We start from the raw sequence: 72,089 nt of genomic DNA on the forward strand, positions 1-72,089 counted from the left end.
AAAATCTATTTCCACACTTGCCCATGCAATTTTACCGCGCTTTCTTGGGCATCCTCTAAAATAGTTTAAAAAAACCGAACAGAATAACTTCCCATAAATTGTATTTTTAATTATAATTATAACTTATTACCGTAACTTTCAATCATTAATAGGGTAGCACATAAAGAAATTAATGATCAAGTTATGGTTCTAAAGAAACTGGAAGAAGATGGTAAATTAGATGATTATCTTTCAAAGGATCCGAATTTCATGCATTCATTACTGTCTGATCCAAGAATGGCAAAAGAGGACGTCGTTGGCCTAGTTACGTCATTGTTTGGAGGCGGAATTGATTCGGTAATAATTATGACTACTGTTGATTCATTTATTTTCGTAGGTATCATTTTTTTTGGATTGAGGAACACTTGCATTTTCGTGGATATTAGATTTCGTAGTTTACCAACCTCGAAAACAAAGCCTACTATAAATTTGTAATTCGTTGAAATTTAAATTTGTGGTTCACCTGTACCCCCGAAACCAACGAAAATTGGTATCCAACGAATAATAATGAATCCACAATAATCGTTGTTATTGTAGTGATGTAGTATATCAAATATTGTGGTACAAATGTATATACAGAAATTGCTCAAATAATATTTCATAGTGTGTCTTTTTATGAACATTGTAATGTTACACTTCTGTTAAATGTTATGGGGAAGGTTGGCGCCTGTTAAAATATTCAACAATTGTTTTCACTTGTCCCAGGCCAGGAGCCTGTTAAGTGGTTTTCGTTTGTTTATGTACTTCTATATTGATACTATTGTAAGTTTTCCTGTTTAAATTGTTTTACACAAGTCATTTTGGGGACCTTAAGAGCTTGATGTTCGATTTGAGCTAAGGCTGCGTGTTGAAGACCGTACTTTGACCTACAAATGATTACTTTTTACACGTTGCGACTTCGAGAAGAGTTGTCTCATTGGAACTCATACCACATATTCTTTTTTTTTATACATTAGTTAAAATTATGTTTACAAATCTATATGGAAATATATGATGATTAAAAATTCTGTGCTATATGGAAAACATGCTACAAAAAATATTGTAAGATGTATAAGCGAGTAAAACGAAAATAAAAAAAACCAGGGAATTCAGAAATACATTGGAGTGATATATTGCTTTTGTAATCGTTTTTTATCGGGGCATGCAGCTGTTGGAAATTTCCAACATCCCATATAAATCTTTGTTTGCATCAAAACTATAGGCTAGAATGGTATTTACCCTTTTTTTAGGTCCCATTTCTGGGCATTATGTTTTCTGGTCTGTGCGTCCGTTCTTCCGTCCGTCCGTTCGTCCGTCCGTTCTTCCGTCCCGCTTCAGGTTAAAGTTTTGGGTAGAGTTTTAGATCGAGGTAGCTTTAGATGAAGTTGATGTCCAATCAACTTGAAACTAAGTACACATGTTCCCTATGAGATGATCTTTCTAATTTTAATGCCAAATTAGATATTTGCCCCCATTTTAATGGTCCACTGAACATGATAGAAAATGATAGTGCGGATGGGGCATCCGTGTAATGGGGATACATTCTTATTTTTTATGATATGGACAGCCTCTATAGTAAAGTGGCACTCCGTTTTCCGTATGTTCGTCTGTTCATCCCTCTGTCATTTCCTTCGTCCGTCTTCCCCGCTTTGGGTTAAAGGTTTTGGTCATGGTAGCTTTTGATGATGTTGAAGCCCAATCAACTTGAAACTTACTACACCTATGTGATCTTTCTAATTTTAATGCCAAACGGGAAATTATTACCTGTTCAACGTTCCTGTTGCTCAACTTCTGTTTGGATGTGTGTTTTTGTTTGTTAGAACAGATGAAACTAAACATGTTTTTTTCCATATCGTGATATTCGCTTCACAATTTCATTCTCTCCTTTTTTTATATATTAAATACATGCTTTAAATCATTTTTTTTTCTCAAACAGACTGCAAATGGTATGGCATTCGTTCTAACTGATTTAGCATTGAACCAAGACAAACAAGAAATACTTAAACAAGAAATTCAAGAAGTGTTAGGTGATCAGCAAACTGTGACGAAAGAACATTTATCGAAAATGTCTTACTTAAAAGCTTGTGTTAAAGAATCACAAAGGTACGGTAATATAAGTAGACTATTTAAGAATTGAATGCTTCTTTTTGTAAATTCATTGGGTTGTAAAAGCGTTGACAGAAGTACATTTTGTATGTAGGACGGAAGCGCTTCATTCTAAAAATGTGCACACATTCAACGCTTTTACAACCCTATGAAGTTACAAAAAGAAGCATTCAATACTTATAATTACATTTGTTAGCTATGATCATGAAAACACGAATTTTATGAATTTTTTATTTATAATTTTCATGTGCACTTCATTGTGGGACCACGTTTTATCATGGATAACAAGTTTTATTGAGTGATGCAATTGCTTAAGGAACAACACGTGATGTGCAGTTAGCCAATCAGAATAAAATATATTATAATGAAACATACATCTAATGTAATTATTAGACTGTTCAAAATACAATTCGCATATAGCAGCTTACAGTTCCATATGAATTAAACATTTATACTGTAATTAAACAGTTACTTTAATCTGATTGAGCAATATCCGTCATCAAAAGGTCAAATTAAAATCCTCCATGCACATTATGGAATTATCCTAAGAATTAACTAGATATAGAAAGATGTGGCATGAGCGCATGAGTGCCATAGAGACAACTCTCCATCCACGTAACAATTTATAAAAGTAAACCATTATAGGTCAAGGTAAGGCCTTCAACACGGAGCATTCAATTTGGCTGGCACCGATCTGCAAGCTATAAAGGGCCAAAAAAATTACTAGTGGAAAACCATTCAAACGGAAAAATCAACGGTCTTATGTTCCTCGTTTTGTTTAGTACATATTTGCTCTAAATGTGAACATGGACATTTTTAGACATTGAAATGTTAATTTTTCGAGGTGACATATGCCTGAATGTTGCCAACAATTATTTCTTTTTCATTACTGGATAAAAAAATCTTTAATTTTTATCTACTCTGCAGGAAAATATTTCCAGTGTTATTTGGAGCTGCTAGAATTACAGAAAATGATATGATTGTTGGTGGATACCAAATTCCTAAAAACGTAGGTTACCACTATGGATTCTCCCAGAATTCACTGATACCAATTTCCTAAATAAGTATGTTACCACTATGGATTCTCCCAGATATCACTCATTCATGATACATGTCTCATACTGCCCATTTTTTTTTATTTCTAGAAGAGCAATGCTTGAATAAAATTAGATGTCCGAAAAAAATGTAAATGTTGTGATTTATAAGACAAATAAGATTCCAAGATACGAAATCTGAAACAACAGATAAGAGTTTACATTATATAATCAATAGTGACAAGCTCTAATTTCTAAAACAACTGTTGTTTAACGCATATTTTTTTCTCTCTCGGAAAATGCCTGTACCAAGTCAGGAATATAGCTGTAGCATTAACTTGTCCCGTTGATTGATAACATTTGATTTTTTTCAGTTTTTATGAACTACCATTTTTTTTAATTAATTGCATTGGAAGTCGGTATCTATGTTATAATGTTCAGTAACAGTGCTAAGACCTATAGTTGCTTATTATAGAATTTTACGTCGTTTGTGATTAATATAATAAATCTGCCACAAAAAAAAATTCTTTGAATAATCATACTAATACTCAATACATTTAGCACAGAAACGATGCAAGACAACCACTGACTATGTCTGTTTTGTTCCGTGTTGAAGGCTTTCCTGAGAATTTAAGATGAAGAACTGTTTGCATATACAGGGATAGTAAAACAAATATGTGCATTTGTTTTCTTTAATTTTAGATGCTAGTCATTTTGAATAATAATTGTATGTGCAATGACGAACGATTTTATCCAAATCCAAAAGAATATATTCCTGAAAGATGGATGCGTAAACATAAAGATGAAGCGATTGCAAAAGGGCAAGATTATCCATTCGGATTTAAACCATTTGGGTTTGGTCCACGAGGTTGTGTTGGTCAAAGGTTTGCTGAAAACGAAATTAACATAGGAGTCGCTAAGGTATTTATTTATATCAGTGCAGCACGTGCAGTTTAATTGATTGTTTTTGACTTAAAGAGTAGAAGAATAAACCGCAATGTTCAAGTGCCCGAGACTAGTTTTACATCGGACTTCTAAAGTCTAGACTTTTATATTAACTCATTTGTTAATGTGTACTTCATAAATAATGAAATACTCATGCACGCTTCTTATCTGGTAAACATGTGATGATATTGAGAAGCCAGAATAATGTGTTTTTATCAGACTTTTTCCTGCTAATTATTTCTGGTGAGCTAGCTCTTAAAAATCCAAAATAGACATGTCGATCACGCAAAAACGGGAATATTTATTTCATCATCTTATTACATTGATTTTTCGTCAATTAATCAACCAAATGAGGACGTGATACGACTCGTTTTAATGAGTTTGTGATCTGGTTGCGTCATATAGATCTTTAAAAAAAATTTAACTCAATATTATTTTTTTCGGTCATTATAATATCTAAACAATGGAATATCGCCACACACTGTCACTGGACTTTATATACGTTTGCTCAATTTTTATGGTCTCTCTGCTGTCGTATCAAACTGTGCTCAGCAATCAGGGGGCATTTCATCAGGCATACAAATTTCATATCTCTACATTTTTTTTTCAGATAATACAGAATTTTAAAATTTCTATGCCTCCAGGAGTTAAAGAAGTGAAACATGTCAACAGAATATTTACATCACCATTGGAAAAAGTTACTGTACATTTTACAGACAGGAAACAGATTCCCTCAATATGACCTTGAACTCGTATATACACTATTACATATTAATACGGATGCTCCAATGAACCTTTACCTCTGAACTAATGTTTTGCAAACACAATCGATTTTATGCAAGAATGCTTTTTCTTGTTGCAGTTGGACTAAATATGCAATATTTAAATATGTTTCATTGTCATTATTTGTGTCTCACTATACTTTTAATTATGTTATGACCTTATAAACCATACATTTAATGACTTGTCTTGTAATGTTCGATTGTTCACAGCAAAAAGATGCTAAGCTATTAAAAAGTTTAGAGTAGAATCTGGTTACCCTTAACGAACACCAGCGATCAGCCCAGTCTTCTGAAAACATGAATAACATCTGATACCGACAAACCTCCAGAAGCCTTTAAACAAAACAGAGTCGTTCCTTTCAAAAAACAAAAAAAAACAAAAACAAAACAAGATGTTCAACTGCGTTTGCATTCCGGTAATTTGTTGAAAAAAAAGGAAAAAAATCCAAATTAACATTCAAGGGTATTAACTAGTATAAAAAGTCCACAGACTAAAGTTTCCTACAAAAAAACCACACACAAGTGATAATCTTCATTCAAGGGTAATAACTCGCATAACAAGGAGTCGACTGACTATGCAGGCTTTGTTGACTGATTATTGTATTTAAGGTGGTACCCAACACTTTCACTAAAATTAATTTGGCTCGTTTAGTTTTCATAAAATTTTATCAAAGTAATTACTTTGACCCTTTAACAAAAAATCTCATACGAAAAAAGAACAAATTCACCGACTTTCTATTGTCTAGACAGGAGCTGGATGGGAATATGAGCGGAACCTCGATTTTCGTTTGATGGGCGAAGCAGCCAACTTACCTTTAAAGGCGCCAATTGCCAAAAAAACAAAACATTTACGGTCATCACAGATTACTATGACAAAGCGTAAAGTCACTATATATATATTGGTTATCTCTGATTTTCCAGCGTAGAGTCCGATTGGTTAATAAGTTAGGTTGAAACTACATCAGGGTATTAAGTCATTACTTAACTGCAATTGAAAGTAACATGTTTAATACTACTTCAGACTAACACATGTATACAAAGATGTTTGGTTTGGAAAGCGAAGAGAGAGAGCGCGCTAAAACATATTTAACAGTTCCAGACAATAAAGCCTATTATTGCGCTGTCACTTTTAAAACGTACCAAAGACGTTTTAGAAATTAACTGATCGGACTGCAGTATCGTTTTTTTTTCATTGTAAATTCAGCTCGATGGTCATAAACATGTTGAATAAAAAAACTTGTATGTCTACTACCCAACATCAAATGTTTTGGATTCAAAATATGAGATATTTTGAATAACTTTTTATCAGAAGAATTTGATGCAGACGACAGAAAGTTCATTCTTATTTTCTATCCGATTGTCTATTGATTGTCAGCCTTATCACCAGAGAGTTATTAAAATTTCTTATAATTATTTTGTCAAAATATTGGTCGCCAATAATCCTTGTGTCCGTTACTCTCTTGACGTTTCAATTTTTCAATTTAATTTTTCATTAGGGACGATATCAAAAGATCGATGTAGGATAAAAAACTTAAATCAAATAGTTTGGGGGTGGGGGTCAACATTACTGCAAGTTTTGTGAATCTAAAATCGATTATTTTACATATATCCCTATTGGTCAATCAATTTTTCGCAAATTAAGAAGGAGGGGGTGGGGGGGGTCAGTAAAAAAATTATGTGAATTAAGTTTTTTATCCTTTATTGAACTTTTGATGTCGTCCCTTATTTTATATTGAAATATTTTAAGGTTAATAAAAGATCGACGACAACTTTGCCATTTCTTCTATCGTTTCAATCCTGAATGTTAAAGTTGAATACCCTTGCCCCGTTTTATACATTGAACACCAATTCGGTTTCACTTCGACGCCAATTCTTATAACACATATACCTAGCCTTTTAAATAGTAATAATTGACATTTGTTACTTTCGTTGTCTGAAAAATAACATTATTCGATCAGTGACCTATAGCAATATTACCCCAAAACTAAAGTTAATTGAATAAAATAAAAGAAAGAAAATAAAGTTGTTTATTCACAATTATTATGAAAATATTCAGAACTTACTCCTTGATGTACTTAAAATAATCTTATCAAGTTTTGAAATCGTTGATACATGTAATGAAACTGATTTCAGACATACCCGCGGGCTCAGATAATTCAAGGTAACCACATAATGTCTTTATTCTACGTTTAATTTTTGGACGTGGAAAACTCGAACGCAGAACAAGGTAAGAAATTAGAATTATTCTTTTTTCAAATCTTTAATTTCTATGTACTAGAAAAGAAAAAAAAACACAATTTGGCTCTATAAACACATGCTTGATATAAATTGAAGACTCTTGTACTGTATATTCTGGGCCCATATATTGGTACATAAAGCTTATAATTTTTAGATTTGTTCCGAACGGACAGATTTTTCTACATATCAAAAGAAAAATTAAAGTACTATGATTGTATTTCTATATTTTTAAAAGTGGTTTTATGCTTACAGGGCTGTACTGCCTCTGCCAAAAATAACATACCTTTTTTATTATATATTACAAATGTATCTTGAATATAAATAAGATGTTGTTCAAGAACTGTTAGATGAAAAAAGATCTGCCGATACTTTGAATATTTTTTACATATTTCAAAAATGAAAATAAACATTTAGTTCAACTTTTGTCAGGAAATACTGAATAGAAAGGCCCAATATTTCCGGGCTTATGGGTTGCCTAAGTCTAAAATTAGCTTGCTGCATACTTATCTCCGTCATATAAAGCTCACAATTCTTACCCAGCTTTGGATATACCTTCTGTCCATTTAGGTTTACATGGTTTTTATATATTTTTGATAATATGTTGATTGTGAAATATTTTGGCCACGAGCATTGCCGAAGAGCTAGACATTTACTGTCGGAATACGCATCTGGTGCTGACAAAAATGGTACCGTTTATGTTATAACTATCAGGTATAATATTTTGAACCTGAGAAAACGCATGTCAATTTCTTTTAACAGGTGCGTTGAATTATACAACTGCAGTGTTGTGGACCTTTTTATATTTAGAATCGGGACTATTTTGATTTACAAACGCGTTTCTTTAAAAAATAAATGTTTAATTTGTAATTTTCTATTTTGACTTAAAATAATCTAGATCTGTACTGCTTCATATCACTATCTTCGGGATCTCGCAAGGCATAACTGGCAGTTTTAATGTAGTTTACAAGATGACGTCTTAGGCCGTGTTCACATTGACCTAAACTCGGTGTTATGTTAGTGTAACTCACACATAAACTAAACATAATTACGTTCCCATTGATAAAACTCAATGTTTACATGTAGTTTAAATCATGTTTTGCCTACATGCAGTCGATAGTCGATGTAGGCCTTGTGTAGGTTCAGTGTACACAAAACTAGGCATTCCGAACTGTAATTTTTCCATTTATACGTAAAAAAGAACTGATTTTTATATAAAATTGATACTTATAACACTTATTAATAAAGTTCTTTACAGAAATATTTGTCTAAACTTGATATATTTATTTGTTATACAACACTTAACGTAGCCTTATTAGCCCCTTATCAAGACTCATCCATCATCTTTGCCGAACACATAATTTATTAGAAAAGGTCTTCCCATATCGACTGGACGTACACACTTGACAGAAATATTTGCCACTGGTATTTATTCAAACAACGATTCACTCATTAATGCATTACTGAAAAAGGGTGAGGTTACTTGCTTGTTTGTGTAGAATCTCAGATCCGTTAAAATACAATTAGAAATAAAAAAAAAATATCACCCTCTTCTTTTGCCAAAGAAAAACTTGTAGAAAAAATATCATTTCAAACAAACAGAAAAGATAGAAATGTACTGATCCTTAAAATCGCAATTCTTTTTCTCTGTCTATAAGCAAGCTGATGCAGCCTTTTTTAATGCGAAGTCGAGACATCTTTAAACTACTGCAAATCATTCAAAATTATTTTCTTAAAGGAGCAACCACTTTACTTTAAAAACAAAGGGGGGGGGGGGGTCTGAGTCCGAATTTTTTCTCGCGCGAAAGTTAAGATAGCAATTCAATATTTAACACTATAATGTATGGGGAAACTTTGGATTCAGAATAATTTTTTTTCATTCTAATCATCTGTTTGACCCGATTTTTTTAATCAAATTGTGGAAAAATCCATCCCCCCTTTTTTTTTAAAGTCAAATGGTCGTTCCCTTACTGCTAAAAAAGTTGTTTGAAAGTTTGAATTCGGTTTCTACGTAATGAACATTTAAATGACATATAGTTTACAAGTGTGAACAAAGCTTATGTACAGGTAACTAAACAAGGTGTATAGATGTGGACAAATCTTATGTGAAACTAGTGTACAGTTCATTAAACCAAATGTAAACATGTTTACTGTACACGGCGTTTGGTGTGAACACGGCCTTAGTTGTCATACATTAGATCATGATTTAGACTAAGTGATTTTTACTACATACATAAAACGAATATTACTGAATTTATATATCGCTCATCCAGTACAATAATTTCAGTTCAAATGGAAAACGTCTTTAGCAAAAGTAAAACATAAATGGACTTATACCTCCTTCACAAATATAGCGATGTGATACTATGAGTGGCCGTTCATGTCATTTGCGCGATTATATACGCGTATATAATTTTCAACGCGTATATATACGCGTATATTGTGGTTTTCAACGCGTATATTGTTGTTTTCAACGCGTATATTATCGTTTTATACGCGTATATTGTTAAAATAAACACGTTTATACTTTATTCCAATTTATTTATCATATACGCGTTAATATACGCGTTATTTGCATAAATATACGCGTTAATATACGCGTTATTTGTGTTAATATACGCGTATGAAATCATTATATACGCGTTAATAAACATTCGTTTGTCTTATTGTTTTAACCAATGAATATGAGTGGCCGTTCATGTCATTTGCGCGATTATATACGCGTATATAATTTTCAACGCGTATATATACGCGTATATTGTGGTTTTCAACGCGTATATTGTGGTTTTCAACGCGTATATTGTGGTTTTCAACGCGTATATTATCGTTTTATACGCGTATATTGTTAAAATAAACACGTTTATACTTTATTCCAATTTATTTATCATATACGCGTTAATATACGCGTTGAAAACCACAATATACGCGTATATATACGCGTTAAAAATTATATTATGAGTGGCCGTTCATGTCATTTGCGCGATTATATACGCGTATATAATTTTCAACGCGTATATATACGCGTATATTGTGGTTTTCAACGCGTATATTGTGGTTTTCAACGCGTATATTGTGGTTTTCAACGCGTATATTATCGTTTTATACGCGTATATTGTTAAAATAAACACGTTTATACTTTATTCCAATTTATTTATCATATACGCGTTAATATACGCGTTATTTGCATAAATATACGCGTTAATATACGCGTTAATATACGCGTTAATATACGCTTTATTTGTGTTAATATACGCGTATGAAATCATTATATACGCGTTAATAAACATTCGTTTGTCTTATTGTTTTAACCAATGAAAGCTGCGTTCTTAAACTGGTTTGCATGTGACAATTGTATAACGGTCCGTGTAACACTTATCAAATCAAAGCTTTAAAAAGTTTTGAAATTTTAGATTTTTGGAATTTTGATCCAAGTTTTAAAATATCAAAATTTCAAATTGTGTTAAAGTTTTGAAATTTTGAAATTTTAACCAAATTATTAAAATATCAAAATGCTAAATATCGTTTATAAATTTGATAGTTGAGAAACTTGATCAAACTTTTAAAATACTAAACATAACGTGCAATTTTGATAATTTCACTTTTTGAAAGTTTTATTTTTTAAATGTGTCGAAGCGCTAACTTTTTTTAAAGTTTTTCATCGCTATTAATCAACTTATCTGGTTCATATCTAACATTAAAGGCATGGAGAATTTTTCTTTTGTCCTCTGCTGGCACAGAATATTATTATTACATAGTGACAAATAGTGACTATCTAAATATTGGTTTCCCAGAAGATTACTATTTATCGCTGATATAAACTTTGAAAACAATTTTCAACTTTCAAAATGCCAACACCTACAACTGGATAGATGGGTGCTTAATGTAGTACAGCGGCAAATATTACATAAACATGAATGAAACGGTTGGGTGCTAAATGTAGTACAGCGGTAACTATTACATAAATATAAATGCTCGTGAAAATAATGTTTATGGTATACATTTATATATGATATGAAAGGTTTCAACTTTTACAAAACCAGAGCTATACGTTGGATTTAAAAGTTTACTTTATTTGGCCTTTTCAATTTCATTTGACTTTATTTGCCTTTTTAACTTAATTTGGTTCGAGTGTCAATGATAAGTCTTTTGTAGACGAAACGCGCGTCTGGCGCAAAAAGCGGCAAAATTTATAACCTGGTATCAATCTATGATGAGTTGTTGTAGATACCTTGTAACAATATCTTGGCTCCAATTTTGTGATATTGGATCTTAGTACCGTCTTAATTTCAGCGTAAATAAGATTATATTAAAAACCTCCCACGTTGTGGACTAGCACAACCTTAATTAGGACACCGTGCATTCAGTATCATGAAGCGCTTTTCTTGACCAACCTTCTTACGGAACGCTTAAAGCTGAATATTTAGGGCAAACAACTTACAAAGAATAGATAAAAACGTTTAAGATGATCGTTCATTCTGTACATGAAATGACATATTCTTTAGCCAACATGATTGCAGAAAGTAAGAAGTCGTAAAGCAAAACAGAAAAAAAAATGAAATCAAAAGAAGTAATACATCGTGTATTGGGCTTTTTTATTGCTTAAGAGTTTAGTAGAAAATGTATATATACATGCTCAACATAACCATACTATATGAACTACTGCGAGTTGTTCAGTTTTTACTGTTACTCCTGTTTCTCCAAAAATATGGGTGCTAGAAAAACCAGCAGGTAAAATGGTCAATATCAGAGCCGTACGTCTGGTATCTTCTTTGAAGAAATATTAATTTTGTCATTATTTTTTCACCGCTTACAACTGTCCGTTTTATTTCATACATAAACTTTTAAGTATCAGTATGTTTTTAATTCATATTGTTTCTTATCGTTCCGCTTTTATTTCCTTTCGCTTTTTACAGGTATCCCTCTTATTGCCCCTTTTCTATTTTGATATTTTAAGCAAACATTTGAAAAATCAAACTTTCAAAAAGTGAAATAATTAAAATTGCGCGTTAGATTTAGTATTTTAGAAGTTTGATCAAATTTCTAAACTATCAAATTTATAAACGATATTAAGAATTTTGATATTTTAATAATTTGGTTAAAATTTCAAAATTTCAAAACTTTAACACAATTTGAAATTTTGATATTTTAAAACTTGGATCAAAATTCCAAAAATCTAAAATTTCAAAACTTTTTAAAACTTTGATTTGATAAGTGTTACACGGACCGTTATACAATTGTCACATGCAAACCAGTTTAAGAACGCAGCTTTCATTGGTTAAAACAATAAGACAAACGAATGTTTATTAACGCGTATATAATGATTTCATACGCGTATATTAACACAAATAACGCGTATATTAACGCGTATATTAACGCGTATATTTATGCAAATAACGCGTATATTAACGCGTATATGATAAATAAATTGGAATAAAGTATAAACGTGTTTATTTTAACAATATACGCGTATAAAACGATAATATACGCGTTGAAAACCACAATATACGCGTTGAAAACCACAATATACGCGTTGAAAACCACAATATACGCGTATATATACGCGTTGAAAATTATATACGCGTATATAATCGCGCAAATGACATGAACGGCCACTCATAATATAATTTTCAACGCGTATATATACGCGTATATTGTGGTTTTCAACGCGTATATTAACGCGTATATGATAAATAAATTGGAATAAAGTATAAACGTGTTTATTTTAACAATATACGCGTATAAAACGATAATATACGCGTTGAAAACCACAATATACGCGTTGAAAACCACAATATACGCGTATATATACGCGTTGAAAATTATATACGCGTATATATACGCGTTGAAAATTATATACGCGTATATAATCGCGCAAATGACATGAACGGCCACTCATATGATACTAACAACATGTTTTAAACGTACGGGAAATTATGTCTGAAAACTGTTATAAACTCTTATTGTTTAGATTAATTCAATTATCACATAATTTCACCAGCCTTTAAGCGATGATTTTATCATTTTTAACAAGATATTATCACATTCTTTTCGTGCTAGTGTGAAATTTTGTAATAACGTTATTTAAACTTAAAAGTTACCAAAACACGAATGTATTTACGTGTACTGAAAATTGTCAAATACGTAATGCTTTTACATGTACATGTAAAGTGTATGATTGATCCTACTACCTCGAAAAATATGCCATTATTTTACTTTTTGAAAATATGAGTATTTGAAACTTCAGCAAGGAAGAATCAACACAGAACATTAATTGACGAAGAGATAGTATGCACTATTTGAATGAGCCTATGCCTAACTTTTCATTGACAAGAAATTTACCGGACTTTTCGAATTCGACGATTATAAAACGAGAATGTTCAATAGATATAGGAAGATGTGGTGTGAGTGCCAATGAGACAACTCTCCATCCAAATAACAATTTAAAAAAAAGTAAACCATTATAGGTCAATGTACGGCCTTCAACACGGAGCCTTGGCTCACACCGAACAACAAGCTATAAAGGGCCCCACAATTACTAGTGTAAAACCATTCAAACGGGAAAACCAACGGTCTAATCTATATAAAAAAAAAAATAAAAAAAAAAATCCATTTTTACTCACTACATGTAACATTTACAAAGATAATTGACTTTATATGAGATATAATACTTTAAAAAGATTTTGTGATATTTCAGAATGAGGTTAATTCTAACTACGTTGTTGTTAGTATTGGCTTTTGTAGATGGAGTGCCAGTGAAGAAGAGAAGATTCGATGGGTTAGTTTATTTAAATATACAATAATGAGTTTTTTGTTTGACTTTGTTTGAACGTCTACATTTTCGAAGAACATGTCGTTATCTCGATTAATTCATATCGATATCTCGAATTGATTGGATCATTATCTCGATTAATTCATATCGATATCTTGATTTAATTGGATCATTATCTCAATTAATTCATATCGATATCTTGATTTAATTGGATCGTTATCTCGATAAATTCATATCGGTATCTTGATTTAATTGGATCATTATCTCGATTAATTCATATCGATATCTTGATTTTATTGGATAGTTATCTCGATTAATTCATATCGGTATCTCGATATAAATTGGATCGTTATCTCGATTAATTCATATCGATATCTTGATTTAAATTGGTCGTCAATTGGACCAATCAATCAAAGCATATGCAGTTTGTGATCGCTTAAATATTAATTAATTAAACAAAATTAATGTATATTTACAAGGACTGAGTGCAAGGGATCGTCACATTTAACGTTAACAAACAGAGTATATGTTATTATATTATTTAAAAGAAGTGTATTCTAAAAGTTTCAATGTTGAGAAACAAAGAAATAACTATAAACCCGCAAAATATATGTGTCCCTGTACTAATTTTTTTTTCTTCAGATTTTGGTTGTATTGTTTCTGTAAAATTTATTCACAACTTTTATAAACTTTAAACTATTTAAAGTTGGCGAATTGTATGCGACTGTCTTTCTGTTGAAGACTGTATGTTGCTCTCGAATAGTAAGAATTCACCTGAAACGTCGAGAAAAAGTCTGAGCTAGAAAATAACGAGTTTATATTCATTTCAAATAGTTTATTAGCAATTTGTTTTGCTATGAATAGATTGGAACGATATGTATTTTTGTCATCTTGATAACTCTTGTAACTATTCGAATTAATATTCAATCTTTCTATTTGTCACATTTTTGACCATCCATATGTTTTTGTTTTAGCAATCAAGTTTTCCGTATGTTTCCGAAAAGTCACGAAGAAGTAAAGAAAATATTGCATCTCGCAAAAAAATATGACGTAAGTAATATTTTCTACTTTAAACAAAAGGTTCACAAGACGTATAATTATAATGTATAATAGTACATATTATTGTATAGCAATATAATATTTCCCACAGAAAGCAATCAAAAGTTAGCGTGCAATAAATTCCAATATTGCACTAGTGCAATAAATCTTCAAAAGTTCATGACGTCATCAACGTCAAAATCTAGTTTAAACCAATTTTTACTATTAAATATTATATTGCTATACAATAAAAGGGTTATTGCATGAATATTGGGGAATATTGTCCCTCGTAGAATTATATAATAGTTCTTTAAAAACTGGTCATTATCGTGATATATGGACTGCCCACAGGACAGTGGTATTGACTAAGATAGTGATAATGACTGAGCCGAAGGCGAGGTCATTATCGCTGGCGCAGTCAATACCACTGTCCTACGGGCAGTCCATGTATCACGATAATGACCAGTTTTTCAAGAACTATTATGTTTATTTCATTGAGAAACCATGTTTTGGAAAATTCTCATAAATTCAAAACGTCTAAAGCAAATTTGAGTAGTTGTACAATTTCTATAGCAAAGAGTGAAGACAAGTCGTAGTAAAACTGCCATTCATTTTAGTGCAACTTTGCAGTATATAAATTCTCTCTTTAATTTAACAATTAACGAAAAAATATAATAAACAATTCAACAACTTAAATGTAATATTAAAAACAGGAACATGTTTTATAAAAGGTACATCTTTCTAAACAGAGAAACCACGCCCCACCGGTCATTAACAGAGAAACCACGCCCCACCGGTCATTAATAGAGAAACCACGCCCCAACAGTCATTATCAAACGGAAACCACGCTCCAACGGTCATTATCAGACGTAAACCACGCCCCATCGGTCCATATCATGTAAAAGTTCATTAACGACCGGTTTTCTGGTCCGTATTGTCCTTTTAATGACTGATGGAATTTATTACTGCAGATTAATGAATGTCATGTGACCCCATTTTATCCAATAAAAGAATCTTATTCTCAACCGATATGAAATAACATATATTGCACTCGCAAGCTCGTGCAATATAAAATTCTACTCGGGACAATATTCCCCAATATTCATGCAATAACCCTATAATATTGTATAACAATATGTACAAAGACGACAGATTGGCATGCATGAAGACGTCAATTCGACATAGACAAGAACAACACCGTCAGATGACAACAATACATTTCACATATAGAAAATACCATTTACATCTAAAAGGTATACACCAAAAGTAAGTATGTGAATTCGAATATACGAAAAAATAATTGTTAAACGTAAACATATATGTTTTGTGTTATGTGTATTGATTGGAAATAAGACAATTATTCCCCTGAGAGCAACTATAGGTAAATGTACAGTCTTCATAAACGAGCAAAAGCCATACCGTATTGTAGGCAAAAACAGGAAAAAATATGAATAATTTCAAAGAAACCATTCGGTCTTAATAACTACAAACATTTACTTCTGTATTTTCAACATTTTTAGGCAGATATTTGGAAGCTTCCGAGATCAGCAAATAGCAACATGGACGTACATGTGGATGCAAAACATTTAGACCAATACTCATCCGATTTGGAGTCAATAGGAACTGATTACACAAAATGGATCGATGATGTTCAAAAGTGAGTGCCCTTACAAAGAAGTGAGTGCTCTTACAAAGTAGTGAGTGCTCTTACAAAGTAGTGAGTGCCCTTACAAAGAAGTGAGTGCTCTTACAAAGTAGTGAGTGCTCTTACAAAGTAGTGAGTGCCCTTACCAGGTAGTGAGTGCTCTTACAAAGTAGTGAGTGCCCTTACCAGCTAGTGAGTGCTCTTACAAAGTAGTGAGTGCCCTTACAAGGTAGTGAGTTATGGTCTCTATAATGATATCCCGTTCGTTAAATTTGCAGAAACGGTTCCATATTTGCTTGCTATTCTCTGTATATTCACCATTGCTCCCCCATCCATTATATATTGTGTTTAATAACCTATCAAAACCCTCGTACATGACAACGTTAAAACAAGTGTTTGTTGTAATTTTAGGCTAATCGATAGAGAGAATAAACCCGTTTCTCAACGAAGACAATTAGAAGATTTCGACTTGGCTCAGTATCATTCAATTTCTGAGGTAAGAAGAGGTTAATAACTCATATACATTTATAGCCCCCTTCTAAATGGATTTTCCACAGCTTAGGCAATATTGAATTGGTACCAGTAAAATATTCATCTTTTGCAAAAAGTACTAGTTCACTGGAATGAGAAGCAAGGTGAAAAATCGAAGTAGATATGCAATTATTTTCTTATATAACAAAAGTATTATCGGACAGTGCGTAGACATTACTGTGGTATCTATGAGGGTAAATGTGGTAAATATTCATCTAGTTGGAAGGCAAAATATGGCATCCATAAATATTTACATGAAGGCTTTTAAAATGTATATTAATAGATTTCATAATATGTGATAAATTAATTGCATGCGTTGTTATGAATTTTCTCAAGCAAAGTTAGAACGTCAGATTTGTTCATTTTCTTAAGCAAAGTTAGAACGTCAGATTTGTTCATTTTCTGAAGCAAAGTTAGAACGTCAGCTTTGTTCATTTTCTTAAGCAAAGTTAGAACGTCAGATTTGTTCATTTTCTCAAGCAAAGTTAGAACGTCAGATTTGTTCATTTTCTCAAGCAAAGTTAGAACGTCAGATTTGTTCATTTTCTCAAGCAAAGTTAGAACGCCAGATTTGTTTAAACAGGGATGTATAATGGAAGACTTAGTAACAGTTCCATCATCATTCAGAAGTTTTGCATTTAACCCCCTCCGACACTGAATAAACTATATCATTAACATTGTAAATATAACAAAAGATTTATACTTTTTTAAACCAACGTACGAAAGTCAGCAGCTCTATGATTCTTCAATAGTAAAATTGCGAATGGAAATGGGAAAAAATGTCAAAGAGACAACAACCCGACCAAAGAGAAGACAACATCTGAAAAAAGTATCGCTATAATTAAAAAAAAATAATCAAAAAGTGTTACTGTTTTGTTTTTTTTATTGAAAATTACCTTAGCTGAACTTGGCAAAACTTTTAGGAATTTTGGTCCTCATTGCTCTTCAAATTCGTTCTTTATTTGGCCTTTTTAACTTTTTTGGATTCGAGCGTCACTGACGAGTTTTTTGTAGACGAAACGCGCGTCTGGCGTATATACTAAATTTAGTCCTGGTATCTATGATGAGTTTATTTACATTACAATACGTACACATTGTAGTTATTTAAGAAGTATTTATTTAAGAAATATTTATTTACAGATTTCACAATATTTGAAAGAGGTAGCTGCAGCTTCGACTCGTGCACAACTTCACACAGCTGGTAAATCTTACGAAAATAAAACGATTGATTATCTCAAGGTGCATATATGATATACATAATATACTAGACTTAGTTCAAGGATTTGTATAGTTAGATCTAACTATACAAATCCTTGCTTAGTTCAAGCAATTTCAAATAAAAGTATATTGTTAAGTTAAGTTAATGTAACCATCGCAGCTGACTTTGTATAAACATAAATTAAAAAAATTACTTAAACAATGTCTCCGAAACAGTTTTCTTGAGACTTGGAAAGTAACCAGAGATTCTTATTTACAGGATAAAGGTAAATTGAGTACTTATTTTAAATTTAAATTCTCAGTTGGTAAAGAAACCTATCTATCGTCTATTAATAAAGGCAATTGTCAAATTCTTACAAAATTTAGATTAAGTAATCACAAATTTAAGAGTTAAAAACTGGTCGCCATGAACGCAGGGTTTACATGTCAGGTAAATTAGAAAATTAGAAACTATTCCACGATGTGAAAGACTTTGTCAATATTGTAATTTGAATGTGACTGAGGATGAACTCCATTTTTTGTTAGAATGTCCTCTATATGTAGCTTCAAGAACCATTTTACTTAATGATTAATTTATGGAATATCCAAAACTAAGAACACTTAATTCGCAAAACCTATGTATATGGATTATGACAAATGATGATGGCAATTTTATTAAAAATTTGTGCAAATCTTTGACTTTAAACTTGGAAGTGAGAAATAATACTGTCAAGTAAATACTTTTTTTTTTTTTTTAACAACAATATATTCTTTATTCTAAAGATATCTTGTTACAATTATACTTCACTGTCCAAGCGCCAGGGGAGTATTCCTGTGAAAATATACTCAGAATATAATAAACAATATTACATAAACTATTACAATATTTTCAACTTATTCTATTAAATCAATTTCTTCAAATTTAGGAAAATTCATTTTGAGAAATTATTTTGCCTTCATTCATAACCCTTCTTAATTCTTTTATAAACAATTCATACACATCTATATATTTCAATTTTTGCTCTGAAACATAGTATGACTTGAAAATGCAAAAAACTAAAACTGTCACATATAGTTAAAACCATAATAACCTTGATCTGATATTTTGTATCCAAATACTAATTGTTTAACTAATATCTTATTTTTAAAATTGAGTTGTGCAAAAAGATGTTCCACTTTATTTCAAAAGTCTTTTAAAAAGAACATGTTATAAAGAAATGAAAGTAATCTTCCTCTTCTATTTGACAAGAATTACATTTACTATTAGTAAAAAAAATCCATTTAAATAGTAATTGCTTTGTGGGAATAATATAATTTAGCAGTTTCCATCTAAAAATTTTCATCTTATTCTCTCTTAAAAATTTAAATATAAAATCGTTTACGAATGACATCTTTGGCTTGCTATCTAGCTTTAAATTTCTTGTCCAAATATTGATACCAATCGGCTATGTATATTTTTGATCTACTAGACTATTATATAACATTTTATTAAAGATATTTTGTGCTTGTATTTGTTTATTTCCCCATCTCAAATTATCCTTAATAATACTGATTTTACTCTTTAAAGAGTTTTCTTTAATTAGAACTTGCTGCCATTCCTTTGGGATGGAAGATTTTAATATTGTAAACTCTGCAATCCAATTAGACTTATTGCTTAATTTTTCTAAAATAAAATCCTCTGATAACTTTCCCTCACGATCAAGTATGTCGTTGATGTAAATCAAACCTCTTGCTACCCAGTTTTGAAAGAGCAAACTTTTGTTACAATGTTTAACGTATCTATTTCCCCAAATAATCTGTTTTCTTATATTTGAAAAATGATCTTTGAATTTTGTAAAACCTCCCTCTGTTTTCACCCAGCTTGAAATTACTTGCAAATAAAAGTTTGGTATATTTTCAAATTCTTTTAGTGATTTTATATTATCTAAATTCAGGTTAAAGACAATATCATTTTTTCCCAGATTGTTGAAATATTTGGTAGGAATAATCTTCCAGTTCGGCATAGTGGTTGAATTAAATTTGGAAACCCATGAAGCTTTCGGTGATGTAAAATAGCTATCAAAAGTAAAAATTAATACTGGTTTTAATGATAATATTTGGTGAATAGTTATCTTTCTTTTGCTGAACTGACAATATCGTATATATATGCTGTTCTTTTGTTTTTATATGAATCAAATTATAGTGTTTAATTTCCTATTGTTTCTAAACATGTTTTTATGTTTTGTCTATTATGATTTATTTGTTGGTAATTGATATGCCTAAGGGCCCTTTTAGTTTGATTCAGAAATAAACATATTTGATTTGATTTGATTCGTACAATCCGTTGACATGGTAGAGTTAGATAGAATCTTTGACAAATATGTTTTTTTGTAAAGCTACTAAAAAATATCAGAACGCAAATATACAAACTATTAGTGTAATTTACTTAGATCATAAAATACTTAGACTACTATTGTGCTACTTCTGTAAATGAGTCACGAATATGTGTTGGAAACAACTTTTACCATTCATTGGAACAAAAAACACATAGAAAAAGAGTATCTTTTACATGCAATAGTTTTAGTTAAATGCAATCAATCACTATTTAATGTCCACAATTATGGTGTTGGAAAAAATAATTTGATTTTGTTTTGAAATTTTAACTGTATTTAAATACTTGACAGATTAGTACAGGCGGCTCAAAGAAAGCGATCTTTATTAATGGTGGATATCTCCTGCAGTTGTTCTATACTTAATTAATCAGGTTTGTGATATAAAATCATATATTCCTTTGATTGATAATCCATCGTTTATAGAACTGAAAAGCATTTTATATTATTATACTTCACCCCAAAATGTTATATTTTGATTGGCTAATACGAGGATCTTAATTAACTTTATCACATGGCTGACCGAGTGACAAATTGTTTTAATGTCACCCTCTCGTCTAGACCACTACATGTAATATATCGATAAATAACACATAGCTGAGAAGGTGATAGAGCGATTGATACCCCTCGAAAAAGCATTGTCAACACTGGCTTCCTTGCGGTTGACAATGTTTTCTCGGGGTAACAATTTACTCTTTCACCCTCGAAGCTTTAAGTTTTTTTATAAAATGCCTCATGGAAAAGCCTCTTCATTTAAACGAATCCAAGTAAAGCCAAAGTTTCGCATGCATATGGTTATTTACTTTTAATTTTTATCAAATGTGTGACGTATGCTTTTTTAACTTGAAAATGTTAATCCTTATAGCCTGCGAATGGTAATGTTGATAATGTAGCGTATCAGATATAAAAATAAATATTAATCTTAAAATGAATTTGTGATGTTGTTTTTTATCTATATTTTCAGTTAGCTTTGAACCCAAGCAACAATCCTGCCATAGACAGTATTTTTGAGAAGTTTGACTGGTACCTTCTACCTGTAGTTAACCCAGACGGTTATGAATATTCAAGGACAACCGTAAGTTTTATTTAAAAGAAACCCTGCACTACATAATTCACACGTTTATCAATTCACTGTATGAAAATAAAATGAAAGATGGACAAAGATTCAAAAGGATTATTCAAGTCGAAAACATGATGCCCTTGAAAAATGAAAAAAAATACCAAAGGTAAAGAACTATTCACAACACACAATATGACAATTAAATAAATAATGAGGAAAACAACCCTCTTTAAACAAAACAGGGTGATTTCAGGTAAAGCAAATAATGTTCCACATTTGCATCCGTCTTGTAACTAGTGTAAGTTCATACTTGGTGACTATAAGTTTAGTTTGGAAGGTAAAATGGGATGTATATTTTACTAAACAACAATACTAATACCTCATTTGTAGAAAATAACATGTTTTAACCCCGTGGTGTTCGTTTGCTTTTTTTTTTTTTTTTTTTTTTTTTTAATTTTAACGTTTGTACATTGTTTCTCCTAGACATATAGAAATTTGGCATTATTCAAAACAATTTAGATGCTACCATATGGTGTAAATACGATAGTTTTTGTTATATTGTTGTACCGACTTTCTGTGCTGTGTCTGATGACTTTTAGCACCTGGTGTAAAACAAGAGAAAGTTCTAGTAAATATAGATGTTTATTATTTGAAATCAGTAATCAAAGTGCTACAGATTTTACACAATAAAATAGCAAGTCTCACTTGATAATAAATTTAGAATTTCACAAATGAACTAAATTAAGGGACATAACTCTATGCAAATTTTAACTAATTAAATAAAACTTGCCCAAACTATATTTCATCAAGTGAAACCGCTTTACAAAACTTAACGCACAGGTTAATGCATAATACAATATGTTAAATAAACCGAATCATTTCAACTAAAAAGTTAATTTAAAACGTTTCGTATAACAACTTGTTGCTATGGAAATAATAAACCTTTAAAATTAATAAAATCTTTGCCAAACTATTTCTATATTTAATCGCATAAAATATAATACCAAATACAATTTATTTCTGAATAAATTGGTATGTAAAATAACTTTGTATAATTCTTAAACAGTATTAACTGTTTTTGCAAAATATTAAAATAACAATATACCAATGTTGCTTAGCAACAAACATGTACTTCGGTCACGAGTTCCGTATATGTGTGTAATACAATAAAATTAACTAAATTCAATTTTAAATAAAAGTTCTAAAGTCAATTCAAAATTTTCAAACAATTTTGTAAACAAACTGAAATCTTGCGGACAAGTGTCGCTTTCCAAAACCTGATTTATGAACTAAATAAGCAATCTATATACAAAATATAAAAACACAACTTACAGAATAATAAAGTAGAATATAAGGTCTCATGTCTATGTTATTTAGCTTTCGATTTAACTCTTAATCATGCTTTCTCAACAAAAGACATTTCTCCCGGCAAATAAAAGTTACAAATTATCTCCCCTGGACATTGTAATACTTAAATTAATACGGATACAATATGAAATATTTCCGGACTTTAAATAATCTTTTACAAATAACTTTTATAAATTAACTAAATGTTTCTAAACATAGAATAGATTTGAATTAAATAAATTCTTGAAACGTATCTCAATTGTTTACATAAATAAAAAGTATCGCGTCCCAAGCGTATCCAACATAAAATAATTAATCTCAATGGAAACAAATAAAATCTATACAAAATATATACAATTAATTTAAGTGAATATCATTAAATAAATTTTAACTTTAGTTAGCTTCTCCCAAAATATAAAGTAATCTAAACTCTTTAATTTAAATAAAACAAAAATACAAAAAATATAATTCAACTTACCTGGTGTAAAACAAGAGAAAGTTCTAGTAAATATAGATGTTTATTATTTGAAATCAGTAATCAAAGTGACCGTTGAAAACATAAATTGTTTCCATGCGGGCGTGGTCACATGATCACTGATTTCTTAACTTTCTCCTGTTTTCACCAATCAAAAATTACCTTATAAAGCTGCCTTGACCACAACCTATTTTCACTGGTTGGTCAATAATCCAGTCATGGGTGACAGGTGTTATAAACAATTAACACATGAGTCATAGGAAAAGGTTGTTTAACAAAAGCCTTAATTTACATGTAAGGTACATAATCCAAAGTAAATAATTTAGCACTTACATGTCTCTTTGTTATCCGTCTTAATTACGTAATCTCAATATTAAAGTTGTATCTCATTCTTCTTTATCAAAAATTAACATTCCAAAAATAATGTAACTTATGTAAGGAGAAATTTTAGAAAATAAAATAAAAATTTAAACTTCAAAATACTTTAACTCAAATTGTAAAAATTGAATAATTTTCACTTAAGTTTTGGTCTGTTATATTAAAATTTTGTCTTTGGCAATTCATAATTTTTCTATAACAACTCTTCGACAAAATTTTAATATAACATATTTTAGGAAAGGTATTGGAGAAAGAACAGACAAACATCATCCCCTGGTTCCTGCATTGGCGTAGACTTAAACAGAAACTTTGGATTTAAGTGGAACCCAGGTTTGAAATCAATTGACCAAACAATATCCATCCGCTTTATCTTAAAGAAATTATGTTTTCTAAACAAAAAATTGACTGATTTGACAAAAAAAAATAATTTAAGTTACGTCAGATCTAAGAGCACATAGACACTCTTTATTGTCCATCACTAAAAACCTGCACATTAATCGATAAAGTAATAGAAGAGGGCACACAATTTTGAAGGTTTATTCAAATGTGCTCGTTGTATTAACTGTAAGCTAACTGAGGCACCTGCACAACTTTAGATCGAATTTTGCCTTGCAGCCAAATTAAAATCCGAATAACACTCTTCATTGATTTAAAGAGTATAATAATAATCCCAGGAGTTAATAAAAAATTGGGCCAATAATACTTACCACACGATGAAACTCCCAATAAACACCATTTACAGAAATAAACATAAAAACGCGTGACAAAGAGTCCCTTAATACAACCATATTATTTGGATTTAGTTTGGATTTACCAGATTTTTGTTTACACAAAGCTCCTGTTTTGACTATTTAGACCACATCATGTAAAAAGTAACACAAAGATAGAAACCGTATGCTTAGTACACTAAAGCTACAGCTACCAACAGGTTAACCAATAATTAAAGCTTAATTGACATGTATTTGTGTTCAAATTCTATTCAGCAGCTACTGCATCTAGTAATAAAATAAAAGTAAGTGCTTTTTGTATCTTTTAATGAATGACGTTTGCTACTTATAAATCTTGACTCATCTTCCAAAAAACTGTTTTTGATAGATTTATTACAGTCGATTTCATTAAGTGAGTAGCCAAAGGTTATACCTGTTTGGTTAGTTTGCTTGTTAGCTGAACCTTGAAGTCATTGTAAGGTCAGGTATACTACCCTCCTTTCGAAAAAGCCTAGTCCAACAGACATATATATACTGGTTACCCGCTATACCAGTCTACTCTTAAAGGAGGGTAGTTTACCAGACCTAACAATGACTTCACGGTTCAGCTAACAAGCAAGCTTACCAAAAATATTACATTAAGCTACAAACTCAATGAAATCCGCTGGTAAAAACAACAACAATAGTAATGCTCACTATAAAAAATCAATTCCACACATTAAGAAGTAATCACCAACTGTTGTATCCATAATCTTTTTGTAGCGATTGATGGAAGTACTGATACTTGTTCGGAGGTTTATGCAGGTACCAAAGCATTAACTGCACCAGAAACAGCAGCTGTAGGAAAACTGATGCGTGATATTCATTGCCACACGATAGCATACCTCGACATTCATGCTTATGGACAAATGTGGTTATGGCCATGGGGATATACTGCTGATGATTTGCCATCTGATCTCGAAGATTTGGTCAGTATGAAAATAACGTTATAGATAGTATCGTGACACCAGTTTGCCTGATGTTGGTTGCTTTGTTCTTTAGGTTAAAACTATAACAAATTTTATATTTTTAAGAAAGTTTACACACTCAACATTGAATATAACATGCAGAAAAATCCATTTTAACCCTTAACTTTATAACCAGGAATACAAAGATGAATTGATGAATTATCGGAGATTTTTCTTTTAACTGCATTTCTTGCAAGTCATTATAGAGGGGGGATAGGACCTTTATCGGGACTCCGGAAATCTTTTTTTCTGATTTCGGGACGTCGGGATTTACTTTATTTAAATTCGGGACCTCGGGATTTCGTTTTTTTAAGTTCGGGATTTCGGGATCAGGACCCCTCCTATCCCCCCTCATTATAGAAACAGGGAAAGGCTTTCTTTGATAACTTTGTAATATGTTATACAGTTACTTATTGGTGACCTTCTGCTGTAATGTTTTTTCTATGGTCGGGTTGTTGTCTCTTTGATACCTTCCCCATTTCCATTCTCATTTACTTTAATTTTCAAACTTAAATGAATTAAATTCTTAACAGAAAGGGTAAACCAACAAACTGTCTGACATTACTTTCATATATATTTTCCTTGCATTAATGTGTATATTTTAATGTATTTGAAAACAGAAACACTATGCTAAAGTAGGAGCAAATGCAATCAGCAACAAATATAATACTCAATTTATGATTGGTGGAGATGCTACAGACTTATGTAACCTGTATGAAACAATCTGTATGGAATGTACACGGAATATAGTAGGAAAATTGCTTTGAATTCCTACCAGAAAAGAGTTATATTCCAGTCAGACAGTAGTAGGAATCCACACGGAAAATAGGCGAAAAATTTAAATTAGCAGGAATTTCTTAGTAGGAATATTGTATATTCCTACCAGGAATATGCAAATTAGCAGGAATAATTTGGTAGGAAAATAAAATTCCTACTAGAAAACCTGGTAGGAATTTTTCAAAATTCCACCCAGAAAAAAATATTTTCTGGTAGGAATCTAAAAATATACAAAATGTAAGTGTATATTCAAAAATACACAACTGGGTCAAAGATAAGTTTGAATCTCAACAACAAAGAACAAAGGAAATTCATGGAATCAATTCCTTTTTAAAAAAATAGACTTTTGAAATGTTTAAGGAAACTGCATGCAATATATGCAAGCTATAGAAAGTGTTATTATACATAAAGTACATGTAAATCTAAATTAGTTAAAGAACAAATAATGAGCAAGATTATGCACTATTAATGAATTATTAATTGATTACTAAATACTTTTGGCAGGCGGATAAAAAAAAAACATCTTGAATGTATAAGAATTACCTTTAGTCTTGATTATCCATATTTTCTTACATTTCTACATTGTTACGTTGTGTGACCCTATAGCTTGCATTATTGTATTCCAACACAACTTTTTTCAATCTTTCCCCTCCAACTTTTTAATTTGTGAACTGGAACTTGCTTGCATTTAACATTGCAAAATGTGTGTCATTTGCAAACAGGAATCCAGTTCAAGATAACTTTCCAGGTAGAAAGATTTTCTGGTAGGAATTTATAAATAAATTCTGGTAGGAATCTTAAACATGTAGTAGGAAAATAAATAATCAACTCAGATTTTCAAATCAGAAAAAAATCTATACAGACTTTAACAATTCCACCTAGGTAGTAGGATTTTTGAAGTAGGAATATTAAAAAATCCAGTCAGACTTTTGTTCATTTTCCATGTCCGTCTACTTTCTATATAGAATCTTTGAATCTAGGTGGATTCCTACTTCATTCCTACCAGTGTCTGGGTGGAATCCTACTACTTATTTCGTACGGGAAGTATATAACTTAATGCACATATGTTTATGTCAAATCGTATCTTCTAGCCTCAAATCTAGGTTCAACCCACCATTTTTTCTTTAAATTGCAGTTGTTATCTTATAGTTTGTTTTTGTGTGTGTTGCATTGTCGTTTTGTTTTTTGTTGCACTTCAGTGTTTTTGTTGTTTCGTTGTTTTCCTCTTATTGTTGATGTGTTTACCTAAGTTTTAGTTTTAAACCCGGATTTGTTTTCTCTCGATAGATTAATGAATTTCGAACAGCGGTGTAACTTCTGTTGCCTTTTCTTGTACCTGCAGTGCAGTTGTCACTTTCTAACGATTATGATTATTGTTTAAGTCACTGTCTAAGAAACTGTCACGAATAAGATTGTGGGAAGACACTAATTATACAATAGTAACACGTTTCTGAAGATTTAGATAGAATGGAATAATATCTTTTAAAGCTCAATCATATACGTGTCATTTACACATTATTTAACATCATTTACTCCCTCGTTTCACTCCTCCGAAACGAAAGTACAATATATGTACATAACTACTGTCATACCAATTAAACAAGTCATATATTTCTGATTGTAGGATAAAGCATGTTCTAAACGTTAAATTTTTCATGACAAAACTTTCAGTTTCTATCATGTACTTTATTTTTAAACATAACTTAATTTAAACAAAAAGAAACTAACAAATGCAACAACCATAAGAAAAAATCTGTCAAACAATTGTTTTCATAAAAGTTTTTTAATATGATGAATCGTGTTTCTCTAAATGTTAGCTTTCTACTAGTATAAGAAAAATGAAATTCTGTGTAATGCAGCATTTCACTTGTTTCATATCTATCATATTAATATTATGATAATTTATTTTTAGACCCAGCTGCTGGAGGTGCAGATGACTATGCAAAAGGCGTGGCTGGTATACAATATTCCTACACTGTTGAATTGAGAGACGAAGGAAATTACGGATTTGAGCTTCCGGCCAATCAAATAGTGCCCACTGGAGAGGAGATGTTAGAAGGCATACTGGCATTTGCTAAAGAAATATTTGTTCGTGAAGGCCTATAAATTGTCACAATCTAACGAATAAGGTTTTATTTTTTCAAATATGTTTTTACGGTTTATCTTTGTTTTTTTTTACTTCTGTCAATTAAATGAAAAATATAAATCATCAGTTTTCAATTAGTGGGGTTTAACAAAATTATAATTCGACGTATATTGTCGTTTAGCATTAGAAAAGGGTACATGTAAAGAGATAACAGCACCAAATAAACTGCACCAAAACCATGTTATGATCCGGTGTCATTTATTTTTGAATGCCTTCTCGTTCCTCATGACGAGTAAAACCAAGTGAAAAGCGGCAGACATACACCATGTACACGTATGTTCCGTACAAAAACAAGGTGTCCATAGAATATTAGGTGCAATTTTTTAACGTAGAATCTTAGGAAATAGTAATTTTGGTGACAAAGTCTGTAGCGTTAATATTCGTTGTGTGTGTGAATTTTTTAAACCATTATCATCAAAACACTGTATAAAGTATAGTATACATTTATACAAAGTTTTTTATTCTGTCTGTTTGTTGAACATCTACATGTTTTAACTGTGAGCTTGGAAAATGTTCCGAATTTCTAACTTGATTGGAAGAAATCCATCAAATATTTTAGAATGGTTTGATATGGTAATGTCCTTGTAAAAGGTATTTACTATCATAAAAAAAAAGTATGTTATACCCCTAATTTTGTAATTTTGACCTATTATGTCTGTTTTGTTTTATTTTCACAATGTTGTCAATATAAATGAATTTAAATGCGACTATCATACGAGTGAGAGTTTTAGCTAGCTATAAAATGGGAGGTAATCCAACATTTTCTACGTAGAAAATGTATATACAAAGTTAGAAATGTGACAGTTGTTATCAATTTGGTTTTTTTTTTGCAATTACATAAGGGACCTTCTTTTTTGAATTTTCCTCCGAAATCAGTATGTTTGTTATTTTACTTTTTCTTACTATATTGTAAAAATCCAAATCATTAGCTTTTCTGAATGACAGGAAACTTTATTTTCTACTAACCATTATATTGTGGATGCTATTGGCTTTATTATCAACAGAAGTATTAAGAAAATATCTTCTACCTATCTCAACCTTATAATTGTAATTTTATTGTTTTGGTTTATTTAATTGTTTTCAAAATGCAAAACTCCATAAGGTAACAAAGGGTACACATAATGCATATCATTTTATTATTATTTTATGAGAAGTTTTGTGTACCGTGCAATTTACTTGACCTCAGGTTTTTACTGTCTTTGATTTAGATAAACATTCAAACTAAATGGAAACAATTATTCTGTCCAGATTTATTTTACATGATTCATTAGGAACCACAAAAAAAACCATACAAAGAACAATAGTGCCATCACTATACGACTCACAGTTGTAGTTTTAGTTTTTTTTGTTGGTGTTAGGGGATGACGAAACCTCTTTTTCTGATTTAAAGTATACATGTCAGTAGTTGTCGTTTGTTTATGTAATTTATACGTGTTTCTCGTTTCTCGGTTTTCATATAGATTAGACCGTTGGTTTTCCAGTTTGAATGATTTTACACTTGGGACCCTTTATAGCTTGTTCACGGCCGACACTCGGCTAACCGAGAGATAGGTCGGTTAATCTATATTGAGTATGCGGCTATATCGGCGGTGGATCTGTTAATCGGGTTGGCTAAAGTCTGTTAATCAGGTGTTATCGTGAAAATCAGTGCAAGGTCATTATGTTTCATTGTATTACCTTTTAAATTTTTAATTATATTTATATCATATAAACTATTAATGTCTGACAAAATGATTTGGAGTGCTCAATCCAGTGGTGTAATTCTTTTTTTTTCTAGCTTCAATAAACAATCTATAAAATGAAAAGGCGAGTTACTCATCAGTAAATTTATACACATTTTACACACACAAAATGTACACAAAAATGACAAGTTGGTTGAGTTTACTTGTATGTAATCTTTTGAACATCTAAAAAAGACTGGCATTATGTTTGTTTACCATATTAACATCAATATGTGAAAAATCTACACGAAAAACTGTATTTTGGTTACATAAATCAATTTTTGATAAAAAAATATGGTCTGTTAATGGGTCGGATGTATAAAACTCGGTCTGTTAAATTGGTCTGTTAAGAGTTATGAATGACATTACAAGTATAATTTAATTGCTATATTGGATGTTATCAGAATAAAGAGATAGGCTCAAGATTAGTGGCTAGAATAAATGGAAACAAAATATGAACAATGAAACATAAGTTTAGACAATGAAATCTGAAAATTGATAGAAATGATTTTAAAAAGTGTAAAATCAAAGTAATATTAATATCATCAAAGAATGGTCGCATATATCATGTGGATTCTGTTTCATTGATTTGAATGGCACCCATTTGTCATTTACATAGTTATCAAGTACATAAATCAGAGATAAACTTCGTAATGTTTTGATTTTTTTTATCAAATGAACTGAAATATCTATAATACTAAAATTACGAGGTCCAATTTGTCAGCCGTCATCACGTAAATACGACGAATCAAAGAATTCAACTTTATATATAACTAATATAGTGCAAAGGTGTAGATTAAAAATTACATCACTCTAGGTCCTTTTGTTTTCCACGTAATTAATATTGCCAATAATTAAGAAGTTCCGGGTCGATTCCGATATCGATACCAATAGTATATTCACCTGTTAACTATTACCTTATCTGTACGTTCCGCATCTGACAGGCGCACCACCAAACGGTGTATTCAGGATTAATATGCTATACACACGGGTCATAATCACAGGGTTGACACTACTAAATTGTCAAATTGTTACCTATCGTAGTATTTTAATCAGTAAGACTTTCTAAGATAACAATACGAATACTAAAAATCTAGACTAAAAATTAGGCGTATAGGTACAGTTTTCAATTTGTTAGCGGGCATGACGTAAAACAGCGAATCAAAGAATTCAACTTTATTTATAACTACATGTACTAGGACAATGCAGTTGATTGAAAAATACCCCATTCCAGGACCATTTGTTTTCCAAATAATTAATATTACCAATAATTAATAAGTTCCAGTTCGACGGGTTCAAACAGAAAGATTTGAAACCAGAGAAAACTGTGTATCTTATAATCGGCATAACTTTATCAGATGACAATACTAATACTAAAATAAGGCTTGCGCATAGTTATGTACTTTAGTTCAGTAACGGACCCGCGATATCACGGGTGTGTTCTAGTGTTTATAAAGCAAACACATATAGACAAAAACCTTGCAACATCAACCTTTCTCTACACCACCTTGAATGTCACTCGATAGAAAGACAAGCACGTTTGCGGACTGCGAGTCGGCTGAATGACTTACGATATCATATGAATACATCATTACTCGAAAAATAAAATTAATATTATACATTTATTGTGATTTACAGGAATATAGATTTGCCTTGTTGTTACACATTAAATCAGCACCCAACACTAATATAAAAAAAACTTACTAATGTCTATTTCTTGTTTAGAACCACGGTTTAGAACTTAATTGCAACAGACATTTCCTTAGGCGGCAGAAAATAAGAATGATGACTCGGTACAAAGGAAAATACATACCGGATATAAACTCCTCATAGATACTAGGATTGAAATTTGATATTTGCGCCTTATGTTTACGCCAGACACGCGTTTCGTCTACGAAAAATTCATCAGTGATGCTCGAAAAAATGTTTAAAAGGCCAAAAACAAAGTTGAAAAGCATTGAGGAAATACAACTAATACCGGCGTCACACATCAGCGTATAGCTCCGGCGTGTTAAAAATCATTTACGCTGCCAATATGCTGTAAGCGTGTGTTGGGTGTACTAGAAACGTACCTAAGGCTTTATGCGTATATTCGGCGTTCAAGAAACGTATGTTGGCGTAACGTTGTATGCTTTTTCTGCTGCATAAAAAAATTCCTCGGGTTGTAGCGTTCATCAAGCGCATTTACTTTCCTTCAGAGGCTAGAGGTGTAGGGGGAGGGTTGATATCTCATAAACATGTTTATCCCCTTCGCAATTTTGCGCCTGTCCCAAGTCAGGAGCCTCTGGCCTTTGTTAGTCTTATATGATTTTTAATTTTATCTTGTGTATAATTCGGACTTTATTATGACGTCCAGTATCACTGTATTAGTATACATATTTTTTATGGGGCCAGCTGAAGGACGCCTACGGGTGCGGGAGTTTTTCTCAACATTGAAGACCATCGGTGGCCTTTGTCTGTTGTCTGTTCTATGGTCGGATTGTTGTCGCTTTGACACATTCCCCATTTCCTTTCTTAATTTTACCTTTGTATTTCGACGTACTTCAAACTTATGCAACGCGGTTTGAACGATTGCTTAAGCGTTCTTATGGCGTGCAACTAACGTATACCGACTTTGTCAGTTTTCTCTGTAAGTTTGGTGCACGCCGGTCTATCCGCCAATGTGTGACGCCGGCATAAGGTAATCTATTCCTGAGGTAGAAAAGCCTTAGTATTCCAAAGAAAACGCCTGGAATTTAACCAGCTTCATTGCAATACATGACAGATTCATAGATGTTACAGATTTTGAACAGACAAAAAAATAAGACTGATTGATAACTTGGCGTAAATAATAAATTCATGCGAATTCGAGCGGCCAATCAGTCCATATAACGCTAATTTGAAGTGACACACCCTTTTAATGAAATGCAGAGGAAAACAAGTGCTCTTTCTATAAGGATACTGTTGCACCGTATTGTAATTTTTTCGTCACAAGTACATCTCATTTTTTTCAATGTGAAAATATAAACTCAAGGTAGTAAGACTATTGTCGTGGCGAAATAACTCTTAACTGACACGATTTAAATTGTCCAACCCATTAACAGACTTTATTCCTCTAATATTCATTAATATGTGGTATAACTCAACTTATATAACAATTATGAAATATTTATCTACGACAATTGATTTTTTAGAACCAAAGTACTACTTTGTGTCCTTTAACTCATATCTAAAAATGGTTTTTGGCCTTTTATCTAAAATATTGCTATGCATACAAGCATAAAAACCACATACTTGGGCGACACCTTTTCGTTCTACTTAAAATTGCGCAGGCTATGCATTTTTTTAAATGGTGGAAAATGTTCTATGATAGATATCATTTTGTCAGACACTTTTCTTTTTTTTTTATGTAATTCTCATAATATGCCAAAAAATCTGGATATTTAACAGAGTTTGACATTAAATTGTGAGTTTTACTCTTAACAGACGTATAGCCAACCCGATTAACAGACCCACCGCCGATATAGCCGCATACTCAATATAGATTAACCGACCTATCTCTCGGCTAGCCGAGTGTCGGCCGTGTTGTTGTTCGGTGTGAGCCAAGGCTCCGCGTTGAAGGCCGTGCAATTACCTATAATGGTTTACTTTTATCAATTGTTATTTGGATGAAGAGTTGTCTCATTGGCACTCACACCACATCTCCCTATATCTATGTCGTAAGCTCAATTTCCAGGACCTTTACCATGTATTACAAATTAAAGCAACAGTAGTTTACCGATGTTCAAATCTCATATATCGATCAAGTAGATGACAAATCTCATATATCGATCAAGTAGATGACAAATCTTATATATCGATCTAGTAGATGACAAATCTCATATATCGATCAAGTAGATGACAAATCTCATATATCGATCAAGTAGATGACAAATCTTATATATCGATCTAGTAGATGACAAATCTCATATAACGATCAAGTAGATGACAAATCTCATATATCGATCAAGTAGATGACAAATCTTATATATCGATCTAGTAGATGACAAATCTCATATAACGATCAAGTAGATGACAAATCTTATATATCGATCTAGTAGATGACAAATCTCATATATCGATCAAGTAGATGACAAATCTCATATAACGATGAAGTAGATGACAATTAAATCTCATATAACGATCAAGTAGATGACAAATCACATATAACGATCAAGTAGATGACAAATCACATATAACGATCAAGTAGATGACAAATCACATATATCGATCAAGTAGATGACAAATCTCATATATCTATCAAGTAGATGACAAATCTCATATAAAGATGAAGTAGATGACAATTAAATCTCATATATCGATCAAGTAGATGACAAATCTCATATAACGATTAAGTAGATGAAAAATCTCATATATCTATCAAGTAGATGACAAATCTCATTTAACGATGAAGTAGATGACAATTAAATCTCATATAACGATCAAGTAGATGACAAATCTCATATATCGATCAAGTAGATGACAAATCTCATATATCTATCAAGTAGATGACAAATCTCATATAACGATGAAGTAGATGACAAATCTCATGTAACGATGAAGTAGATGACAATTAAATCTCATATAACGATGAAGTAGATGACAAATCTCATATAACGATGAAGTAAATGACAATTAAATCTCATATAACGATGAAGTAGATGACAATTAAATCTCATATAACGATCAAGTAGATGACAAATCTGATATATCGATCAAGTAGATGACAAATCTCATATATCTATCAAGTAGATGACAAATCTAATATAACGATGAAGTAGATGACAATTAAATCTCATATATCGATCAAGTAGATGACAAATCTCATATAACGATCAAGTAGATGACAAATCTTATATATCTATCAAGTAGATGACAAATCTCATTTAACGATGAAGTAGATGACAATTTAATCTCATATATCGATCAAGTAGATGACAAATCTCATATATATATCAAGTAGATGACAAATCTCATATATCGATCAAGTAGATGACAAATATTATATATCGACCAAGTAGATGACAAATCTCTTGAACTTTAAGTGATGTGAGAATTGGAGGAGTTGACAAGAAAAACGAATCATGCTTTGCATGCATCACCTGTAATGCAAGATTCTCTTCTTTATCCCGAAAACGAACCACAACACTTATGCTAAATTTCTATTAAATTAAATATGGAACTTTAATTGACATTGACAAAATTTTTATATGCAGATTGTTTGTAATTAGGTCTTTCCACTTTTCGTGGAAAGACCTTTTGTTTTTCTTCTGATTATTATTATTATTTTTTTTTCTTCTGCCGTCTGAGATGCTTTTTTGTTTTACAACATATCGAATGGATGTTTGGCCAATGATGTTGTTCAGTAATGGAGGTTTCAAAACTCACCCTGTGTGACCGAACACTTATTCTTATAGGAGTTATCTCCCCGCGTCCCCTTTTTCTTGTTATCGCTATATCTCAAACACCGTATAAGATTTTTACAAACTGTTTTCACCAAATTGTTCGTCTACTCTTAAGAATGATTTGTTTTATTTGACTGGGGTGATCAGAAGACATCTTATGGGAGTTTAAAATTTAAAATAAACGATATGTTGGGTTAATTCATACAGTATAACTTGTAGAGGCCTACAATCTTTTGATATGAAGTCCTTGGGCCATATAAAGGAAATTGAGGTCAAGGTCAAAGGTCAAGGTCATGTTATAAATTTTGAATTTTGCTTGTTATCGTTATTGAAAAGAAACTGTAACAGTTGATGATATGATATGTTTGCAAAATCACTGTTTACAATAAGGCGCAACTTCAACTTATTCAGTCGAAGTGTTTTGGTTAACTTTTATAGGAGTTTTCTCCCCTTATGTATTTGAAATCGTTATTTCTCCACAACCATACAAGTGATTGACCTCGGACCTTCTAATTTGAGTTCACTGACCCATGACCTTGAAATTGAGGTCAAGGTCAAAGGTCATGGTCATGTTATAAATTTTGAATTTTGCTTGTTATCGTTATTAGAAAAAAAAACTGTAAGAGTTAATGATACGATGTGTTTGTCTAATTACTGTGTACAACAAGGGGCAACTTCAACCCGTTTAAGTTGAAGTGTTTTGGTCAAACCTTTTAGGAGTTTTCTCCCCTTTTGTTTTTGAAATTGATATTTCTCTACAACCATACAAGTGATTGACCTGGGGTAAAATTCAATGCTGCTTCTAACAAGTGCTATAACATATTTTTTTGTGCAGGAGTGAAGAGTATTTTTCTCTGTTAATCTAATATTTTAGATTTCCTATCCCACCATATTTTGTTGGGAGTATGTTCTTACATAGTAGTATAGTATTTGAATAACAACAAAATAGTATCAACGGTTTAACTGTTCACAAATCTTCAGACAAAAATAATATTGACTTTTTTGCACTGAAAGGCAAACACGTGTTATAATTTTAAATCCAATCTATAATAGATAGCCAGAAATTGTGGAAAATATTTTCTCTGATTTCTGAACAAAATAGTCACAGTTCAGTTTCTTTTAGTTTATATTAATTGGTTAATCAAAGAATCAAGTTTTAGGCAAAAACATAACAAAGAAACAATTAATGTGGAAATAACGGCCACATTTCACTTCGAATGACGAGGTCTGACATGATTATATAATGCCAACATGATTGAATTAACTGACAAATCTGTGCACTATTGGTAGCAATGGATGCACAAGTTCCTCAAGATTAAATCATAAAGAGAACGAGGGTTATGATTCCCAAATACGTCTTGTCTTATTAGCATCACCCCCTGGTTTCAGGGGAGTAAAGAGTAATAATTTCACGCTGAATATATAGTCCATACTATGTATAATAAAACAGTCAAGCACGAGCTGGTACCATTTCAGAACCGGCCTCTCAGGGTAGACTTGAGATGGTCTTAACAGAAATTCCTGCGGTACTACAGGATAGTAACAACCTAATATGATTCGACGGAACAAATTATGGTATACCGTTGACTTGGTCGTCTGTCTTACATCATCAGGTGGTACAATAACTACACCCTGCTGTCACCATTTCACAAGAAACTTTGGTGAATTGTTTATAAATAAATATCAATTAATAAAAGCACGCTCTTGATTTCTAAAAATTTCAGATTTAATGTTTTGGATAAAAAGAGATTGGGTAAACCGTTACAGTTTTCAGACTATAGCTCAAAAATACTTTCAAAAATTTCTACGAAACTTTGGGGAATAGTTTAAATCTATTGTTGTATTCTTTAAATTTGATATTACCAGTAATCCTACGGTTCTATCCAAATAACGACCATAATCATCTTATAGTTCGTTTCTGTGTGTAACATTTTAATGTTGTATTTCTGTTGTGTCGTAGTTCTCTTATATTTGATGCGTTTCCCTCAGTTTTAGCTTTTAACCCGGATTTGTTTTTGTCTCTATCGATTTATGAATTTCGAACAGCAGTATACAACTGTTGCATTTATTTAGCTCTGTTAAATTCAAGCCCTTTAAATGAGGGCCGTAGTCTGTTCAATTCAAGCCCTTCCATTGGTGGACCGAGTCGTGGCCGTACACTGAATGATCCTCTTAAAACTGCAATAAGCATCATGAATATCGCACGAAGAATCTTCAATATTTTCATTCTGCAAGGAATTTAAATTCGTTCACCTAAAGTACAAAAAAAATGTATATGATAATATATGATATCATGTTTTTGCGCTCTTATTTCCAAACAACCTTCATCATATACGCTCAAAACATAAAACAAAGTTTTTAAAGTTAGATGTGGTAGATTTAGTGCAGAATATACAACGGAAAGATTTAGTTTTGACATTGTTGAAACTCATTAGACAATATATGATATAGATAAAATGATCCTGGCAGTGAGACTGCAATAGTTTAACTTTATATAGGAAGTGAGAGTAATGTCCATCGATTAAATTAGTCTATTAGTCCCCCCAAAAAAAACATAAAAAACAACTAACTAACAAAAAACAAAACACAAATGAAATCATTAACTTTATATTGTTTTCACAAAATAATCAGATTTTTTTCTGTAAAAAATTACTGGTATAGCTGATCTGTTTTATTGTTATTTCAAATGTTACAGATTATTCATGCACAATTATTAAGGAAAAGTTGTTTTGAAATTCCTGAAAAATATCTAAACAAAGTATAAAGTGTTATTTCCACAGGAATCTAAAAACTTAGAAAAAAACCCAGTTATTTCAACACTTTTCTTGTACTGTATTTATCTTGTCCTTCTAAAAAAGATAAGTTATAGAAAAATTTACAAGATTTTGATTCGTTTTCTAATTTTATATACCAACTTATCTATTATCAATCTTCTTTAATACTTTTCCATCTATTTGGAATTGCTGTTATAATCCCATTAAATTATTTGATATTATACTTTATTTTTTAATTCTGCATATGAGGATAATCTATTATCGTCTGGCTGTACAATAGCATTAAAGATATTTTATTGGATTGATTATGGGTAGCCTTCAATTTTCCAGATTTTGTTACAATACTTTAGTGCTATGCCTTCAACAAACATAAGCAAGCTTAAAAATGAGGATAGAATTTCATCTAGACAATATCTTAAGAGAATAAAGACAGTTTTGAACATTTTTATCTTTATCGAGTCCATTACATTCAAATACTAACAAGCTTATATGTTATGCATTATTAGGTTATTACAATTGTATATATTTGAACGAATTATTCAGAACGGGAGTAACTTTCTTTAAACATGATTTACATGCGTTAGTTTTTTGCATTATGAAACTATTTCAAGCCAAACATTTTATGGTATTCTTTCACAGAGGAAAATGTTATTTTTAGTCTGTTCAACATCATCTTGAGCAGTCCAATAATCATTGGAATATATCTGTAAATAGGGCCCCAACGTTGCGGTTCCAGAACGCCAGTTGGTGTATGGTAGTTGAGTTCCGTCATCAAGAGTCCATACCTTATCTGGGTTGTTACGGTTGCCTTGTATAGCTACACGTGAAGTCGTTCTTCCTTCTGTAAAAACAATTATACAATGTCTACAAAGATCAAGGTGTATTACATCGATGGAGGACATATTTATATAACTATAAAAGACGAACACATTACTTAAAATTTTAAGTTTGGAAGTTTGGTAGCACTCGTCGAAAACGTATTTCAAATATGAGAAACCATGGCAAATATTACCTTTTGTCATGAATACAACGATATATACTTATTTTATATTTTATACTTAAGCTAAGTAATGTTTTACGTTAATCGAAGACAATCAAATATCAACTTTAATAACATTTCAAGCCAGAAGAAAAATTGGGCATGTGATGTGTGTCAACAATCTTCTCCACTGCCATAATTCATACACAAAACGTGTAGTATATATACGCGACCTTAGGAAAAGGATATACTAGTACGAACTAACAGGATCTAGACCAAGAAATCGACACAAAAGAACATGGGCAGTAAAAAAGAGTTTAACTTTGCAAAGTGTGCAGATAAATTCCGTAAATGACTTACGTTCATTTTTTATTTAATAAGGCCGTTAGTTTTCTCGTTTGAATTGTTTTACATTGTCATACATGTAATGCTGACTATGCAATGTGGGCTTCGCTCATTGTTGAAGTCCGTACGGTGACCTATATTTGTTAATGTCTGTGTCTTTTTGGTCTGCTTGTCCTTTTCCTTTTTAACCATAGCGTTGTCAGTTTATTTTTTATTTATGAGTTTGACTGTCCCTCTGGTATCTTTCGTCCTTCTTTGATATTGATAATGTTTTAAAGAGGATAAAAAGATTCAGTATTTGATTAACCAATTTGATAAAATTTCAAGTACACATTACTGAACAGCTTGTTTGAATAATAATTTATTAATTTTTTTTTTTATACTTAATGAATATCATATATTTTGTTTAACCAACCTAGAATATGTTCTATGTACGTTTGGCGTTCCTGTGAATCAATTCTCAGTAATTCTCCACCGTACAAGAAACAAGTCGGTTGGATATGTCCAGTATAGTCGATATAGTGTTCTAGGTTAAAGTTGTAACACAAATCAAGATGACGATAGTGCATAAAACCATCTATGTCGGATGGACACCTGCTTCCAACTAAATATAAATCACAAGCGGTCGAATTATTGTTTATTGTAATATTGTTAATATCATTTGCTTTAAACACATCTACAAATAAAATGTTCATTACACACTGTAACGATCTCGGGAAGATTATTGTGTATGTGGTGTACAATTTTATAGTCTGGTGTCTGTTTTAAGTTTTGTTTAGATCTAGCTGGAACATCATGGCATAACTATTACATGTTTTTTGTTTCGTTTCTAGATTCTAGCGTTTTGCTCTTATAGTTTTGAAATGAATAATTTGTCCTACTGTGTGCTATAAAATAGCAAGACAACCCTTAAAAAACAACCAATATTGTAAACCAGTACACTCCTAAATACAAGTTTCAAGTCACAATATGCAGGTTTTTTTTTACAGACTTCACAACGGAAGAGTTCAATAAGGCTTAAAATTGGTTTTAGAGAAGTTGTCATTTGACAATATCAGTATGCCGAAGATTTAAAAAATCAATTGATTGTACATTTTATATATCTATGCAAAGTGAAATAATCAAGATACGTTCTAGGAATAAACATATCTTCTTTTTTATATGTACGAAAATACTTTTCTCAGATTAGTATGAAACAAGTTATGGAGTTTTCGTGATGAACATTATGAACTTTTCATATGTTCGAAAATGTTATAAATGAAACATTGAAATACTTGCGGAAGCATTGTTTGAAATGTATGTTGAACAATATCCAGCAAAGCCCAAAACAAGGACAAATAAGATACAGATAATTAATGCAACTTCTGGTGTGATGTTCGATGGGGAGATTTTCTAATTTGCTATTTCATTTGTAATCATTTCTCATATCCCATTTTTTTTATATAAAATAGTGCTATCAAAATTGGTTATTGACACAATATTAAAATATTGTCATACATCCTGTCAAACTGTTCGAATTGAAATGGTGTTAAATAATGATAATCTACACTTGATGGATATCAGTCATATTAAGTGTTAGAACCTTAAGTATAATAGAACCAGCGGGGCCGTGATAGCATGGTATCATTTTATCACAACTAAAACAAAGGTCCTAGTTAACCTTCATAACATTTTCACATCAAACTGACGTATTGCAAGTTCAAAAGAATAAGACTAAATGCTGTGTACAAGTAATCCTACAAGATATTAAAAACTTAATGATTAATGGTCTCAGATTATTGAATTTGAAAAGTATTTCGATTGAAAAGAGATAACAACCATATCCCTTGTGTTTCACGTGTTGCGCGAGGGACAATTTAGTTAAATCATGTCAGTACCGAAATACTGACTACTGAGCTGATGATTACCTCGGGGGCTGATAGTCCATCAGCAAAGGTATCGACCAAGTGATGTATAAAATTGAAAACAACACGTTTAACAATTTATTGCGTCCGAAGCACAAACTTCCCCATTTGCCGTCTTTCAACGTTCTAGATCAAAACACCAAGGTGGCAAATTCTTAAATGAGATTCAAAACTCGAACGTTAATGAAATACTTGAAAAGCTGTGGCAAAAAAATAAATCTGTTTACAATCAGATTTATAAAAAATATATAGTTTTGATATATTTTAAAAATGTTTCAATAAAATATAACGTTTTAAAGAGTATAGGCGAATACAGTGAAACCTGGCTGCACCGAATCCTGCATAGACCGAAAACCTGTATAAACCAAACATGTTCTTAATCACCGTCATATCAAATTGTATGCGTTGTAAACCTGATTAACCCAAACATCGGCTAAAACCGAACAAATTCGTAAGTCCTGAAGAAGTTCGGTTTAAACAGGTTTCACTGTCTAACATAAAAGTCAATCAGAAGATACCAGCAGGATATTCCCAACTCAAAGGTCGAATATAACTGACGACTCAATGGCAAGAAACATAATCTATCAAATAAACAACATAGAACCGAAACATATTTGAATTTAATTTATTCGATGAATTGAGCATCTTTTACAGAATATAGAAGGATTCCAGATGAAGTTTGGAAGTCTTTTTCGATTGAAACATCTGGGAAAAAAGACGTAATAAAATAGAATTATAAGTCTTTCGATTTAATATGATTACCTTTTTCAAATGAAAGCTAAATAACTGCTAAATACACTGATACATTGAAACATAGTATTACTTACTTTCAATTAATAGATACATGTTCCATCCAGTTTCAGTTTGCTTGGGTTGACTGTACTTGAACGTCTTGGAATGAAGAATACATTGTTTTGTATCTTTATTGTAGATAAACGTCATACATTTCTTATTTTGAAAGCATGTATTAGTACAAGAAGCTAAACTCCGAACTGAGTACGATCCAACGGCCCAAACTATTTCAAAATGTCCCGTTAATAATAATTTCGCTTTAAAAGTTTGAGTTATAGTCAAACTCTCAGACATAGCAGAAATCAAAATAACTAATTGAAGACAACCATGTGTATACTTCATTGTTGCAACTCAAGTCAAAGCTAAACACGTTCCTTTATATATGCGAAAAAAATGTCTGCTTGTGAACGTATTGATCAATATCTGCTATAAAAAAAATTAACAATAAGTGAAAATAGGTAGCAATGTTAAATTTATATGTTTTTTTTTAATTAAACGTTTGCTTCACAAATTCAACAGTGGATGATACATTCATTTATTTTTATTGCAGTTTTATTACAGGTTTTCCGGAAAAAAATGTCCTGATTAAACATGCCTATACATCATCATATTATTCGATTGAAATTGAGTTGCAATGTAAATAATTTTTTTATCTTATATTATTATGATTATTTATTTGCACAGCCTAAAAACATATTTTTTTCTAGCAAAAATGTTTCAGTTATCGGACAAACGTAATGCTACTTATTTGTACTATATTTATATCTGTTATATTGTAGTAATTGTAAACTATTAAACAAAATGCTTGTTGTATGTGTCTTAAAATACGAACGTCATTGTGAAGGATGTTTGATATTAATATTTATCAATTTTGGTCCAGAAATTATTGTTATATTTATTTCCAAACATTTGTCACACGAACTTTGGATTCCTTTTTCCTACAGAATGAGACATAAGACAACCAATTCTGATTTGATCATTTGGAAATAATTTAGTTTTAAAGAATAAGTGTCATTTTTCTTATTTGCAAATATTAGACATTTTTGTGCCTCTTTTTATAGTATTATTTCTTTGAATAAAATAAATGCATATAGATGATAAGGAGTTATTAATTTTCCGTTTGTTTTTTTAACCTGTGATTGGTGAATTTAAACCCTTCAAAGCAAATAAATTCTTAAAGGTTTTAATTGATTTTGAATGCCTTTTATTGGATAAAAAGATAAGTTTTAAAATGCTGTTGTGTTGAGTTGTCTCATTGCAATTATACCACATCTTCTTACTTCAATATTATAATGACTATTAAGCTATACGTCATTACGAGATTCAACAGTTACGCTACACACAAAATTCACAAGAAAAATTCTAATTTGACGTTTAAGGGCAATGCAATTAAAAAAATACGGCTAAGGTTTGCTTTGGAGTTTTAAAATCTAGTAATTTAATAGATCTAGACATTGACATAAACCACAATAATTCTAAAAAAACATGACGTTGATATTGAGACAAAGAACTGCAAAACGTGTTTCTGTTTTCATTGTTATTTTTTTCATGTGCATAAGAAAGTTCTTGCAAATTCAAGTCTTTAGACAAAAGCGGGATTATGTAAACACATGAAATAACAGCAGTTTCATACAAGGCTGACAATAAGTCTAATAATCATGACAACAATGAATAAAATAAAAAATGTGACTCTACTGATATCGATGAACATTGACACATTATATTACAAAGCATTGTCATGACTGTCAGCTTATAAAATGGTTACACCTTTTTCTAACACTAATACAGATATGTAGTTGATGATTCAATACGAATTAAAAAAAATAAAGGTTTTTATCTGTGATTGTACAAGACCATTACGGTATTTGGATCTAGAGTGACAATACCTTTTCTACAATATTCCGGGTTTTCAGTTCAAATCTTTAGTGTAACGACTTCAACAAACATATGCAAAATTTTAAATGACTATCCATCTGGACCATATATTTGGACGATAAAGACAGTTTTTCTTACATTTTTTACATTAAGCTATGAATGAATTGAATATCAAAAGTGTAAACAATTGAACTGTCTGTAAACAGAATTTACATGTATGTGTTATTTGCATTATGCAAATATTTGAAGCCAATCGTTCTATGGTCTTCTTTCACAGATGAATATGTTTTCCCTGACTCGGATCAAATCATATTGGGCCGTCCACTCATCATTTGTAAAAATCTGTAAATAATATTCCCCAATCACTGGGTCTCCGTAACGCCAGTTTGTGTATGGTAGTGGAGTTCCGTCATCTAAAGTCCATGCATAACCCAAATTGTAGGAGTGGCCTTGAATAGCGACACGCATAGTTGTTCTTCCTTCTGTAAAATCAATAATACAATGTCAACCAGTTCAAGGTTGCTATAACTAAAATACAAACAGTATCTATATGTGAACGATAAATGAGGAATTTCCTCACCACAATTTACTGATAACCGTTTCTAAATGTTTTTGAAGGTACAAAGATTTGGTTTAGAAGTTTGGTTGTACGGTTTGAAATGTATTGTCAAAAAGAAAAGCACTTTCTCATTTTTACGGATATTGAGATAATAAGATCCTGAAAAACCTATCAATCTTTTTAATTAACTTATTCTAAAAAGTTATCTTTTCAAACTGTTAATAGATTTTTCAAATTATGTTTAGTGGTATGCAAATTGATTTTTTAATCAGTTACTTAAACCATGATATTATTGTTATATAATTATACACTTTCAGGTTTTAAGTCTTTTGATAACTGTATTCTGACATTGCACAATTAACTATCATATTTTTCTTTGACAATTAGTGCAGTATATAACTTGAACCACCGGGTTTGTGTGTTTTTTTTTCGATTTTTGTTTTGTTGGACATTCGACCGTTAGTTTTTATCATAATATTGATAGGAATAGCCGACCTTACAGTACAGGTTTTTCACATTGCTGAAGCTGAAGACCAGAAGGTTGCCTATAAAAGCTTATATCTACTTTATTTGAACTTAAGTAGACAGGTGTTTCATTGGAAATTAAACCACATCTCCTTATTTTTTTTTTAATATAACAACAATTTGTAGATCTGAGCTGAAGTACGCAGGACAGTTAAGTATGACATACTAAAATTGTTGTAATCCGTCATAAAATTCAAAATCGTTAAACTGGTAAAAAATTGCCTTTCTGTTGAATAAAATGTATTTGGATGTGTTTAATTCGATATAAAGTGTTAGCTTTGATATACCTAACCTAAATGATGATTTCAAGATAGACAAGGACACCCAAATATTTATTATAAAAACATTTAAACACACTTAAAAACGTGAGTTGTTTTAGCAAAGCAATGCTTCTCCACGGCCATAATTCATAAACAAAATGTGTGATATACACAACCAAAATCTTAGAAAAACGATATACAAACAGAAAAAGGACATTTTCACAGAAAACATTGGCAGTAGAAGATAAGAGCGTTAGGAAATCATACTTTTATAAATTGTGATTTGAATGGAGAGTTGTCTCATTGGCACTCATACTATATCTGTTAGTATCTATATATCTTCCGTAAATGGCTTTGTTGAAAGAATAAATGTGAATGTGTGAAAATTGAAGTTTTGTTGAGATGTAGTATCAACTTAAAAACGGACAAATTTATGTTACTGGCACTAGCGGAAATGCACTTTGGGTTATTGAAGAGGTTCTGGAACAGCATCTTAAGGAAAGATAGACATTAATAATGTTTTATAATAAAAAAATATTAACATTTGATATGGTAAATTTTATTAAACTTAAAGTGCATATGTAACACAGTGATAACTGCTGTACCCATATTTTGACTATTTTATTTATTAAGTCTGTTTTGTTCAAGCATCGTTGAAAATATAACAGAATATGACAGTTGTCGTCCATTAGTTTAATGTGTTTTGTCATTTGATTTTACCATGTGATTAAATATTTCTTTACATTTAATAAATGTCATATTTTAATTAACCAACCTAGAATATGCTCTATGTACTTTTGACGTTCCTGTGAGTCAATTCTCAGTAATTCTCCACCATATGACGCACATGTTGGTTGGATGTGTCCAGGATAGTCGACATAGTGTTCTGGGTTAAAGTTGTAGCATAAATCAAGATGACGATAGTGCATAAAACCCTCTATGTCTGATGGACACCTGCTGTCCACTAAATATAAATTCTAAGCGGTTTATTTATTGTTTAATATAGAGTAGAGGTTTATATTTTACCAATTAAAACTGGTAATTTTAAAAGGCATACTATAAATTGCTACGAATGATTTCTTTTGAAATTCTCAAAAAAGAAAAAGAATGTTTCTTGTCTAGCCTAGACGATCATCGAATAAATATTTCACGATTTTTCCATATTCAAGTATATTAAAAGTAGTATTTAAAAGTTATGTGAAAAAATTGAAACATCGATTTGTTTGTGGTTGCCTGTTTTTCATAATAAACATAATACTTTGCTTGATTTACCACAAACATATATCTGACTACAGAATTATGTTTATACCGGTCTTCGGTGTGATAGGACCGACCAAACTTGCAATGCCAAGCAAAGTATATCTGAAATTTCACACCATAGCTTAGCAGTTTAGTTTTATTTAAAGACTTAGTCAAAAGGATACAGGCTCAGTGGCCGTCGATGATTGATAAACTGTACAGGTACGAAACTCTTATCTTAGTTGAAGAGAATGAAACAATCGTGTTGATTGGATTACGAACAGTTATTCAACTTCGTATTTTATTGATCTTTTTTTGACATTTTTTTATTCGTGTGTTACGGATGATTATTTTGTAGACACACGTGCGTCTAGCGCAAAATTTCAATCCTGATATCTATAATGAGTTATTTATCAAATTCTAATTTGTTTTGGAATAGAATAACGTAGTTAATCTTAAATCATATGACTTGAACATAATTATTTTTTTAGAAAGGTTATAATTTGTAAAAACTGCGTTGATAACCTACATATTAAATTATTGTATTTTATTATTAATTTATCATGTTAATTCTCAATGACTCGAATAGATATAAGATTTGTCTATTCCTTCCAATGTTGTTAGCATTGTTAAGGTAGCACAATACAAAGATTTTATAACTCCAACTACCAAGTTTTAAAATGCTGTAACTTTCTTAATAATGCTTGAAAATTTATAAAAGTGGTAGTTTTGGATAGTTAACAGATTACTCTTTCAAATTAATGCAATGTTAGCATTATGCAACAATTATGTAACCAATTATAATGTTAACGGTGTCTAAAATATTTTTCATCAAATTTCCACTTTCAAATGAAATTAGCTTCTGCATAGGTATCCCTAGAGGCTTGATTTTATTATATGTTGTTCCTATGGCCATTATCTACAAAAGGGTGTCGCAGATTTCAGATAGAATGTATAGAACAAATTTTTCACCTAATTAAACATTATCTTCTTTTATTTGGTAAGGATGTTTCACTAATTGGAGATTTATGAGAGAATAGAATACCATAGAGACAATCTGAGGCCCCCGTTTTGAATCCCATGATGTGTTGATTAAGATTTCGTTAAAATTTTCTGTATAGTTAAAGAGATGAAAGAGCTAAATTCTTTCAAGTGACCTTACCCAGATTTTGCCACTTATTACATAATAATTGATTTCATAATGATTGCATAATAAAAATATTACATTCATTTAAAAGATTAATCTTTTATCTATCTATATGTACCTCTTTTATTATTTTCTATGCATTCATAAGAAAGTTTCAGCATTTCAAATGTTAGTGATTGGAAGTAAATAAATCTTTGTATTGTGCTACCTTAAATCACGATCAGCATTTCGACATTGTAATAAAATTGTCAATGCATATTTATAAACTACAATCTTTGTACTTACTATCAAAAGATAACATTTCCAGCCGTCTTGTTCTTGCTCAGGAACACTGTATTTAAACGTTTTAGAATGTAATACACATCCTTTAGTATGCCGGTTGTAAAATAGTGTCATGCATTTCATATTGTTATAACATTGATGTAAACAAAATGTCAGAGTAATTTCTTCTAAAACGACAAGAGCTCTGGTATAATGCACTCGTCCAGAATTACCTGCATGCGCCTTAAAATCGACAGTTGTGGTTTGTACAAAATAAAGTTCAAAAATCATTGTAACGAGGGAAAATGTAATGCGAGACATATTCATAACTGACTACATTGCACTTCTTTATCGCTTGAGTAGTACAGTCAATGTGATATTATATGAATATGGAACATTCAAAGGAAAAAAAACCTTTTTAAAACATAATATCGAGCAAAAAAGATGGGTAAATATTTGTTTTGACATCACAAAAACTTTTAATTACTAAATCTTTTCAAATACACCAGACCTTGAAAATCTATTTCCAATGGTTAAAAATACTGATCCGCATTATCTAATGTGTTTTACATAGTAGTTATATAATAATTTTCAGAATTGGCTTACAAACAGGAATGCTGATGTACATTTAGGGCGGTCGGCATTTTGTCGTGGAAATAATAAGCTTATTGGTATATGTAAACAAAATACAAGAGATGACTGTTTGACTACACTAAGAATGATAACATTTTCACAGGAATTTATTTTTTAATTAGTTATATTCGATCAATTATCAGTTTATAGATAATGTGCAGAACCTATAGACCACTTATTTTCGTGGTCTATTTGGTCTCATACGTTTGCATAAATCTGTATCCCTATTGTATAATTAAGTAGATGCGTTATTGACATTTTTTTTTATAAAACTATCTAAACTAAAGGAAAGCATATAGCTTTTAGACTACTTTAGTCTGCATCAGTGTTATTTAAGTGATATTCGATATAAACACTATTTACTGTTAATAATGTATGTACATTTTTTGTGAGTAAAGTTAAAAATATCTTGGATGAATGTGGTTTTTCAAATATTTGGATTTCTCAATGTTTTGGTAATGATATATGGTTAAAAAAAATGCACTTAAGTTGCGATTACAAGACCATTATAAACAGTTGTGGAATACACAATTACAAGAGTCTACAAAAGCAGTAAATTATAGAATTTTTAAGTTAGAATTGAATTTTGAAAAATATTTTGATATCTTGGATATGCACGAAAGTATTATTTTATGTAGATATAGAACCACAAACCACAGACTCCCAATAGAGACAGGGAGGTGGAATAATGTTAATAGAAATGATAGAAAATGTCATCTTTGTAATATTTGTAGTATTGGGGACGAATTACATTATCTGCTAGAATGTCCATTTTTTAACGACAGCAGAAAATTATACCTTGATAAATATTATTTGGCTCGTGTTTAACACACTAAAATTTGGAAAACTGATGAGCAAAGTAAACCAAAATCAGAGTTAAAAAGATTATGTAAGCTTATAAAGTGTATAAATAAACATGTGGGTCCTCCTGGCTAAAATGTATATTATTTTGAAACCACTGTATTTTATATATGTTTTGTAAATAGATGCACATTCATGTACATATTTTGCACTCTCTCTGTACCTATGTATCTGCAATGGTTATGAGAATAAAGATATTGTATTGATATATGTATGGGATTGATTGTGTTATGGTATTACTATAATTGCGCTCTCATAAAAGTGATTTAATTCATGGACAGATTGTAACATTACTATATAGGTCAATGCTGAAATAGAAGTCAATTTCATTTAAAACAACGCTTTAATAAAACATAAAGAGATCGAAAGAAAAGAGATTATATTTTATATCGTTCAATATATTTTAAGTAAAAATCAACTGCAGTGTTTAAGTACTGTAGAGTGTGGTTAAGATGAATTATTCAGTATTAAATAGCAGTAACTTGGGTACTACTGTACACAACAGTTGTGAAAATATCATGAAATGATGGGATTTTTTCCATATTTTAAAAATGAAATATTGTTAACTGATTTCTGCAACTTTACTGCTGCAGATGTCATGGAAGCAATATACCATTAGTAATCCTAACGACAGTACATATGACAATGTAATACAGGTAAATACTTTTGTTTTAGCAATTAAACATTGTAGTAGATATAAGTTTAGTAGACATAGTATCATAGTTATCTCTATACTTTCCTTAAAACAAAACAAAAAATCCTTACGAATTCGAAGATCAAGTTACAAAAGGTTATGTCGTATTATAATGTGTAGTACTTGTATTTGTCATGCAATCAGTAATATCAAAAAATCATAAAGAGCATATTAAGCAATATTACAGATATAAATTGGTTGTACTTTGTAAAGAAGCCGTTTATAACCTACCCGAGTACATTATGTAATAATTGAAGCTCAATTGATATTAAAAGGCCTTAGAACGAAAAGGGACATAGAGATCCCCTGGCCCGAATGACGAGAGAATTTTAACAACTCCTTTTGTGAGGAGCTCTTTTTATAACCATATGTACTTAATCGTTGAACTTTTACTGACTTACAAACCGTCTAAAACATAGAAAAAATACACACAAATAAAACACTTTCAAAACTTGAATCCAATCATGTGTACGAGTTTAAATATATATATAACACGATTGATAGTGAAACAGTACTCAGACTGATAAAATGTATAGACAAATAAAAGTAGCCTAAAGTATTGATAATCGACAGATTAAATGACATTACATCATTGGATAATGTATTTATTGGTATTTTTTAGCATTAAAATAACGTTTTCGGATAGTTTTATCACATTAAGGGGTATATTCATATTTTTTTAATTCCAACTTTTCAGTATAACGATTTTTTTTTTATAAATAAGTATATCAAAACCGTATACACACTTCATTTATAACTGACCATTTAATGTTCCGCACACAAATTGTCTTGTTATATAGAATTAATAATTTTTGTCTGTCAGTTTATACTAAAGTAGATTCTTTAAGACTTTCCAAATAAAAACAGTTAGTAAATAGTTATCACTGGTACAAGGATTATAATTTAATTTACCAGAAGTGCGTTTTGTCTACATAAGACTCATCAGTGCCGCTCAGAATAGAATAGTTCTTAGTCCAAACAAATACAAAGTTGAGGAGCATTGAGGGCCAAGAATAACAAAAAAGTTGTGCCAAATACGGCTGAAGTAATATATGCCTGGGATAAGACATCCTTAGTATTTCATACCCTTGTAGCCAGGAAATTGATGAAATGACCACATCATTGATATTCATGTCAACACCGAAGTGCTTACTACTGGGATGAGTATAACCTCGGAGACGAAACGCCCACCAGTGCGTGTGTGCAATTCTATATCATTCGTGTTTTTTTTTCTCTTCTTCTCTCACAATAATACAAATAAAAGCTCATGTTTAACTAGACTTGAGGTGACAGAAGAAGGACTACTGGTTGATAGATTAAAGTTTTTCGCTTCATCGAACGTACGGGTTTCATTCCGTCCCGTTCAGGGCCACATTCCCAACAGATTTAGACTGTGGTTTGAAATCATAGCATGCAGTGCAAACTTAAATGTATAGATTATTCAATTAAAAGGGTGTACTATATCGAATTTTTGCAAAATTTTTGTTTGTTAATACGAAAAAGCCCTGACAAAGACTCATTCTATGATTGAATCGGTGTTTTAGAATTTTAGAGATTATTAGATTTTAATCTATGCAGAGCACAACTTCAAAAAACAAGAAAAACGCCACAAGCCGCAAACGTATACTATACGTATATAACCAACCAGATGTTTGCCAATACCTTCTCTGAGGAAACTTTACAAAATGGGTAGTATATAATGGTTTCAAACCCATTACATCGTATGCTTACCTCTGAAAGACGAAGCTTGTTTTGTTACGAGTAATGTTTGGAAAACAATTTTTTTGTGTTTTTTGCTTTTTGCATTGTTTTGGTTTAAATTATTTTATGAAGAAAAGGGGGATACCTTGAAATAGATTTTCAAATGATAAACATCAGCTATAAAAGGCGAAATACCTTCACTGTTTAGTAAATGAGCAACAACGTTGTTGACGCATAAAACAGTCATATGAATCATAGGAGATGCAGTGTATACATCAATCAAACCAACAACTCAAAACTGAACGGTATGAAATTCGCTGTGTTTTGTTTGTTGTATTGTTTTAGGAGAATCTCAGTGTGAAAATATTCACTTCTGTCCACGTGCAAGTGGTGGAGTTTCAATAAAATTGTCTGACTATTGTTGATATGAAAAAAGAATTAATCCAGAAAGCCGTGGCGGAGTTTTTTCTTCTTTTCTGTTTGGTCATTTGTCTCTTCGTTTAGTTTTTGCTTACTTGTAGGGGTAAATTCAGTAAAAAAAATCTCCCATTGACTTTAATGCTAATCTATGTGTGGGAATAAATTTATACCTGATTTACCGTTAGAAATTAAAATCTTTCATATATCATTCATGAAAGTACAAATGTAGCCCTATCTTTTGCAACAATAAAAACATAGGGTCATGCGGCATTTTTGGGCATTCACATGGCCTTGTTTACAAACAATGTAGATTCGCACTGAATTCCTATACTGACCCCCATTACTTTTCAACCCTGAAGGGAAAAAAGTTAGTACATTCAGCATATATTTTTTTATTTTTTTTCAACTCTAGTTATGATCCATCTACCAAAAAATATTTATTACAAACATTATATGCCAATCAGAAGAGCATATAACTTCAGTGTTATACAGAAAGCTAATGGGCGGTCCCTGATGACCGTGACGGAAGTTTCACGTGAATAATGAAATAAATATTTGAAAGTATGATGTGTTTGAAAATTAAGTACTGCGTGAATATAAGGAGATGAGAGGTCCTTGACAATGAGCAAAAAGTGGTGGTGGTGGGGGGCATAGCCATTTAGATATGATAAACAACCTTTCACGACAACGTACCTGACGTGGGACCCACACAGGTTTAATAAAATGTAAATGGGATGATTATAAAGCTCTTTTTTTTTTAAATGTTATTACTAACACCCCCCTTTTGTCATTCATCCTAAAAAGGACAGAAGAAGGACTACTGGTAGCTAAGATTAAAGTCTTTCGCCTCATCGAACGTACGGGTTTCATTCCGTCCCGTTGAGGGAAAAAAGTTAGTACATTCAGCATATATTTTTTTATTTTTTTTCAACTCTAGTTTTGATCCATCTACCAAAAAATATTTATTACAAACATTATCTGCCAATCAGAAGAGCATATAACTTCAGTGTTATACAGAAAGCTAATGGGCGGTCCCTGATGACCGTGACGGAAGTTTCATGTGAATAATGAAATAAATATTTGAAAGTATGATGTGTTTGCCTTGTTGCCCAAATCGGAAGTACCTGTACTTATACTATGATCCACTTTTCGGGAACAGGTGTGCTCAACCATGTAATATGTTGCTTTTTTCATCACAGTCAAGTCGGGATCAGATAATTTGGCTATCAAATAAATGCCACTTTGTTGTAACTTAAGTCGAAATAGTCATCAATGCTAAAGATTGCATAGTGGTTTTATTTTAGAAAACACATTTGAAGCAAGTGCGTGTGTGCAATTCTATATCATTCGTGTTTTTTTCTCTTCTTCTTTCACAAAAATACAAATAAAAGCTAATGTTTAACTAGACTTGAGGTGAATTTCTAACACAATGGCTTTAATTTGCATGGAATATTTGCCACTGGACGTTAAGCAAAAACAATCAAATCAATCCACTACACTTGATGCAAAGAAACACTCGCAGTGCTTAGACTATCCGATTTATATGATATTTTTGTCAGCAATTAGTGCACATGGAAAATTAAGTACTGCGTGAATATAAGGAGATGAGAGGTCCTTGACAATGAGCAAAAAGTGGTGGGGGGGAGGGGGGGCATAGCCATTTAGATATGATAAACAATCTTTCACGACAACGTACCTGACGTGGGACCCACATACGTTTAATAAAATGTAAATGGGATGATTATAAAGCTGTTTTTCTTTTTAAATGTTATTACTAACACCCCCCTTTTGTCATTCATCCTGACGAGGACAGAAGAAGGACTACTGGTAACTAAGATTAAAGTCTTTCGCCTCATCGAACGTACGGGTTTCATTCCGTCCCGTTCAGATATAGACTGTGGTTTGAAATCATAGCATGCAGTGCAAACTTAAATGTATAGATTATTCAATTAAAAGGGTGTACTATTTCGAATTTTTGCAAAATGTTTGTTTGTTATTACGAAAAAGCCCTGACAAAGACTCATTCTATGATTGAGTCGGTATTTTAGATTTTTACAGATTATTAGATTCTAATCTATGCAGAGCACAACTTCAAAAAACAAGAAAAAATCCACAAGCCGCAAACGTATACTATACGTATACAACCAACCAGATTTTTGCCAATACCTTCTCTGAGGAAACTTTACAAAATGGGTAGTATATAAAGGTTTCAAACCCGTTACATCGTATGCTTACCTCTGAAAGACGAAGCTTGTTTTGTTACGAGTAATGTTTGGAAAACAATTTTTTTCTGTTTTTTGCTTTTTGCATTGTTTTGGTTTAAATTATTTTGTGAAGAAAAGGGGGATACCTTGAAATAGATTTTCAAATGATAAACATCAGCTATAAAAGGCGAAATACCTTCACTGTTTAGTAAATGAGCAACAACGTTGTTGACGCATAAAACAGTCATATGAATCATAGGAGATGCAGTGTATACATCAATCAAACCAACAACTCAAAACTGAACGGTATGAAATTCGCTGTGTTTTGTTTGTTGTATTGTTTTAGGAGAATCTCAGTGTGAACATATTCACTTCTGTCCACGTGCAAGTGGTGGAGTTTCAATAAAATTGTCTGACTATTGTTGATATGAAAAAAGAATTAATCCAGAAAGCCGTGGCGGAGTTTTTTTTTCTTTTCTGTTTGGTCATTTGTCTCTTCGTTTAGTTTTTGCTTACTTGTAGGGGTAAATTCAGTAAAAAAAATCTCCCATTGACTTTAATGCTAATCTATGTGTGGGAATAAATTTATACCTGATTTACCGTTAGAAATTAAAATCTTTCATATATCATTCATGAAAGTACAAATGTAGCCCTATCTTTTGCAACAATAAAAACATAGGGTCATGCGGCATTTTTGGGCATTCACATGGCCTTGTTTACAAACAATGTAGATTCGCACTGAATTCCTATACTGACCCCCATTACTTTTCAACCCTGAAGGGAAAAAAGTTAGTACATTCAGCATATATATTTTTTTTTTTTTTCAACTCTAGTTTTGATCCATCTACCAAAAAATATTTATTACAAACATTATCTGCCAATCAGAAGAGCATATAACTTCAGTGTTATACAGAAAGCTAATGGGCGGTCCCTGATGACCGTGACGGAAGTTTCATGTGAATAATGAAATAAATATTTGAAAGTATGATGTGTTTGCCTTGTTGCCCAAATCGGAAGTACCTGTACTTATACTATGATCCACTTTTCGGGAACAGGTGTGCTCAACCATGTAATATGTTGCTTTTTTCATCACAGTCAAGTCGGGATCAGATAATTTGGCTATCAAATAAATGCCACTTTGTTGTAACTTAAGTCGAAATAGTCATCAATGCTAAAGATTGCATAGTGGTTTTATTTTAGAAAACACATTTGAAGCAAGTGCGTGTGTGCAATTCTATATCATTCGTGTTTTTTTCTCTTCTTCTTTCACAAAAATACAAATAAAAGCTAATGTTTAACTAGACTTGAGGTGAATTTCTAACACAATGGCTTTAATTTGCATGAAATATTTGCCACTGGACGTTAAGCAAAAACAATCAAATCAATCCACTACACTTGATGCAAAGAAACACTCGCAGTGCTTAGTCTATCCGATTTATATGATATTTTTGTCAGCAATTAGTGCACATGGAAAATTAAGTACTGCGTGAATATAAAGAGATGAGAGGTCCTTGACAATGAGCAAAAAGTGGTGGGGGGGGAGGGGGCATAGCCATTTAGATATGATAAACAATCTTTCACGACAACGTACCTGACGTGGGACCCACATACGTTTAATAAAATGTAAATGGGATGATTATAAAGCTGTTTTTCTTTTTAAATGTTATTCCTAACACCCCCCTTTTGTCATTCATCCTGACGAGGACAGAAGAAGGGCTACTGGTAACTAAGATTAAAGTCTTTCGCCTCATCGAACGTACGGGTTTCATTCCGTCCCGTTCAGGGCAACGTTCCCAACAGATATAGACTGTGGTTTGAAATCATAGCATGCAGTGCAAACTTAAATGTATAGATTATTCAATTAAAAGGGTGTACTATTTCGAATTTTTGCAAAATTTTTGTTTGTTATTACGAAAAAGACCTGACAAAGACTCATTCTATGATTGAGTCGGTATTTTAGATTTTTACAGATTATTAGATTCTAATCTATGCAGAGCACAACTTTTAAAAACAAGAAAAACTCCACAAGCCGCAAACGTATACTTTACGTATACAACCAACCAGATTTTTGCCAATACCTTCTCTGAGGAAACTTTACAAAATGGGTAGTATATAAAGGTTTCAAACCCATTACATCGTATGCTTACCTCTGAAAGACGAAGCTTGTTTTGTTACGAGTAATGTTTGGAAAACAATTTTTTTCTGTTTTTTGCTTTTTGCATTGTTTTGGTCTAAATTATTTTATGAAGAAAAGGGGGATACCTTGAAATAGATTTTCAAATGATAAACATCAGCTATAAAAGGCGAAATACCTTCACTGTTTAGTAAATGAGCAACAACGTTGTTGACGCATAAAACAGTCATATGAATCATAGGAGATGCAGTGTATACATCAATCAAACCAACAACTCAAAACTGAACGGTATGAAATTCGCTGTGTTTTGTTTGTTGTATTGTTTTAGGAGAATCTCAGTGTGAAAATATTCACTTCTGTCCACGTGCAAGTGATGGAGTTTCAATAAAATTGTCTGACTATTGTTGATATGAAAAAAGAATTAATCCAGAAAGCCGTGGCGGAGTTTTTTTTTCTTTTCTGTTTGGTCATTTGTCTCTTCGTTTAGTTTTTGCTTACTTGTAGGGGTAAATTCAGTAAAAAAAATCTCCCATTGACTTTAATGCTAATCTATGTGTGGGAATAAATTTATACCTGATTTACCGTTAGAAATTAAAATCTTTCATATATCATTCATGAAAGTACAAATGTAGCCCTATCTTTTGCAACAATAAAAACATAGGGTCATGCGGCATTTTTGGGCATTCACATGGCCTTGTTTACAAACAATGTAGATTCGCACTGAATTCCTATACTGACCCCCATTACTTTTCAACCTTGAAGGGAAAAAAGTTAGTGCATTCAGCATATATTTTTTTATTTTTTTTCAACTCTAGTTTTGATCCATCTACCAAAAAATATTTATTACAAACATTATCTGCCAATCAGAAGAGCATATAACTTCAGTGTTATACAGAAAGCTAATGGGCGGTCCCTGATGACCGTGACGGAAGTTTCATGTGAATAATGAAATAAATATTTGAAAGTATGATGTGTTTGCCTTGTTGCCCAAATCGGAAGTACCTGTACTTATACTATGATCCACTTTTCGGGAACAGGTGTGCTCAACCATGTAATATGTTGCTTTTTTCATCACAGTCAAGTCGGGATCAGATAATTTGGCTATCAAATAAATGCCACTTTGTTGTAACTTAAGTCGAAATAGTCATCAATGCTAAACATTGCATAGTGGTTTTATTTTAGAAAACACATTTGAAGCAAGTGCGTGTGTGCAATTCTATATCATTCGTGTTTTTTTCTCTTCTTCTTTCACAAAAATACAAATAAAATCTAATGTTTAAATAGACTTGAGGTGAATTTCTAACACAATGGCTTTAATTTGCAAGGAATATTTGCCACTGGACGTTAAGCAAAAACAATCAAATCAATCCACTACACTTGATGCAAAGAAACACTCGCAGTGCTTAGTCTATCCGATTTATATGATATTTTTGTCAGCAATTAGTGCACATGGAAAATTAAGTACTGCGTGAATATAAAGAGATGAGAGGTCCTTGACAATAAGCAAAAAGTGGTAGGGGGGGGAGGGGGCATAGCCATTTAGATATGATAAACAATCTTTCACGACAACGTACCTGACGTGGGACCCACATACGTTTAATAAAATGTAAATGGGATGATTATAAAGCTGTTTTTCTTTTTAAATGTTATTACTAACACCCCCCTTTTGTCATTCATCCTGACGAGGACAGAAGAAGGGCTACTGGTAACTAAGATTAAAGTCTTTCGCCTCATCGAACGTACGGGTTTCATTCCGTCCCGTTCAGGGCAACGTTCCCAACAGATATAGACTGTGGTTTGAAATCAAAGCATGCAGTGCAAACTTAAATGTATAGATTATTCAATTAAAAGGGTGTACTATTTCGAATTTTTGCAAAATTTTTGTTTGTTATTACGAAAAAGCCCTGACAAAGACTCATTCTATGATTGAGTCGGTATTTTAGATTTTTACAGATTATTAGATTCTAATCTATGCAGAGCATAACTTTTAAAAACAAGAAAAACTCCACAAGCCGCAAACGTATACTATACGTATACAACCAACCAGATTTTTGCCAATACCTTCTCTGAGGAAACTTTACAAAATGGGTAGTATATAAAGGTTTCAAACCCATTACATCGTATGCTTACCTCTGAAAGACGAAGCTTGTTTTGTTACGAGTAATGTTTGGAAAACATTTTTTTTCTGTTTTTTGCTTTTTGCATTGTTTTGGTTTAAATTATTTTATGAAGAAAAGGGGGATACCTTGAAATAGATTTTCAAATGATAAACATCAGCTATAAAAGGCGAAATACCTTCACTGTTTAGTAAATGAGCAACAACGTTGTTGACGCATAAAACAGTCATATGAATCATAGGAGATGCAGTGTATACATCAATCAAACCAACAACTCAAAACTGAACGGTATGAAATTCGCTGTGTTTTGTTTGTTGTATTGTTTTAGGAGAATCTCAGTGTGAAAATATTCACTTCTGTCCACGTGCAAGTGGTGGAGTTTCAATAAAATTGTCTGACTATTGTTGATATGAAAAAAGAATTAATCCAGAAAGCCGTGGCGGAGTTTTTTTTTTCTTTTCTGTTTGGTCATTTGTCTCTTCGTTTAGTTTTTGCTTACTTGTAGGGGTAAATTCAGTAAAAAAAATCTCCCATTGACTTTAATGCTAATCTATGTGTGGGAATAAATTTATACCTGATTTACCGTTAGAAATTAAAATCTTTCACATATCATTCATGAAAGTACAAATGTAGCCCTATCTTTTGCAACAATAAAAACATAGGGTCATGCGGCATTTTTGGGCATTCACATGGCCTTGTTTACAAACAATGTAGATTCGCACTGAATTCCTATACTGACCCCCATTACTTTTCAACCCTGAAGGGAAAAAAGTTAGTACATTCAGCATATATTTTTTTTTTTTTTTTTCAACTATAGTTTTGATCCATCTACCAAAAAATATTTATTACAAACATTATCTGCCAATCAGAAGAGCATAAGTATAACTTCAGTGTTATACAGAAAGCTCTCCCCTAAATGGGCGGTCCCTGATGACGTATGTTTATTTACTGAATTTACCCCGTTATGTGTCTGCAGAAAACTAGTAGTACACATTTTAGACAAAATGTAGTTCCTACGAGTAGCTGTTTCTGTGTTCAAAAGTAAAAGACAATGGGCAATGAATTGATACAAATTGAAAGGCTCCACGTTACAGGGTGACGGTAGAACCCGTGACGGAAGTTTCACGTGAATAATGAAATAAATATTTGAAAGTATGATGTGTTTGCCTTGTTGCCCAAATCGGAAGTACCTTTACTCATACTATGATCCACTTTTCGGGAACAGGTGTGCTCAACCATGTAATATGTTGCTTTTTTCATCACAGTCAAGTCGGGATCAGATAATTTGGCTATCAAATAAATGCCACTTTGTTGTAACTTAAGTCGAAATAGTCATCAATGCTAAAGATTGCATAGTGGTTTTATTTTAGAAAACACATTTGAAGCAAGTGCGTGTGTGCAATTCTATATCATTCGTGTTTTTTTTCTCTTCTTCTTTCACAAAAATACAAATAAAAGCTAATGTTTAACTAGACTTGAGGTGAATTTCTAACACAATGGCTTTAATTTGCATGGAATATTTGCCACTGGACGTTAAGCAAATACAATCAAATCAATCCACTACACTTGATGCAAAGAAACACTCGCAGTGCTTAGTCTATCCGATTTATATGATATTTTTGTCAGCAATTAGTGCACATGGAAAATTAAGTACTGCGTGAATATAAGGAGATGAGAGGTCCTTGACAATGAGCAAAAAGTGTGGGGGGGGGGCATAGCCATTTAGATATGATAAACAATCTTTCACGACAACGTACCTGACGTGGGACCCACATACGTTTAATAAAATGTAAATGGGATGATTATAAAGCTGTTTTTTTTTAAAATGTTATTACTAACACCACCTTTTGTCATTCATCCTGACGAGGACAGAAGAAGGACTACTGGTAACTAAGATTAAAGTCTTTCGCCTCATCGAACGTACAGGTTTCATTCCGTCCTGTTCAGGGCAACGTTCCCAACAGATATAGACTGTGGTTTGAAATCATAGCATGCAGTGCAAACTTAAATGTAAATGAGCAACAACGTTGTTGACGCATAAAACAGTCATATGAATCATAGGAGATGCAGTGTATACATCAATCAAACCAACAACTCAAAACTGAACGGTATGAAATTCGCTGTGTTTTGTTTGTTGTATTGTTTTAGGAGAATCTCAGTGTGAAAATATTCACTTCTGTCCACGTGCAAGTGGTGGAGTTTCAATAAAATTGTCTGACTATTGTTGATATGAAAAAAGAATTAATCCAGAAAGCCGTGGCGGAGTTTTTTTTTTTTTTCTGTTTGGTCATTTGTCTCTTCGTTTAGTTTTTGCTTACTTGTAGGGGTAAATTCAGTAAAAAAAATCTCCCATTGACTTTAATGCTAATCTATGTGTGGGAATAAATTTATACCTGATTTACCGTTAGAAATTAAAATCTTTCATATATCATTCATGAAAGTACAAATGTAGCCCTATCTTTTGCAACAATAAAAACATAGGGTCATGCGGCATTTTTGGGCATTCACATGGCCTTGTTTACAAACAATGTAGATTCGCACTGAATTCCTATACTGACCCCCATTACTTTTCAACCCTGAAGGGAAAAAAGTTAGTACATTCAGCATATATTTTTTTTATTTTTTTTCAACTCTAGTTTTGATCCATCTACCAAAAAATATTTATTACAAACATTATCTGCCAATCAGAAGAGCATATAACTTCAGTGTTATACAGAAAGCTAATGGGCGGTCCCTGATGACCGTGACGGAAGTTTCATGTGAATAATGAAATAAATATTTGAAAGTATGATGTGTTTGCCTTGTTGCCCAAATCGGAAGTACCTGTACTTATACTATGATCCACTTTTCGGGAACAGGTGTGCTCAACCATGTAATATGTTGCTTTTTTCATCACAGTCAAGTCGGGATCAGATAATTTGGCTATCAAATAAATGCCACTTTGTTGTAACTTAAGTCGAAATAGTCATCAATGCTAAAGATTGCATAGTGGTTTTATTTTAGAAAACACATTTGAAGCAAGTGCGTGTGTGCAATTCTATATCATTCGTGTTTTTTTCTCTTCTTCTTTCACAAAAATACAAATAAAAGCTAATGTTTAACTAGACTTGAGGTGAATTTCTAACACAATGGCTTTAATTTGCATGGAATATTTGCCACTGGACGTTAAGCAAAAACAATCAAATCAATCCACTACACTTGATGCAAAGAAACACTCGCAGTGCTTAGTCTATCCGATTTATATGATATTTTTGTCAGCAATTAGTGCACATGGAAAATTAAGTACTGCGTGAATATAAGGAGATGAGAGGTCCTTGACAATGAGCAAAAAGTGGGGGGGGGGGGGATAGCCATTTAGATATGATAAACAATCTTTCACGACAACGTACCTGACGTGGGACCCACATACGTTTAATAAAATGTAAATGGGATGATTATAAAGCTGTTTTTTCTTTTTAAATGTTATTACTAACACCCCCTCCTGACGAGGACAGAAGACGGACTACTGGTAACTAAGATGAAAGTCTTTCGCCTCATCGAACGTACGGGTTTCATTCCGTCCCGTTCAGGGCAACGTTCCCAACAGATATAGACTGTGGTTTGAAATCAAAGCATGCAGTGCAAACTTAAATGTATAGATTATTCAATTAAAAGGGTGTACTATTTCGAATTTTTGCAAAATTTTTGTTTGTTATTACGAAAAAGACCTGACAAAGACTCATTCTATGATTGAGTCGGTATTTTAGATTTTTACAGATTATTAGATTCTAATCTATGCAGAGCACAACTTTTAAAAACAAGAAAAACGCCACAAGCCGCAAACGTATACTATACGTATATAACCAACCAGATTTTTGCCAATACCTTCTCTGGGGAAACTTTACAAAATGGGTAGTATATAAAGGTTTCAAACCCATTACATCGTATGCTTACCTCTGAAAGACGAAGCTTGTTTTGTTACGAGTAATGTTTGGAAAACAATTTTTTTCTGTTTTTTGCTTTTTGCATTGTTTTGGTTTAAATTATTTTATGAAGAAAAGGGGGATACCTTGAAATAGATTTTCAAATGATAAACATCAGCTATAAAAGGCGAAATACCTTCACTGTTTAGTAAATGAGCAATAACGTTGTTGACGCATAAAACAGTCATATGAATCATAGGAGATGCAGTGTATACATCAATCAAACCAACAACTCAAAACTGAACGGTATGAAATTCGCTGTGTTTTGTTTGTTGTATTGTTTTAGGAGAATCTCAGTGTGAAAATATTCACTTCTGTCCACGTGCAAGTGGTGGAGTTTCAATAAAATTGTCTGACTATTGTTGATATGAAAAAAGAATTAATCCAGAAAGCCGTGGCGGAGTTTTTTTCTTTTTCTTTTCTGTTTGGTCATTTGTCTCTTCGTTTAGTTTTTGCTTACTTGTAGGGGTAAATTCAGTAAAAAAAATCTCCCATTGACTTTAATGCTAATCTATGTGTGGGAATAAATTTATACCTGATTTACCGTTAGAAATTAAAATCTTTCATATATCATTCATGAAAGTACAAATGTAGCCCTATCTTTTGCAACAATAAAAACATAGGGTCATGCGGCATTTTTGGGCATTCACATGGCCTTGTTTACAAACAATGTAGATTCGCACTGAATTCCTATACTGACCCCCATTACTTTTCAACCCTGAAGGGAAAAAAGTTAGTACATTCAGCATATATTTTTTTTATTTTTTTTTCAACTCTAGTTTTGATCCATCTACCAAAAAATATTTATTACAAACAAAATCTGCCAATCAGAAGAGCATATAACTTCAGTGTTATACAGAAAGCTAATGGGCGGTCCACGATGACCGTGACGGAAGTTTCATGTGAATAATGAAATAAATATTTGAAAGTATGATGTGTTTGCCTTGTTGCCCAAATCGGAAGTACCTGTACTTATACTATGATCCACTTTTCGGGAACAGGTGTGCTCAACCATGTAATATGTTGCTTTTTTCATCACAGTCAAGTCGGGATCAGATAATTTGGCTATCAAATAAATGCCACTTTGTTGTAACTTAAGTCGAAATAGTCATCAATGCTAAAGATTGCATAGTGGTTTTATTTTAGAAAACACATTTGAAGCAAGTGCGTGTGTGCAATTCTATATCATTCGTGTTTTTTTCTCTTCTTCTTTCACAAAAATACAAATAAAAGCTAATGTTTAACTAGACTTGAGGTGAATTTCTAACACAATGGCTTTAATTTGCATGGAATATTTGCCACTGGACGTTAAGCAAAAACAATCAAATCAATCCACTACACTTGATGCAAAGAAACACTCGCAGTGCTTAGTCTATCCGATTTATATGATATTTTTGTCAGCAATTAGTGCACATGGAAAATTAAGTACTGCGTGAATATAAGGAGATGAGAGGTCCTTGACAATGAGCAAAAAGTGGGGGGGGGGGGGGCATAGCCATTTAGATATGATAAACAATCTTTCACGACAACGTACCTGACGTGGGACCCACATACGTTTAATAAAATGTAAATGGGATGATTATAAAGCTGTTTTTCTTTTTAAATGTTATTACTAACACCCCCCTTTTGTCATTCATCCTGACGAGGACAGAAGACGGACTACTGGTAACTAAGATGAAAGTCCTTCGCCTCATCGAACGTACGGGTTTCATTCCGTCCCGTTCAGGGCAACGTTCCCAACAGATATAGACTGTGGTTTGAAATCATAGCATGCAGTGCAAACTTAAATGTATAGATTATTCAATTAAAAGGGTGTACTATTTCGAATTTTTGCAAAATGTTTGTTTGTTATTACGAAAAAGACCTGACAAAGACTCATTCTATGATTGAGTCGGTATTTTAGATTTTTACAGATTATTAGATTCTAATCTATGCAGAGCACAACTTTTAAAAACAAGAAAAACGCCACAAGCCGCAAACGTATACTATACGTATATAACCAACCAGATTTTTGCCAATACCTTCTCTGGGGAAACTTTACAAAATGGGTAGTATATAAAGGTTTCAAACCCATTACATCGTATGCTTACCTCTGAAAGACGAAGCTTGTTTTGTTACGAGTAATGTTTGGAAAACAATTTTTTTCTGTTTTTTGCTTTTTGCATTGTTTTGGTTTAAATTATTTTATGAAGAAAAGGGGGATACCTTGAAATAGATTTTCAAATGATAAACATCAGCTATAAAAGGCGAAGTACCTTCACTGTTTAGTAAATGAGCAACAACGTTGTTGACGCATAAAACAGTCATATGAATCATAGGAGATGCAGTGTATACATCAATCAAACCAACAACTCAAAACTGAACGGTATGAAATACGCTGTGTTTTGTTTGTTGTATTGTTTTAGGAGAATCTCAGTGTGAAAATATTCACTTCTGTCCACGTGCAAGTGGTGGAGTTTCAATAAAATTGTCTGACTATTGTTGATATGAAAAAAGAATTAATCCAGAAAGCCGTGGCGGAGTTTTTTTCTTTTTCTTTTCTGTTTGGTCATTTGTCTCTTCGTTTAGTTTTTGCTTACTTGTAGGGGTAAATTCAGTAAAAAAAATCTCCCATTGACTTTAATGCTAATCTATGTGTGGGAATAAATTTATACCTGATTTACCGTTAGAAATTAAAATCTTTCATATATCATTCATGAAAGTACAAATGTAGCCCTATCTTTTGCAACAATAAAAACATAGGGTCATGCGGCATTTTTGGGCATTCACATGGCCTTGTTTACAAACAATGTAGATTCGCACTGAATTCCTATACTGACCCCCATTACTTTTCAACCCTGAAGGGAAAAAAGTTAGTACATTCAGCATATATTTTTTTTTTTTTTTTTTTCAACTCTAGTTTTGATCCATCTACCAAAAAATATTTATTACAAACATTATCTGCCAATCAGAAGAGCATATAACTTCAGTGTTATACAGAAAGCTAATGGGCGGTCCCTGATGACCGTGACGGAAGTTTCATGTGAATAATGAAATAAATATTTGAAAGTATGATGTGTTTGCCTTGTTGCCCAAATCGGAAGTACCTGTACTTATACTATGATCCACTTTTCGGGAACAGGTGTGCTCAACCATGTAATATGTGGCTTTTTAAGTTAGTACATTCAGCATATATATTTTTTTATTTTTTTTCAACTCTAGTTTTGATCCATCTACCAAAAAATATTTATTACAAACATTATCTGCCAATCAGAAGAGCATATAACTTCAGTGTTATACAGAAAGCTCTCCCCTAAATGGGCGGTCCCTGATGACGTATGTTTATTTACTGAATTTACCCCTGTATGTGTCTGCAGAAAACTAGTAGTACACATTTTAGACAAAATGTAGTTCCTACGAGTAGCTGTTTCTGTGTTCAAAAGTAAAAGACAATGGGCAATGGATTGATACAAATTGAAAGGCTCCACGTTACAGGGTGACGGTAGAACCCGTGACGGAAGTTTCACGTGAATAATGAAATAAATATTTGAAAGTATGATGTGTTTGCCTTGTTGCCCAAATCGGAAGTACCTTTACTTATACTATGATCCACTTTTCGGGAACAGGTGTGCTCAACCATGTAATATGTTGCTTTTTTCATCACAGTCAAGTCGGGATCAGATAATTTGGCTATCAAATAAATGCCACTTTGTTGTAACTTAAGTCGAAATAGTCATCAATGCTAAAGATTGCATAGTGGTTTAATTTTAGAAAACACATTTGAAGCAAGTGCGTGTGTGCAATTCTATATCATTCGTGTTTTTTTCTCTTCTTCTTTCACAAAAATACAAATAAAAGCTAATGTTTAACTAGACTTGAGGTGAATTTCTAACACAATGGCTTTAATTTGCATGGAATATTTGCCACTGGACGTTAAGCAAAAACAATCAAATCAATCCACTACACTTGATGCAAAGAAACACTCGCAGTGCTTAGTCTATCCGATTTATATGATATTTTTGTCAACAATTAGTGCACATGGAAAATTAAGTACTGCGTGAATATAAGGAGATGAGAGGTCCTTGACAATGAGCAAAAAGTGGGGGGGGGGGGGCATAGCCATTTAGATATGATAAACAATCTTTCACGACAACGTACCTGACGTGGGACCCACATACGTTTAATAAAATGTAAATGGGATGATTATAAAGCTGGTTTTTTTTTAAATGTTATTATTACTAACACCTGCCTTTTGTCATTCATCCTGACGAGGACAGAAGAAGGACTACTGGTAACTACGATTAAAGTCTTTCGCCTCATCGAACGTACGGGTTTCATTCCGTCCCATTCAGGGCAACGTTCCCAACAGATATAGACTGTGGTTTGAAATTATAGCATGCAGTGCAAACTTAAATGTATAGATTATTCAATTAAAAGGGTGTACTATTTCGAATTTTTGCAAAATTTTTGTTTGTTATTACGAAAAAGACCTGACAAAGACTCATTCTATGATTGAGTCGGTATTTTAGATTTTTACAGATTATTAGATTCTAATCTATGCAGAGCACAACTTTTAAAAACAAGAAAAACGCCACAAGCCGCAAACGTATACTATACGTATATAACCAACCAGATTTTTGCCAATACCTTCTCTGAGGAAACTTTACAAAATGGGTAGTATATAAAGGTTTCAAACCCATTACATCGTATGCTTACCTCTGAAAGACGAAGCTTGTTTTGTTACGAGTAATGTTTGGAAAACAATTTTTTTCTGTTTTTTGCTTTTTGCATTGTTTTGGTTTAAATTATTTTATGAAGAAAAGGGGGATACCTTGAAATAGATTTTCAAATGATAAACATCAGCTATAAAAGGCGAACTACCTTCACTGTTTAGTAAATGAGCAACAACGTTGTTGACGCATAAAACAGTCATATGAATCATAGGAGATGCAGTGTATACATCAATCAAACCAACAACTCAAAACTGAACGGTATGAAATTCGCTGTGTTTTGTTTGTTGTATTGTTTTAGGAGAATCTCAGTGTGAAAATATTCACTTCTGTCCACGTGCAAGTGGTGGAGTTTCAATAAAATTGTCTGACTATTGTTGATATGAAAAAAGAATTAATCCAGAAAGCCGTGGCGGAGTTTTTTTTTTTCTTTTCTGTTTGGTCATTTGTCTCTTCGTTTAGTTTTTGCTTACTTGTAGGGGTAAATTCAGTAAAAAAAATCTCCCATTGACTTTAATGCTAATCTATGTGTGGGAATAAATTTATACCTGATTTACCGTTAGAAATTAAAATCTTTCATATATCATTCATGAAAGTACAAATGTAGCCCTATCTTTTGCAACAATAAAAACATAGGGTCATGCGGCATTTTTGGGCATTCACATGGCCTTGTTTACAAACAATGTAGATTCGCACTGAATTCCTATACTGACCCCCATTACTTTTCAACCCTGAAGGGAAAAAAGTTAGTACATTCAGCATATATTTTTTTTATTTTTTTTCAACTCTAGTTTTGATCCATCTACCAAAAAATATTTATTACAAACATCATCTGCCAATCAGAAGAGCATATAACTTCAGTGTTATACAGAAAGCTAATGGGCGGTCCCTGATGACCGTGACGGAAGTTTCATGTGAATAATGAAATAAATATTTGAAAGTATGATGTGTTTGCCTTGTTGCCCAAATCGGAAGTACCTGTACTTATACTATGATCCACTTTTCGGGAACAGGTGTGCTCAACCATGTAATATGTTGCTTTTTAAGTTAGTACATTCAGCATATATTTTTTTTTATTTTTTTTCAACTCTAGTTTTGATCCATCTACCAAAAAATATTTATTACAAACATTATCTGCCAATCAGAAGAGCATATAACTTCAGTGTTATACAGAAAGCTCTCCCCTAAATGGGCGGTCCCTGATGACGTATGTTTATTTACTGAATTTACCCCTGTATGTGTCTGCAGAAAACTAGTAGTACACATTTTAGACAAAATGTAGTTCCTACGAGTAGCTGTTTCTGTGTTCAAAAGTAAAAGACAATGGGCAATGAATTGATACAAATTGAAAGGCTCCACGTTACAGGGTGACGGTAGAACCCGTGACGGAAGTTTCACGTGAATAATGAAATAAATATTTGAAAGTATGATGTGTTTGCCTTGTTGCCCAAATCGGAAGTACCTTTACTTATACTATGATCCACTTTTCGGGAACAGGTGTGCTCAACCATGTAATATGTTGCTTTTTTCATCACAGTCAAGTCGGGATCAGATAATTTGGCTATCAAATAAATGCCACTTTGTTGTAACTTAAGTCGAAATAGTCATCAATGCTAAAGATTGCATAGTGGTTTAATTTTAGAAAACACATTTGAAGCAAGTGCGTGTGTGCAATTCTATATCATTCGTGTTTTTTTCTCTTCTTCTTTCACAAAAATACAAATAAAAGCTAATGTTTAACTAGACTTGAGGTGAATTTCTAACACAATGGCTTCAATTTGCATGGAATATTTGCCACTGGACGTTAAGCAAAAACAATCAAATCAATCCACTACACTTGATGCAAAGAAACACTCGCAGTGCTTAGTCTATCCGATTTATATGATATTTTTGTCAGCAATTAGTGCACATGGAAAATTAAGTACTGCGTGAATATAAGGAGATGAGAGGTCCTTGACAATGAGCAAAAAGTGGGGGGGGGGCATAGCCATTTAGATATGATAAACAATCTTTCACGACAACGTACCTGACGTGGGACCCACATACGTTTAATAAAATGTAAATGGGATGATTATAAAGCTGTTTTTCTTTTTAAATGTTATTACTAACACCCCCCTTTTGTCATTCATCCTGACGAGGACAGAAGAAGGACTACTGGTAACTACGATTAAAGTCTTTCGCCTCATCGAACGTACGGGTTTCATTCCGTCCCGTTCAGGGCAACGTTCCCAACAGATATAGACTGTGGTTTGAAATTATAGCATGCAGTGCAAACTTAAATGTATAGATTATTCAATTAAAAGGGTGTACTATTTCGAATTTTTGCAAAATTTTTGTTTGTTATTACGAAAAAGACCTGACAAAGACTCATTCTATGATTGAGTCGGTATTTTAGATTTTTACAGATTATTAGATTCTAATCTATGCAGAGCACAACTTTTAAAAACAAGAAAAACGCCACAAGCCGCAAACGTATACTATACGTATATAACCAACCAGATTTTTGCCAATACCTTCTCTGAGGAAACTTTACAAAATGGGTAGTATATAAAGGTTTCAAACCCATTACATCGTATGCTTACCTCTGAAAGACGAAGCTTGTTTTGTTACGAGTAATGTTTGGAAAACAATTTTTTTCTGTTTTTTGCTTTTTGCATTGTTTTGGTTTAAATTATTTTATGAAGAAAAGGGGGATACCTTGAAATAGATTTTCAAATGATAAACATCAGCTATAAAAGGCGAAATACCTTCACTGTTTAGTAAATGAGCAACAACGTTGTTGACGCATAAAACAGTCATATGAATCATAGGAGATGCAGTGTATACATCAATCAAACCAACAACTCAAAACTGAACGGTATGAAATTCGCTGTGTTTTGTTTGTTGTATTGTTTTAGGAGAATCTCAGTGTGAAAATATTCACTTCTGTCCACGTGCAAGTGGTGGAGTTTCAATAAAATTGTCTGACTATTGTTGATATGAAAAAAGAATTAATCCAGAAAGCCGTGGCGGAGTTTTTTTCTTTTTCTTTTCTGTTTGGTCATTTGTCTCTTCGTTTAGTTTTTGCTTACTTGTAGGGGTAAATTCAGTAAAAAAAATCTCCCATTGACTTTAATGCTAATCTATGTGTGGGAATAAATTTATACCTGATTTACCGTTAGAAATTAAAATCTTTCATATATCATTCATGAAAGTATAAATGTAGCCCTATCTTTTGCAACAATAAAAACATAGGGTCATGCGGCATTTTTGGGCATTCACATGGCCTTGTTTACAAACAATGTAGATTCGCACTGAATTCCTATACTGACCCCCATTACTTTTCAACCCTGAAGGGAAAAAAGTTAGTACATTCAGCATATATTTTTTTTTTATTTTTTTTCAACTCTAGTTTTGATCCATCTACCAAAAAATATTTATTACAAACATTATCTGCCAATCAGAAGAGCATATAACTTCAGTGTTATACAGAAAGCTAATGGGCGGTCCCTGATGACCGTGACGGAAGTTTCATGTGAATAATGAAATAAATATTTGAAAGTATGATGTGTTTGCCTTGTTGCCCAAATCGGAAGTACCTGTACTTATACTATGATCCACTTTTCGGGAACAGGTGTGCTCAACCATGTAATATGTGGCTTTTTAAGTTAGTACATTCAGCATATATTTTTTTTTATTTTTTTTCAACTCTAGTTTTGATCCATCTACCAAAAAATATTTATTACAAACATTATCTGCCAATCAGAAGAGCATATAACTTCAGTGTTATACAGAAAGCTCTCCCCTAAATGGGCGGTCCCTGATGACGTATGTTTATTTACTGAATTTACCCCTGTATGTGTCTGCAGAAAACTAGTAGTACACATTTTAGACAAAATGTAGTTCCTACGAGTAGCTGTTTCTGTGTTCAAAAGTAAAAGACAATGGGCAATGGATTGATACAAATTGAAAGGCTCCACGTTACAGGGTGACGGTAGAACCCGTGACGGAAGTTTCACGTGAATAATGAAATAAATATTTGAAAGTATGATGTGTTTGCCTTGTTGCCCAAATCGGAAGTACCTTTACTTATACTATGATCCACTTTTCGGGAACAGGTGTGCTCAACCATGTAATATGTTGCTTTTTTCATCACAGTCAAGTCGGGATCAGATAATTTGGCTATCAAATAAATGCCACTTTGTTGTAACTTAAGTCGAAATAGTCATCAATGCTAAAGATTGCATAGTGGTTTAATTTTAGAAAACACATTTGAAGCAAGTGCGTGTGTGCAATTCTATATCA

General features: G+C 32.1%; 2 protein-coding genes across 2 annotated transcripts in view; both read left to right on the forward strand.

The window, feature by feature from the left end:
* Nucleotides 1-5,055, forward strand: part of LOC134723574 (sterol 26-hydroxylase, mitochondrial-like) — an 8,952-nt gene extending 3,897 nt beyond the window's left edge. Inside the window, exons 5-9 of the mRNA XM_063587149.1 lie at nt 153-336; nt 1,955-2,121; nt 3,052-3,133; nt 3,861-4,079; nt 4,714-5,055. Coding sequence (XP_063443219.1) covers nt 153-336; nt 1,955-2,121; nt 3,052-3,133; nt 3,861-4,079; nt 4,714-4,845 — 784 coding nt within the window. The 3' untranslated portion in view covers nt 4,846-5,055. The remainder of the gene's footprint in view (nt 1-152; nt 337-1,954; nt 2,122-3,051; nt 3,134-3,860; nt 4,080-4,713) is intronic.
* Nucleotides 5,056-11,825: 6,770 nt separating this feature from the next.
* On the forward strand, nt 11,826-28,818 carry LOC134722835 (carboxypeptidase B-like). Its single transcript, XM_063586465.1, has 12 exons — nt 11,826-11,848; nt 13,815-13,895; nt 14,864-14,939; nt 16,448-16,584; nt 16,984-17,068; nt 18,244-18,304; nt 21,000-21,043; nt 21,634-21,744; nt 24,166-24,259; nt 25,399-25,604; nt 26,264-26,348; nt 28,333-28,818. Exons 1-12 carry the CDS (start codon nt 11,826-11,828, stop codon nt 28,524-28,526), a joined length of 1,197 nt encoding a protein of 398 aa, XP_063442535.1. The 3' UTR covers nt 28,527-28,818.
* Nucleotides 28,819-72,089: the final 43,271 nt, after the last annotated feature.

This window comes from Mytilus trossulus, chromosome 6 (assembly GCF_036588685.1).
Source record: "Mytilus trossulus isolate FHL-02 chromosome 6, PNRI_Mtr1.1.1.hap1, whole genome shotgun sequence".
NCBI lineage: Eukaryota > Metazoa > Mollusca > Bivalvia > Mytilida > Mytilidae > Mytilus > Mytilus trossulus.

Excerpts from the sequence above, each read along its gene's own strand:
- LOC134722835 (XM_063586465.1), top strand. The coding sequence starts at position 11,826 with ATGGGTGCTAGAAAAACCAGCAG. Across the intron at positions 14,940-16,447 it reads ATCTCGCAAAAAAATATGAC|GCAGATATTTGGAAGCTTCC; the intron begins GTAAGTAATATT and ends CAACATTTTTAG. Across the intron at positions 21,745-24,165 it reads ATGAATATTCAAGGACAACC|GAAAGGTATTGGAGAAAGAA; the intron begins GTAAGTTTTATT and ends AACATATTTTAG.